We start from the raw sequence: 72089 nt of genomic DNA, 5'->3' as shown, positions 1-72089 counted from the left end.
AGGATAAGAGATTGGCATATAAAATAATCATTAAAAGATATATATATATATATGTATCCATGCTTAATAGAGGAAGCACTCAGTAGGCCAAGGCCACCATGGGTAATTTAGCAACCTCTCCACAAGAAAGAAACTGAGAAAATACATCAGTTGTGAGTGCTTGCTTATTATGTGTTAATCCTTGGGGTAAAACCTGATTACTCAAAAAAAAAAATTCTAAGAAGGAATATAGGCTAGGAGTGCTAACAATATCTTATATTATATTAGCACAAGGTCATTATAGACTTCTCCTTTCATCAAAAGGTTGTATATTATATATCCTTTATGTAACTAATATATATATATAACTTATATACTCATGCATGTATCCTGATTTCCCAATGAAATGTTGTTACAAAACTATGATTAGAATATTATGTATATGAACAGTGAACAAACTTAAGCAAACATGGAGAATAAAGGTCCAAGTGTATGTAATTAACCTTTATACACAAACATAGATCTCATGGAAGCGAACCTATAGATGCCACGTAAAACTGCAGAGTAATCCCAGCACTCGGGAGGCAGAGGCAGGCGGATCTCTGTGAGTTCAAGGCCAGCCTGGGCTACCAAGTGAGTTCCAGGAAAGGCGCAAAGCTACACAGAGAAACCCTGTCTTGAAAAACCAAAAAAATAACCAAAAACTGCAGAGTAATCTAGACTTGTCTGGGGCAGAAACAACCTGTTCACCACACCTAAGGAGGGATTTTCAGTTATGTCTATTAAAGGAGGGAAAGCAATGTTCAATCCAGTTATAGAGATTTGTGAAGTGCCATAAAACTATTTCATATTAGTACTCTATAAGGAGAGTATATTTTTCATTCCATTTATAGAGCTTCATTTTTAACCACAGTGAAGTCTTCTCTCAATTAAATGCTTCAAATGCTTCTTAGAGAAATTATGATTACAGGATGGGGTCAAACCTATACCTTCACTTGTGCTAGTGAGTACTTTACCACTGAGCTGCATAAACAGCATGCTAATTTCCATTTCATTTACTAATGGTGAAAATTTAATAAGGACCTTAATAATTATGTATACCAAAAAATCCCAAAGAATAAAATACTGAAGAATTACTGTACTATTTATAACCAAAGACCTGAAAGATTGGTACAATGAAAATTGTGTAACATTGCTAAAAGAAGTTGATGCATAAATACACAAAACATCCTTTGCTCAAAGCTTAGACATGCCTGTCTGTCATCCTAGCATCTGAGAGGACAACTCCTAGGTTCTGTGACAGTTGTACTGGTGGCATTCTGATTTGATCAACTAAATTTTCCTTAATATACTAAAACAAAGAGGGAATTTTGAGTAGCTACTGGGATTCATCAGATTTAAAAACTGAAACTCTGATGTTTTATTTGAAACACATTTTTAAAATGTATTGTTTTTCAAATTTTTACTGTGTATAATCAATGTATGTGATATTGTGTTACCTAAGAACATTTTCATGCAAGAACATGTTATACATGCATCACATTCCCCTGTGCTTTTCTATCTTACCTTCTCCAAATTCTTTCTCTTGTCAATCCTTTCTATTCAATTGACAAGTTTCATTTCTACTTTCGTGTAATATGCAGACACAGTTTTATATATGTATATAAAATCCAAGAATCACAAATGAGAGAAAAATATATGACATTTTCCTTTCTGAGAAAGTCTTAATTTGCTCAGAATGATTATGTACAGTTGTATCTATTTTCTTGCAAATGATATAATTTGCTTTTCTTTATGGCTGAAAACTTCCTTTTCTATAAATGTACCACATTTTCATTAGCCATTTCTCTGCTGTTGGACATTTAGTTTGGTCTATACCATAACTGTTATGACTGGCTCTGCAATAAACACTGGTATACAGGTATCTCTATGATATATTGGCTTGGAATCCTTCATAGGAATACCTAGGAGTCATGGATCTTATTATTGAGCTGTTTTGGGGATTTTGAGAAACTTCCATGCTCACTCTGTGTTGGCTAGACTAGCTTACATTCACATCAGCTGTGAATAAGGATTTCTTTTTGTCCACAAACTTGCTAGTATCTGAAGTTTTTTTTCTTTGTACTTTTGTAAATAAAAACTATATATTATTTTAAATATAGAAATACAGCTTAAACATTAAATAACAGTATAATAAAAAAAATTTGACATAGTTTCAAAGAAAAGAAAGGGAAATTTTTTTCAGGTTAACAACAGTCCCCCATTTTTTGATTCTTCTCTCATGCAACACATCCCAAGCACAGCCTCCCCTCCATCAACTTCCCCCTGTTTCTCCCTTTACCGTCTTCCCTAAATCCACTACTCCTCAGTTTCTCTTCAGAAAAGAGCAGACTTCCCAGACATTGCAAACAAATACAACATAACAAGATGCACCGACTATCTCTGTCTAGTTGTAGTAACACATCCTGCATATGCCTAACCTAGCAGCAAATAGTCTCAAACCAGACACAGAGCAAAAAGGAAGTCACATGCCCAGGTCATGATGCAAAAAAAATTTGAAACACTACTAAGAATATGAAAGACCAAGACAGAATGCTACACACAAGCCCACTAGTGCTACCAATGAGCATTATATAGAAGAACCCCAAAACACAGGATTTATTTATTTATTTATTATTAAGAAATTTTCTGTTCATTTTATATACCAAATACAGGTGCCTCTCTCCTCCCTCCTCCTGTCCCCAAGACTCCCCTCCCCCAACAAACACCCCATTCCCACCTCCTTCAAGGCAAGGACTCCCATGAGGAGAAGGCAGAGCCTGGTACATTCAGTTGAGGTAGGTCCAAGCCCGCCTCCTCCCCCCCCCCCCCCCAACCAAAGCTGTGTAATGTGTCCCACCATAGGAACTGGGCTTCAAAAAGCTCACTCATACAGAAGGGATAGATCCTGAATCCATGGCAAGGGGCCCCTCAGCAGGTCAAGCTAAACAATGCAGAGGGCCTAGTCCAGACCCATGGAGGCTCCACAACTATTGGTCCACAGTTCATGAGTTCCCACTAGTTGGTTTGATTGTCTCTGTACATTTCCCCATCATGATCTTGATGCCCCTTGTTCATAGAATCCCTCTTCCCTCTCTTCGACTGGACACCTGGAGCTCAGCCTGGTGCTTGACTGTGGGTCTCTGCATTTTCTTCCATCATTTACTGGATGGAGGCCCTATGACGACACTTAGGGTATTCACCAATGTAATTACTGGAGTAGGCCATTTCATGTACCTTCTCCACTATTGCTAGTAGTCTAAGATGGGGTCATCCTTGTGGATTCCTGGGAACTTCCTTAGCACCCTGTTTCTCCCTGTTCCCTTGATGTCTCCCTCTATCATGGTATCTCATTCCTTGCTCTTCCACTCTGTCCCTGTTCCAGCTTGACCATCACATTCCCTTATGTTCTCATTCCCCATCCCCTACCTACCCTCTATTGCCCATCCCCCCACCCCCCAGTTTGCTCACAGAGATCTCATCTATTTCCCCTTCCAAGGGCAATCCATGAGTCAGTCCCTCTTAGAGTTCTCCTCCTTTTCTAGCTTCTCTGGAGTTGTGGGTTGTAGTCTGGTTATCCTTTGCTTTACATCTAGTATCCACTTATGAGTGAGTACATGCCATGTTTGTCTTTCTGCAAAACACAGAATTAAAAAAAAAACTCATTTACTTTATCAAATATTTCAAGTACATTAAAAATGAACTCAAGAGGATAAGAATAAACACCTGAGTGATGTTCAAGAAAACAAATATATATTGCTGACTGAAAGAGTGTAAGAGCCAGAGGGTATAGAGGACACCAAGAAAACAAGGCCTTCTAAATCAACCTGAGCAAAGCTCATATGAACTCTCAGAGACTGAAGCAGCATGTTTAGGTACTGTATAGTTCTGCACCAGGTACTCTGAGTATATATTTTGTTTTCTTGGAGTATATTTTATTTTGTTATATTAAGATTAATTAATTAATATCTAGCCACTAGGGTAATGATTCACAACAGAACTGTTATTTATATTTATAACTGCTGAGAGAGAAAAATCAGTTTCTTCCACATGGGTATGTGAACCACTCTAGGACAGGCCTCATGTTCAGGAGGATTTGACCAACTTGTAATGGACTGATTCCACAGTTTTTTGTGTGTGTTTTTATTTGGTTACAGTTTGGTGGATTTTGTTGTTGTTATTTTGATGTTGTTTGTTTGTTTCTGTTTGAATGTTATTTTATCTGCTTCTCTTATTTGGGAGATTGTTGTATTGGGTTTTTGTTTGTTTCTTTTTAAGAACTTGAATTTGGGGGTTAGAAAAAGGAGAGGATCTGGAAGGACATTGGAAAGCGAAGAATATTATCCAAATCTATTCAATTTTAAAATTGTTTTAAATAATAAAAATATAAGTAAGAAAGAAAAAGTGTTCATTCTCAAATAGATCACTGTAACATTGGGTTAAGTTTCAAGTAGAGAAATGTGAAACTTTAAAGTTCATTACTGTCATATAAGCTTCTTATTATTATTCTGGGCCCCACATATATTTATGGGGAATTTATGCTCCAGAGGTCAATAACCAGAGAAACAGAATTTGAATTTTGATAGGGATCAGACTGAATTTGAAGCTCAGTTTAGGAAGTATTACAAGTTTTATAATGTTTAATCTTTTGGCTCATAAACATGAGATATTTCCATTTATGTGATTCTTTACTCTCTTTCAGTAATACTTGATAATTCTAAATGTGATGTCTTATAATACTTTCAAATTATTAATAAATATTTAATCACTTTTCATAATTTTTAAATGCATTGCATGATTATTGAGTTTTCATATTGATCTTACTGTCATTTAAAACTAGTTGTAATTATTTTTCAATAGATTAGTTGGAATTTCTATATACAAGATTATGACATATAGTAGAAACACGATTCTTTCTTGTTTTACAGTTAGATATATTGTAGATGGACATTTCTGTTCTGCTAACAACTCCCAAATACCCGGCAGCTTCTTCGCAAATTACCACACAGAAGATTACTAAGTTCTACAGTCTAATGACTTTGGCTCATCGTATTCTTTTTATCATCCCTCAAAATTCCATGTTTGTGTATCTATCCACATTAAGTTGTTTATGTTATGTGATAAATGTATGAAGTGTCAAATGTCATTAAAGAAAAAAAAACAGGAAATCATGTTTGAATGATTAAAAAACAAGAGAGAGTATATTGTATCAGGAGGTATCTTGTATATTATATCTAGGATTTAATTTTTGAATTTACCATTTTATTCATAGACAATAATAGTATTAAGTATGATTAAATAAAATTTGCCAAGCATAAACAGTATGCATAATATATTAATAACTAGTAAGGCCTACTAGAAAGGTGCCTATTATGTGGGATGGAGCAGTCCCTCGAATCACAATGACTCTGAGTTCATTTCTATTCCCTGTCTTTACTCCAGAAGCCTTGCCACCTAGGAAAGTCTTCTTGACTCTACCTCCTTTGCAGCATTTCAGGGACCAATGCATGTCCCACCATACCTGGTTCTAGTCAGGCCCACCACTACATCATCACACAGACTGTAGTAATGATGTTTCTTCTCAGTGTTAACGGATGATTTAAAACTGAGCCTTGTATTGGATCACATGTCTAATTCTAAGCTATGGTCATTATTAATGAGCAATGCATACCATGATTTATTCTATTATGGCCTTATCCTTTAAAATTTAAGGGATAGATTTAAGAAATTTGAAAAAATGGTCATCTTAATGTAGGTGAAAGTCTTGCATCTGACAATTTAAAATAAGCCAAAGTAAATTTAGTTTAAAACTTTATTGCAACTTTTATCTGAAAATTATGCCAATTAATTTTGCATAAAACATTCAATGTAATTTACTTTCTAAAGTAGTGTGAAAATAACTTCTATAAGACATAAATTTTCATTGTTTTTCAATGTTGTTTTTCCAGTTTTCAAAGTGTTAAAATATGACCTTCCCTCCTTAGTCTTATGAGAAATTCCTCATGAGTCCATGATAGCATTTCTTACCACTTGCAATGAGATGTATAAATACTAATAGACATGATAAGCCTTATGCTCAATTAAATAAGTCAGCCTCTAATGTAAAGTAAAAGTACAATTTTTGTTACCACTCTCATGAGATGTCTAAAATATGAAATCTTATGGTTAAAAACAGAACAGTGGGGACCTCTGTTTGGGAGGCATCCAGGCAGTGGGACCGGGTCCTGTGCTCATTGCATGAGTTGGCTGTTTGAAACCTGGGGCCTATGCAGGATTGCTTGGCTCGGCCTGGGAGGAGGGGACTGGACCTACCTGGACTGAGTCTACCAGGTTGAACTCAGTCTGTGGGGAAGGCTTTGCCCTGGAGGAGATGGGAATGGGGGGGGGGGGCTGGGGGGAAGGTGAGGGGGATGGGAGGGGAGAGAACAAGGGAATCCGTGACTGATATGTAGAACTGAATTGTATTGCAAAATAAAAAAAAAAAGAAAAAAAAAAACAGAACAGTGGTTCCAAGCCAAGGGAGTGGGGACTATGGAGTGCTTCCATGAATACAGAGTTATAACTGAGAATATAAATAAATGTAGTCTAGGTGTCTGTTATATGACATAATACCTATGGTTAAGAATACAGTGTGCTATTTATAAGGATTTTTCTTATCACAAATGAGAAAGCAGAAAAATCAAAAGAAAGTAACAAAAGCAATAGGATAACCTATGTAGAGGATGGATAGGTTCATTATGGCAATTGTTCCATTTATTTTATTTATTAATTTATTTATTTTGTTTGTTTTTTTTTTTGAGACAGAGTTTCTCTGTGTAGCCCTGGCTGTCTTAGAACTCACTCTGTAGACCAAGCTGGCCATGAACTCACAGAGATCCACCTGCCTCTGTGTCCTGAGTGCTGGCACTAAAGGCATGCACCACCACTGCCCTGCTTGCTTTTGTTATTTGAAGAAACACATTTAGATAAATGATCTGAGGTGTTTCTGTGTTGTCAATCCCCAGATTCATGAGCATTAATTGCTACCCTTGTTATTTCCTACTACTAATATATGTATTCTGTAAACATACTTGTTGCAGCTTGACCACTGGAAATACCCCTCTATCAAATTTATCTCCCTTTTACTTACTCAAACATTTTGTTTCAGCTTTTTTTGTTTTCTGTCACAAAAACATGATTCACACATGTTGGGTAGTTTTTTTGTTGTTTGTTTGTTTGTTTTTCTTATCTTTTCTTTTTTCAAGACAGAGTTTCTCTATATAAAAGCCCAGAATGTCCTGGAACTCACTCTGTAAACCAGGCTGGCCTCAAACTCACAGAGATCGGTCCACCACTCTCCCAAGTACTGGGATTAGAGGCATGTGCCAGGACTGCCTGACATGTTAAACAGTTTTGGCCAGACTTAATATTATCTATTTCTTCAGGCTGCTCTGGTTATTTTTACTGGCGAATGAAGGCAGTTTCCTCACTGTTACTTTGGTCCATTGGTTTTACTTCACTGAGCAGTTAAAGTAGAAAGTATGTGTATGTGTTCACCTTCTATAAAAACACATTTTCAATCATATGTCAATAATTTATGTACGTTTATAGTGAGCTAAACACCATCAATACAAGCATTTTCTACTCTTATTTACTACCATATAGTTTACTTCACAGAACCCCATTGCTTGTCCTCATTGCTTGTCCTTAACTGTCCAATTCAAGAAAACTAGTTACCATCGTTCACTGTGCATTATTTTCTTGGTGAATCCATAGTCTCTGAATATAGTGCATGCAGAATTTTTATCTTGCACCATTCAGAAAGCAACTCCAGTAGTAATTAATTATGTAGCCTAAAATAATTACAAAAGCTCATATGTTTTTCCCTGAATTTCCATTTAGTTCCAGATTTACTTACATCATCATGTTGTTCTCCTGACCTTTCACTGACATCCTTTAGGAAACCTTGAAATCAATATACAGACATGAAAGGAACAACATTTAATGATAATTAAAAATAATTATTTACCCAAGGCTTAAATTAGCAGAGAAATATTGACCTGGCTTCACATATTTTAGAAATAATTTTTAGTTTGAAAATCAGTGTCATATATGTGTCATACATGTCCACCAGGGCTTAGCTTCTAGCTTTAACCTAAAGATCACTACTATTTCAAAACAGAGAGAATTACACACTAGGGAGAATGTCACATGGGAAATAGAATAGGAAATTTTAATTGCTTTTAGCTCACCCCTCCTTAACTCTACACAGTTCACACTAATGATAAGAAATCTTGAGAGAATATATATATATATATATATTTGTATATATATGCTATAATGATATATATATATATATATATATATATATATATATATATATATTTATGACACCAAGAATTTATCAGAACTACCTTAACTTAATTCCAATAAGCGGTTTGTGAAGTTAGAACATGAATCATGTCACTTGATTCATAATATATGAATTACATAGAACTTGAAATCTATGTCCTGATCCACTGAATAGAAGAGAGTGGGAGGTTTTATATTGAACTATCATCACCTACTACAAAACTGTTTCAAGTCAAGGTCCGTGGCTCTAACTCTCACACAGAACTGGGACAGGAGTTTACAAGTAGAGAAAAGGTGAGCAACAGAATTCAGTTTCTTCTAGAACCGTTCCACATTGGAATGAGACAGATTTTCTAAGATCCAGTATCTACACACTATAGGAAAGTAGCTCAAAATAGTCACTCATATTTTGAGGAGACATAGCAGAATGCAGGAAAAGATATGTTTAGCTTTTAATGGTTAAATTGGTTTTGATGTTAACACAAAGTTTATCTAATTGGCTGTACTATGTCCTCTGAGGCAACATAATAAATGAAATCCCCTTTTGTGCTACTGGTCAGGTATATACTAGGTATAACCAACTTTAATATAAACAATCAATTTGCCTGGATAGATTTAACATATAATGCTCTATCCAAAATGCACCACCAAATTAGCACAAGACACCAAGGAACTCTATATCTCTTATTCTTATCTCTTCCTTCATACACACACCTTGTTTGCATCAATCAAACATTTAAATGCTTCGTATGTTTTGATGACTTTTATAGGACTACATATTTTGAACATGAAAACCATAATTTTAACACTTGACTTTGAATATCAGGCAACCAGGCAGTCTCCCTCCCTCTCTCCTTGCAGACTGTAGTAGTCTGAGGAACAGGGACTCTGTGTTATCCTTCTCTCTATACCCCACACCAGAAACATAATTTCTGTTTATTACTTTTGAATGATTTTTACTGTAAGTTTACATTCTTGTCCAAACTATCCTTTTGAAGCAGTATCATCCTGCATGTATTTACTATTTTCTATAAATTTTAAAATACTTTTGTATATGATTATCAGCTAACTTCTTGATATAATGCTTTTTTTTAAATAAGCTTCTAACTCTAGGACATATTTTAAATGCTCGCTGGGTCAACATAACTATGAGATATTTTTCTCCATATTTATTCCAAAAACATAAGTGTGTAATGCACATAGGATGATTATAAAATTGAGCAAAGATTTTGTTAAGGAAATGCAGAACTGTTTAAATACTTTCTAAAAATCTGTTAAAAATAAAATTTTAAAGTCTAATTATAGTTTAGTGACTTCATGGGTGTTACTATGTGGCATTACTAACTTCTTTTAAAATAACACAATATTTTTTATTTTCCAACGGAAATTTTACAATTGAAATCAACATAGACAAACTTGGAATACATTTTACAAACCGAACTAAGCCAAAAACAAAAAGAAAAGCACTGAATTATTCTACTTAAATATTGTAAGTATTACAGTAAAATTCTTAGAAAAACATATCTTCACATGTAAAGGAAGGCAGAAAGATAGGAAGAATTGATCAATATAAAAACTTACGTTGGAAAGGTAAATTATCAATACATTCTGTGCAAGGCTCTGCCTGTCATTAATAACTATGCAATGTACAATCACAACTTAAGAGGTTAGGTCTCAAATTAAGCATTGTAAATGGACATAAACTGTAACAGTACACAATGAGCCATTGGGAGATGTCACGTATATTCTTTACCTTGATTATTGTGGTGTCATGACAGTTTGAATATGCACGATCTGAACAAATTGTCCATAATAAATGTTTAAAATTTGTTGTATGTCATTTCTGCTTCAGGAGCACTAACGGACAAGCAAAACTGGAGACTCACTCATCTCTAAGACTTACCAGGCAAAGCAATAGTTCTCAACCTGTGGGTCACAGCTCCTTTGCCAAACCTCGAACTCCAAAAATATTTACATCATGATTTATAACAGTAGCAAAATTACAGTTATGAAGTATCAATGAAAATAATTTTATGATTATGGGTCACCATAACATGAGGAACTCTATTAAAGGGTTGTAATATTAGGAAGTTTGAGAAACACTGAGATAAAGGGAGGCTAACACTGCTGCTTTATGGGAGGGTGTTTGGAATTTTCCACCAAGGTCAAAGGCATGCAACCATGAAGGTGCTGTTAGAGGAGCAGGAAGCAGAAGAATTTATAAGAACATGTCAGACTTGAAGGCAGTTAGTCAATTTGGATCAGCCAGACACCCATGACTAGTGTCAAGTCTACAATGACATAGTAAGACACGATGGAACTTGTATGCTAAGAACTTTTGTTTCCAGGAACAGCCTTGCCCTAGGCATGGAATGGAGAAAACGAGTCAGAAGGCCAGTGAAAATGGTCAGAACTTTAGAAGTGTGTGTTTTAGTATGTGTCTTAATATGCTTTATACTGGAAAGGCCAAATGCTGCATTGTACAATGGTTAGTACACAGTGAGCAGAAGTTTACTTGGCTCAGGTTCATAGAGGTTTGCAAGTTTAAGGTCCAGAACCTTCCTCTGGCCTGGTGCTTAATTGCTGACTACTGTGCTTTCTGAATTTTCTCGCAGGGAAGACACAGAAGAAAGGCTCTAGATGAGGCGTCACCCTTCCATCCTCAGCTCTTCGATAGAAAGAACTGTTTTTCTTTATTTTGTATTTCTTTATTTAGAGGAATAAACATACCCTGTGATTGTAGTAGCCAATGAGTGAAGACAACTGTTGATGTTGACTGTGTGATGAGGAGTGCTCCAATACTGAGAAAACCTGAATATTTGGTATAAATAAAGCAGTACTCACCAGGTAGACAATAGATGGGAAGGGCTTCCGGGCATGTGGTAATCCAGCCATCTGTGTTGGAATCTTTCTATTTCAGTCATCTAATTCGGCTTAAACTTTTATAACACATAAATTATGGTATAGCATATTATGAAATATATTATAAAATATGAATTATTCAATGTAATCCAGTGTTTTTAATATATACATTGAATTACACAACCTTCATCATATTCTATTGTAGAACATTTTAATTTCCATCCTAAATTTAACTCTGTTACTATGAGCAGTCATGCTAGTACCTCCTTTCCCATCTTATAATATCTCGAAGACATTAAACTGCTTATGTCAGTATGAATGACCTGTTCTTGATACATCATATCAAGGGCTCCTGGCAATCTGTTGCCTTCCATTCTTGGTTCCTTTCACTTACAGTATTTCAGGCTCTTTAAAGACATGATCTATGATCTACTCAGGGACTTTAAGTCTCTTTATTGAATAACAGTGTTCCATTTTATGGAAAAGGTTTACCTTGTCTCTCCATTCACCAGTGATGAACAGTTGGTGTTTTTTTTTTTCAACCTTGTGATGTCACAAGCACTTTCATTTAACCACTCTGTGCAGATTTTTGTGTGAATGAATGTTTTCAGTTCTTGTGGTGTATCACTAGATTAAAATGTCCGGGCTACAAGATAACTCCATAGTTTTTATTTTGAAGTGTTTTAAATTGTTTTCCAGGCTGTACTATTTGAAAACCCTATCCAAACATATGAGGATTCCAATTTCTTTACATCCTTATAATACTTACAGCATTCATTGCAATCATCCTGAACACTGTGAAATGTTATTTCACTGTAACTGTGATTTGAAATTCCTTAATAGTGAATTATAAAGCATATTGTTTCCAATGCTTACTGGCTTCATGTGCATCTCCAATAGAAGAATGGCTGTTCCCTTCTTCTGGCTATTATTAATTGCATCATTTGATCTTTATTTGTTAAACTGCATTAGTTTTTATGTACACGATCTAAAATTTCTTCCATGGATATCATATTTTAGACTTTTTCCATCCTGTATGCCTTGTTATCAGTCTTTATATAGTTCTCCCTTTACAAATTCTGTATGACAGCCTTTGATTTTAGCAACTTATTTAAGAAATATCAGCAATTCCAAATTTGCAAAACTTTGTTTCTGCTTTCCCTCAATATCAACAGTTTCATCTGTTATATTTACTTCCAATGGCCCATTTTGAATTAATATGATTGAATTGTATGAGAGTTACATATTAATAACAAGTACATATCTAAATACCCCTTGCCATATAATAGAAAATTTCCCCATTGAATTATCTTGAAGCCCTTATTCGTAAAACTTATAAATGTAAGCTTCTTTCTGGGATGTCAAATTCATCCCATTGATTGGCACATCTACACTTATAGCAGTACTACACTATGCCAAACCTTTCAATATTGTAGTGAGATTCAAGAGGGGAGAGCACTAGGTCTTCATCTTCCCACTTCAAATTGGTTCTGATTTTCTTGGGTGCCATAATTTTCATGGGAGTATAATGATTCCTGTGCAAACAAATTAAAAAACAAACAAACAGGAAATTGAGAAATAGTAAGGGATAGCATTGAGTTTAATGATTGAACTGGAAAATATATCCACTGTCCCAAATATTTTCATTGACTCATGAGCATGGAAGCCTGTCTGTAACTGTATGTCCCTAATTCCTTTCCACAGAACTTTGCAATTCTAAGAACAATGTCTTATATTACTTTCATATCATGTCCATACATGCAAATTATTTTTATTGAATAACAAATGAATTTAATCATTGTTAAGTTTGTTGTTGATCTCCTAACATTTGCTGACCATTTAAATGCTTCTTCAAATTTCTTTATGTATTAGTTAGAATTTTCTATACAGAATATTGTATTATTAAGAAGTAGAGACATTCTCATTTTATCCTTTACAATTAGAGGAGCTTTATATTCAGTGTCCTGTTTAATTGTTCTAACGAGAATCTACACTACAATGCTGAATAAATATGTTAACATTGCTTCATTCATTAGCTTACTGTGACAATTTTCTAAAAGAATTGTTTGAGAATTCCTAGATGATGTTGATATTTTAAATAAAACTATATTTATGAGGTAGGCATGAGGAATTGCTAGAAAATTCAATGAAATTTGTTATATATGTTCTTTGGGGAGGTTCATGGAACACAGATACACATAGATACATTAAATACATATTTGTATGTCTCATGTTAAAGTCTTTAAATGGTAGAGCTTTAAAAGTCTTCAAATGAAGAGCTGTTAAAAATGGGAAACACCAGAATGAAAAACTTAAGTTCAATGCCACACATCAAGCAGATGTTTGATACATAACCTTTTTCTCACTTCCTACATAGAAAATCCAAGGAGAAATGGAAGAAAGAAATATCTCCATGGTGACTGAATTCATTCTCTCTGGGTTAACAGACCAACCAGAGCTACAGCTGCCACTGTTCCTCGTCTTCCTTGGAATCTACCTGTTTACAGTGCTGGGGAACCTGGGCATGATCATCCTTATCCTGCTCAGCTCCCACCTGCACACCCCCATGTACTTCTTCCTCAGCAGTCTCTCCTTCATTGACCTCTGTTATTCCACTGTTATCAACCCCAAAATGCTGGTAAGTCTTGTGGGAAAGAAGAATGTCATCTCCTATGAGGAATGTATGACTCAGCTCTATTTCTTCCTTGCTTTTGTTATATCTGAGTGTCACATGTTGGCTGCCATGGCATATGACCGTTATGTTGCCATTTGTAATCCCTTGCTCTACAATGTTACTATGTCTTACCAAGTCTGTTCCTGGATGGTAGGTGGGGTGTATGGCATGGGCATCATTGGTGCAGCAGTTCATACTCTCTGCATGCTAAGAGTGGTTTTCTGTAAGGCTAATATAATAAACCAGTACTTCTGTGATCTTTTCCCATTGATGGAGCTTGCCTGCTCCAGCACCTTTGTCAATGAGGTAGTACTTCTATGCCTCAGTGCTTTTAATATCTTTATTCCAACCCTGACCATCTTGGGTTCTTACATCTTCATCATTGCTAGCATCCTCCGTATCAAATCCACTGAGGGCAGATTCAAAGCCTTCAGCACCTGTAGCTCCCATTTCTCTGCTGTTGCTGTCTTCTTTGGTTCCCTGGCGTTCGTGTACCTACAACCTTTGTCAGTCAGCTCCAAAGACAAAGGGAAAGTGTCCTCTGTGTTTTATACTTCTGTTGTGCCCATGCTGAATCCCATGATCTACAGCCTGAGGAACAAGGATGTAAAACTTGCTCTAAGTAAGTTATTTCAAAAGAAGAAGTTCCATATGTAAAGAAATATTTACCAGAGTAAGAATATATCACTTACAACCAATAAATTTTATTTTCTAACCCTTGTCCAGTTAATTTCCAAACAAGAAACTTTAGTTCTGAGTCAAATAGCATCATCCACATCAGAAAGTCTCAGTATCTTCTGGTGGCATCCACCTTTCCATCTTCTCCTGAAGACTTCAGCAGCAGCATGGCTTTTCTGGTCTATACCTAGAATAAGACACTTCCTCATTGCTTTAGAAACTTCTTGACTTTGGGAATCCTGTGGGCTCCAAAGACTTTAAACATGTTGCATTATGGAGACAGGTGTGGAGATTTCCAAACAGCACATGGTACCCTGCTCCCTGTACTAATCTGTGTCCAGAAGCACAACACTGGAGTCTTTATTCCTCTTCCCAGCATTAACTTTTAAACCTGTTACTTTGCATCTGTTATTTAAGCATAATCCTGTAGTAGGCACTGAACATTGGTGGCTTTGTCTTCAGCTTGCCTTCAAATATATGGCAAGACACCTCTTAGACATGTCTTTTCTACCTCATCTTGGAACACCCAAACTAGAAACAAGAGAGCATTCATCTTGTGAAAAAAGAAAAAAAGGCCCTTAATTTTCTATTACCCTTGACTTCTCTTCATCTTAACTTTTTCTATTATCCCACACAAGTCTATGTATGTACATCCATTGCAATTGTTTGTTTATCTTAGATGACATGTGGGTCACTTACCATATACTAGTACAAAATAACACATATCATCAACAGTTTTAATAACTGAAGAAAGCATAAGTGGAACAGAAATTCCAAGTTGAAAACTGTGAGTGCCAGAATTCCATTTCTCCTAGCACCATTCCACCTAAGAGTGTGTCAGACCATACTGAACTCTAGTCTCTAGAAATTATAAGAACGTAATCACAGTAGCTGAAAATGGTCACCAATATCCTGCAGTATAGCTCAGAAGACAGGGAATTATCTTTCTCCTATTTCAAGCCATATTTTTTTGAGGTTTGATTAAAAGTGAATCTCATAAACTGTGTCTGTCTCCTCTCTTGTAGCATAAGGGAAGTGCATACTTGATCTGTGTTACTAGATATGGAGAGCTGGGCGATGGTTGTGCATGCCTTTAATCCCAGCACTTGGGAGGCAGAGCCAGGAAGATCTCTATGAGTTTGAGGCCAGCCTGGGCTACAGAGTGAGTTTTGGGCAAGGTGCAAAGCTACACAGAGAAACCCTGTCTCAGAAAAAAAAGATATATAGATATTATGTGTAAATGACCTGCATGTAAAGCAAATGCTCAATTTTTTGTGGATACTTTTTGTTTATAAAACTCTGTCATATAATACAGCCTCAAAGTAACACAGTTCACCAGGTTTTTTAACCTTGTTGCTCTCATTTTAGATATCTTGTTTGTTTTAATAAATCATTGATGCTTATCTTTATGTTTCACTGATTTTTGTTGATTCACATATTTTTAACATGAAAAGCTATTGCTCTATTGCTTCTAAATTTTGAAGATTGTGCAGAATTGTCTGTACTTATCCTAACAGACTCTAAGAAATCCTTCCTTGACTGTCTTCAGCTAGCACCTTAGAAGCTCTACTCCTGTGGACCTGCCAATAATGGTATTTATCATATGGTCTCCCTGCCATCTCCTAGTTTTTATTATTCTGACAATCAAGAACTATACACCATGTATCTCTCTACCCTGGATTCCCACAAGGCATTTCTACTTGGCATTAAAAAATAATTTTGGTGCCAATTCACACCCACATTAGCTAACTTCTGAAAGCATTTTCACCATGGAAGTATTTGTATTTATTCTCTATGAATTTGCATAATAATTATCAGTATATATGGCAATATATTGATAAAATGATTTTATTAGACAAGGTGAGATGGAATGTCCTACAACAATATTTATAATTATAGAACTAATTTTAAAAGTTCCCTGGGTTCCTATATCTATGAGATATTCTCTGTGTTTTAGGCACAAAGAAACTATGCTATGTGCATAAGATGACTGTAGAGATTTAGCAAAGTTCCTACAAGCTAATACATAACTATCACAATATTTCATTATAATAACCCAACAAAAGTATAATAAAACAAAAATATACATAAACTTCAGCAATCATATTATTGTTAAGAGTCATTACTAAATTGTTTTGGAAGAGTACAAATTTGGTTTCTTCTTTGAAGGAAATCTTTTTTGAAACAACCTGAATAAATATAGAGTTCACTGTGCAAGGTAAAATGTCAGTCAATGAAAGAAGAAATATTGAATGACCTTACTTGCATAGGGTAATTATGTCAGTGTTTGCCTGGTTCAAATAGAGAATAGAATAATATTTACCATCTGACTAGAGGTATAGAGACAAGAAGTAGCTTTTCAATTGGTATAGTTATTTGATATTGTTGAATGAATAACTTGTAAAAATTCCATATGATACCATTTAAGTAGTTAGCAATGTGATAAAGTTTATTGAAAACTTAATAAGATAGTTTTCATATTAAACATTCAGAATACAGAAATTAAAGCAAGTAAACATAAAGCATGAAGTGACATGGAAAAGCTTTGGGATATGATGGATATATTGATTATTTTGATTGCTATAATGATGTCATGATGATTTGATATACATGAACTGATCGTATTGTAGACAATATGTATTTGACAAACATTGCATAGCATTTCTACTTTAACAACAGTGTTAAGAGATCAACAAATAAAACTTCATCCCATGAAATAATTTTGGCAATTTGCTGATGAGCTTCTATCCCTAAGAGGTGTCAGAGGTTAAGATACAGGAGATGATTTTAGAAATTACCTACCATGCCAAAGACACACAAATAAACAGGCAGTTAGCAGAAAACAGGAAGCATCTGCCTTTAGGAAATGGGCCAGAATCAGACTTCAGGATTAGTCAGAACACTACAGCTGCTGTCAAAGCCACAAAACTGTGCACAACACACCACAAATAACTGTGCAAAAGAGAATCAAGCTTCTGTGGTAGGATCAGCATTTTCTTCATCTTGAAGGAGGCAATAAGGATAGAAAAGCCAGTCAGCTGATCATTGGAAATACTCAAAACTACGGAAGGATGTATGTCTTTGTCTCTCTTATGTAACTGGAACAGAGTATCATAATTCTAGGTAAAGGACAACGATTAGGAACCTGTTTGGATCAGTGGAGGTGGAGGGATGTCCAGAGTCAATGGACCACATCTAGGATGGACTTTCTTCCTGCATCAGGCTGTGGAGGAAGCTTAGTGAACACTGAAGGGTGCAGAGATGTTTGGTCTCATACCTATTTTAGGAATTCACACATTTGGCAATTAATTTACTTGTATAAGGACATTAAATTGGTGGCTTTGTAACCTATTCTCCCTAGAGTACTCCCAATCTTTACACCTACTGTACACAATCTGTAATACTCACTATGTTAGAGTGAGTTTCTAACATAGACTTTGGGAGAGACATCACATCCACTGGAACATATAAATTCTACTTCTTTTTAAAAATTATTTATCTGTTTATTTTACATCCCTGCCACAGTTTCCACTCCCTCTTTTCCTCCCATTCCGTCCCCAACCCTGCCACCCTTCTGTTCCCACTCCTGATCCACTCCTTCTCTGTCTCTATTCAGAAAAGGGCAGGTCTTCTGTGAAAATCAACAAAACATGGCATATCAAGTTGCAGTAAGACTAAGCACCTCCCCATGTATTAAGGCTGGGCAAAGCGACCCAGTATGAGAAGTAGGGTCCTAAAAGCCAACAAATGAGTCAGGGACATCCCTTTTTCCCACTGTTAGGAGTCCCACAAGAGGACCAAGCTACACAACTGTAATGTATATGCAGAGTGCCTAGGTCAGTCCCATGAGGTTTTCTGGTTGTCACACCAGTCTCTGTGAGCACCTATGAACCCAAGTTAGTTGATTTTGTGAGTTTTGTTATGATGTCCTTCAACCCTCTGGCTCTTACAATCCTTTCTCATCCCCTTCTACAGGATTCTCCAAACTCTGCCTAATGTTTGCCTGTTGGTCTGCATCTGTTCCCATCAGTTGCTGGATGAGCCCTCTTTGGTGGCATTTGGGCTAGGCACCAATCTTGTCACAGGAGATGGGTAGTTCAGGCTACATATCTGCTATTGCTAGGAGTCTTAGCTGGGGTAATCCTTACAGATTCCTGGGAGATTCCCTTGCTCCTTGCTCCAGGTTTTCACCTGACCTGGAATGCCCATCCCCTTTCCCAGTAGTCTCTTTCAGTACTCTCCTCATCTGTCACACACACCCCAAACTGACTGCTCACATTCCCATCCCCACTGGCCCTCAGTCCCTTCATGAAATCTCTTCTCTTTCTCCTTCCCAAGGAGTTCCAGGTGTCCCACCATGAACTATCCTTGTTACCTAGTCTCTCTGTTTCTATGGGTTGTAGTATAGTTATCCTTCCATAGAGATAAAACTAGAAAATACATTAAATTATTAGTCGAGGTTTGTAAAACATAACTAGGGTCATAAAATGACACTACATTATGAAATAATAATTTCAACATCTAGATTTTACTTATACTTTTCTAGTAAAATACAGAATTGGCCCAGAAATTGAGATGGTTGTCCAAGGCAGAACATGGTAAGCTTAATTAGAACAGAACAGAGGTGTCAGTAAGTTTGACTGGTTTTGTTGTTGTTGTTTTGGACAATTTCTTCACCTATCTTTCAGTTTCAATCATTTCAATTATTTACATATTTGTGCTTTTTTACATTCTGCTATCATAATAAACACAAAAGATCAGCCAGGCGGTGGTGGCGCACGCCTTTAATCCCAGCACTTGGGAGGCAGAGCCAGGCGGATCTCTGTGAGTTCGAGGCCAGCCTGGGCTACCAAGTGAGTTCCAGGAAAGGCGCAAAGCTACACAGAGAAACCCTGTCTCGAAAAACCAAAAAAATAAATAAATAAATAAACACAAAAGATGTATTTTAAGTAAAATATCTCTATTGAGTCTGGTACTCAACAGTTATAGTTGAAAAGCCTGTGGTTTCATTTTTATATATTCCATTTTTAAAAAAAAACTATGGTTACAGATGTAGTATACAAACAGGTGAGAAACATTTGTGAAGCTGAAGGTGCTGGAATAATTTCCTGGGTATCTCATTTTATATTTCATTACCATTCCCTTTAAATGTATTTGAACAAAATAAAGAATAAAAGTTAAAAAAAAAACTATGGTAATATTTACCTATGTGTTAGTATAGTAGTTTCTGTTGTTCATGGCACAGAGAAATGCCATAGTGTTGAGAAAACTGATAGGTGTATTTGGCATGAATGGAGAGAGGTACTTGCTGGATGTACCCTAGTGGGAAAGGCATCCAGGAAGGTCAAAAGTAGCAGGCTGTGGTACACTGTTTTGTGTGGTTCACATGATGCCAGTATTATTTTGTTGCATTTGTAAATTACAAAATTTTCATGTATTACTATTATGGGTTTGTGTATGCATATGTTTATGTGTGTGTGCATATGTACACACATGTAATATGTAAGTGTGCATGTGGAGGTCAAGAATCAACTTCTTGGAATTGACTCTCTCCATCATCTTTGAAGTAGGCCACATAGATTGAACTCAGGTCACCATACCTGTGGTGTGGGTGCCTTTACCAAAAGAACCATCTCACTGGTGCATGTTTGTTATGTGTATAACACATTTACTAAAGGGTAGCTGATATATTTTAAAATTCACAGTTTTCAATGTACAGTTAGGAGTTTTGTATATTCATGAGTTGTGCAAATGTCACCATGTTCTACTAATAGATCATTGCCTACATATCAACTAAAGCCACATGTGGTCAAGTGAGCACCTTCCTTCCTGACACACCAGAAAAATATCAAGATGATTTCCATCTGGATGAACCTGTTCCTTACATTTCCTACACAGGGCACCACATAATGTATGACCCTCTCTGATTCCTTTGTCCTGGAATGCTTCAGGTCATTTGAAGATGTGATAATCTCAGAACTGCAGGGCTCTTTACTGCAAAACAATGCTCTATCCCATGGATGAGGTGGACTTGTCTGGTCTATGCATCACTGCATGGACACTTGGATGGCTTTCAGCTCTTGAATAGAAGCATTTCTGCAGTAACCATGCACAGGTTTGCTTGATGTACACATATTCAGTTTGGGGTTGTTTTGTGCACTGGAATTGCCAGGCCATATGGTAAGTTGAACCTTTTTATTTTTAAACACTGCCAAACTGAATTGCCCTCATATACTAATGAGCTTTGTGGCAGAAAAGGATGTCAGCTCCTTCCTTGAACCCAAAACTCTGCTCTCTTCCTTCCTATTCTTTGTTATGATGATACACATTGGCTACAATGACATATGACCACTGTGTTGCCATCTGCATTCCCTTGATGATTTCCGCAGTCTTCCTAAGTCTGTTTCTGGATGATAGATGGAGTGCATGCTGTGAGTTTCACCAAGGCTACAATTCATACTCTCTGCATTCTGAGAGTGCTTTTATCCAAGGCTAAAGTAATGCATTACTACTTTGGTGATTTCTTCCATTGCTGCAGCTTGCCCACTGCAGTACTTTTGTCAATAAAGTAGTACTTCTGTGCTGCAGTGATTCTACTTTCTATCTTCCAACCCAGACCATCCTGGCCCTTACATCTTCATTGTTATCAGCCTCCACTGAGGGCAGGTTCAAAGTCATGAATCAGGAGCTTCAATCTGTACCCTCTCTGCTCTTGCTTTCTTCTCTGTTCCCTTGGGTGGAATGGAATCAGGTGGATAGAGGCAACAATGATGTGCCTCCTAGTCTAAGCCAAGAGGGTGGGGGTAGATCTGGGTGGATGGAAAGCTTGGCTGTGGAATGTGAGGAATCTATGGAGAGGAAGATAGGTAGTGAGGATCCTGGTGGAATCCTCGAGGTTGATTGTGACTCAATTAGGGGTGTGCCATACTAGGCTGGTGAACTGAATGGGGCACTTGGACTACATATGGTGGGTTAGGGAGCAGACTTGGATGGAGAGCTTGAGACTCACCTGGCCAGACCTTGGAGAAGGAAATGGGAGGTCAGGGTTAGTAGAGAGGATGAATGTAGTTCAGAAGGGACCTTTTGATAGTTGCATGTGGGGAAGGCCCTGACAGAACCCTAGAGGTTAGTTATAGTGCAGGCAGGGGTACACATAAAAACCTGAGACTTTGGATGTGGGACCTGGTCTAGATGTGGGGGTTTGGAGAGATGGCATGAATAGGAAGTTCTTATTCTTTTGAAAGTACTGATTCTTTCCACACAGGTTAATTAATGAGTAGTTCTCAAGGTTATTTTCTGTTATTTTCAGCTACTTTTACAGACTAATTGACTTGGTGCATATTGATCATTAGTCAGGTCATCATGACAAACATCTGGTTGCAGACTACACCTTCTGCTCTCCTGCAGAAGATAGTGAATCTTAGCTTAATCATAATGCAATAAGGTTCACTTTAAAGGATTTGATTCAGCAGTCTTGCATTAGCACAACAAGGTTTATATGTCCAAGTTCTTCTCAGGTGCTTCTACTGGGAGAATTAAGGAGGTTTAAGAAACCCTTGCTTTGACACCATTAAAACACAACAGAAACAATGGGAATAAGGCACCATTTGGGGGTATTGATTCCAGGTCTACAATCTATGTTATTGGATACCACTATTGACTAGACAGCATGTTTTCCCATCTTAGTTACTGATCACAGCAATAATCACAAACACATTATCACAGTTTTTTCTTATTAAAATAAAAGTTCTACTGGGATGAGTGCAAAATAGTCATCAACAAATTTTGAAACTTGAAGAAAAATTGAAGTTTAAGATTTGTTTTCAACTTCTCTGAGGGATTGTGTTGGAATTTTAATGAGGATTGCTTTGAGTCTGCAGATTGCTTTTAGTTGGATGTCTATTTTCACAATATTAATCCTACTATCCATGAGCATGGGAGGTCTCTACATCATCTTCTAATGACTTCTTAATTTTCATTCTTCAATATCGCAATGTTTTTATTATAAAAGTCTGTCACTTGCTTAGTTTGAGTCATCCCGATATATTTTGAAAATCTATTCTTTTTCTTCCCTTATATATTAAATTACAACTGCAGTTTCCACTCTCTCCCCTCTTCCGAATCTCTCCCTCCCCACTTCCTCTCTCCTAGATCCACCATCCCTCTGTATCCCCTCAGAAAAGAACAGGCCTCCCAGGGACATCAACAAAATAGGGCATAATATGCTAATATAAGGCCAGGCACAAACTATCAAATCAAGGCTGGATAAGGCAACTCAGTAGTGGGAAAAGGGTCCCATAGGTAGGCAAAAGAGTCAGCAACTATTTCTAATTTTTCCAAGTTCTATCCATTTCCCTGCAAATTTCATGATGTCATTGTTTTTATAGCTGAGTAATGCACCACTGTGTAAATGTATCACATATTCTTTATCAGTTCTTCAGTTGAGTGACATTTTTGTCATTTCTAGGATCTGGTTGTTATGAAGAAAGCTACTATGAACATAGTTGAGCAACTGCCCTTGCTGTATGATTAAGCACACTTTGGGTATATGCCCAAGAATGGTAGAGCTGGGTCTTGCTGCAGATATATTCCCAGTTTTCTGAGAAACCACCACATTGATTGCTAAAGTAACTGTACAAGTTTGCACTCTCACCAGCCATGAAGGAGTGTTCCCTTGCTGCACATCTTCTCAAGCATGAGCTGACACTTGTATTTTTTATTTTAACCATTCAAAAAGGTGTTAGATGGATTCTTAGATTCATTCTGATTTGCATTTCCCTGATGGCTAAGGATGTTGAATATTTCTTTAAATGTTTCTTGATCATTTAAGTTTCCTCTGTTGATAGTTCTCTGTTTAGATATGTACTCCATTTTTAAAAAATTGGATTATTTAGTTTGTTGATGTCTAGTTTCTTGAGTTCCTTGTATATTTTGGATATTAGCCCTTTGTCAGACGTAGAGTTGGTGAAAATAGTTTCCCATTCTGGAAGCCATCATTTTGTCCTATTGATGGTGTCCTTTGCTTTATAGAAGCTTTTTACTTTTATGAGGTCCCATTTATTAATTGTTGATCTTATTGCCTGCACTATGGGTGTTCTGTTCAGGAAGTTGTCTCCTGTGACAATACATTCAAGTCTATCCCCCAGTTTATCTTCTGTCAGGTTCAGTGTATCTGGTTTTATGTTGAGGTCTTTGGTCCACTTGGACTTGAATTTCTTTCTCAGTCCACTTGTCATATGTTTATATGAAACTTATTGGCTTTGTGTGTCCATTTTGTATTCAGAAATTGTTTATCAGGTGCAAAAGTTTCTTTGTGGAGTCTTCAGGGTTTTCTTCCTTTCCTTTTTTTATACATTAATCTCCTTCAATTGTCCCATTGCTCTGATTTTAAGTACCATATTGAATTGGTATGTAGAGAGTGGTATGTAGAGAGAATAGATATGTAGATATCATTGTCCTGTTCCTAATTTGACTGGGTATGTTTGACTTTTTCTCCACTTAGAATAACATTGACTCTGAGCTTTCTGTATATTTCTTTTGTCATGCTGAGGTATGTGAATTATATCCCTAGTCTCTACAAGACATTTATAATGAAGGGACATTGGATTTTGTCAAAGGCCTTTTCTACATTTTATGAGATGATCATGTCTGTTTGTTTGTTTTTGTTTTGTTTTGCTTTGCTTTGCTCTTAGTCATTTTGGTTTGTGTGGTGCATTATGATTATTGTTTAATATATATTAAACCTCCTTGAATCTCTGGTATGAAGCCAACTTGATCATAGTGGGTAATTTTTTGATATGTTCTTGAATTTTGTTTGAATGTATTTTATTGAGAATATTTTTATAATTTTTTATTTAAAATAAAAGATTTTCTTTTCTTTTGCATACCAACCCATTCCCCCTCCTTCCTCTTCTACCACTCCTCCCACCTACCCCTATCCCACCCCCATCACTTCCTCATTGAGAGTAAGGCTTCCCCTGGGTAGTCAACAGAGGCTGCTATACCAACATACCCTGCTATACCATGTTGGGGCTAGACCTAGCCCCTCCCTCCTGCATCAAGGCTGAGTAAGGCATTGCACCATAGGTAATTGGGTCTACAAAGCCAGTTTGTGCACCCAGGGTTAGTTTTGGTCCCATTGCCAGGGGACCTACAAACACATCAAGCCATGTAACTTTCACCTACACTCAGAGGGCCTAGTTCAGTCCCATGCAGGTTCCCCAGCTGTCAGTCCAGAGTCCATGGGTCAGCTATTTCTGTGTTTTTTCCCATCATGATTCTGACTCCTCCCACCACCGGTTTTATAATCCTTCCTCCCTCTCTTCAACTGAACTCCAGGATCTTGGCCAAGTGCTTGGCTGTGGGTCTCTGCATCTGCTTCCATCAGTCACTGGGTGTAGGTTCTATGATGACAATTAGGATAGATACCAATCTCAGTGCAGGGGAAGGCTAGTTCAAGAACCCTCTCCACCATTACAATGAGTCTTAGCTGGGGACAATCTTGTGAGTTCCTGGGATTTTCCCTAGCTGCAGATTTCTCCCCATCCCTTTATCTGTTTCATTGCTCTCCCTCCCCGTCTCTTCTCCATGTTCCCATATCCTGTCCTCTCCCATCCTCTGCCCTCTATTCCCCCCTCTCAGTTTGCCCAGGAGATCTTAATTCTTTCCTTTTCCTGGGGTGAGCCATGTGTGTCCCTCTTAGTGTCCTCCTCTTTACTTAGCTTCTCTGGGGTTGTGGATTGTAGCCCATTTATCCTTTGCTTTGCTTCTAATATTCACTTATGAGTGCATGAGTGAGTACATACCATGTTTGTCTTTCTGGGTCTGGGTTACCTCACTCAGGATGATTTTTTTCTAGTTCCATCCATTTACCTGCAAATTTCATGATAACACTGTTTTATTTTCATCCCCCCTCCCGCTGCATAATACTCCATTGTATAAATGTACCACATTTTCTTTATCCATTCTTCTGTTGAAGGGCATCTAGGTTGTTTCCAGGTTCTGGCTATTACAAATAATGCTTCTGTGAACATGGCTGAGTAAATGTCCTTATGGTATGTTTGAGCAACTTTTGGGTATGTGCCCAAGAGAGGTATTGCTGGGTCTCGAGGTAGGTGGATTCCCAATTTTCTGAGATACTGTCATACTGATTTCCAGAGTGTCTGTACAAGATTGCATTCCTACCAGCAGTGGAGGAGTGTTCCCCTTTCTCCACACCTATGTTCATAAAGAATATTGGTATATAATATTTCATTTTCTTGAGTCTTATTGTGATCTTGGCATCAGGGTAATAAAGTGGCTTCATAAAAAGAATTTGGAAATGTTCCTTTAATTTTTTGTGTGGAATAATTTGAGGAGATTAGTATTAGATTTTCTTTGACTGTCTGGTGGAATTCTACACTGAACTTGCCTTGTTCTAGTCTTTTTCAGTTAGGAGATTTTTAACCACCACTTCTATCTCAACATGAGTTATGGGTCATTTAGGTTGTTTATTTGTTGACAAGATATGGGAATCAAAAACAGTCTAGCCACTTTTTGAAGCAGGCAACGTTACTACAACTTTGTGAAACAATCTGGTAGTTCTGTAAATGTGTAGAAATTCAATTAGCACATGATATATCAATTATACATAAATATATACTAAGGAGTTGAACATATATGAACACAAAATGAATCTTGTTTGTAAAATAATCACTCCCAATGCATTAAGAGTAAATTTCACCCAGATATGCATCATTTAATAAGTGAATAAAAACATCATGGTAATGCCATATATAAGAATTTTATTCTGGCTTTAAAACAATAAGTTCAGTAGGAATGAACTTTAAAAATATATTACTACATATAATGAGAAAATCCAGCATGTATTATTTAACTTTGTGGATTTTACACAATAAGAAAATACATTGAAATAAAATAAAACAATAGTAAGATTTATCTTTTCTACAGGTTGGTATAGGATAACAGTAGAAAGTTAAGACATGAATTCAAATTAATCTCAAATGCATCTGATTGGTCATTATAAACTCTGAAATTATAGAATGATAAAAAAAATGTGACACATTTGTAAGTCTTCTAAGTATACCAATAATCAGTTTCAATTTGACCAACAGGGAGGGGAAATGAGGTACTTCCATTCCCCACATCATGGCTAACCTTTCTCTTTGTCTCTCTCTCTTCTCTCTCTCTCTCTCTCTCTCTCTCTCTCTCTCTCTCTCTCTCTCTCTCTCCCTCCCTGCCTCCCTTTTGCTCCCTCCCTCCATCCCTCTGTCTCTCACTCCCCCCCTCTTTCTTTGTCTTCATTTTTCTTTTTGTCAGTTGTTGCCCAATCCCTTCAAGCTATAAGAGTCTGGTCTCTAAGAGCAGCCGTTGTCTTAAAAGCCCATCTCTAACATTCACAGCTGTTTGCTTCCTACTTGATCAGCCTTCTTGCTGTACTAAACCTGGTGGTTCCAACACCAACTCTGAGTAAAGAATCACTTTAAAAAGTTCAATTACTCAATTTCAGAATTTCGTTAGGAAACTGTCTTTGCATCTTTAGGACTCATATTCTTATTGAAGTAGAAGCCAAAATTTCCTGAATAAAGTAGAATCATTCATCTCTATTAATGTAATTGTCTTCACATCTTTTTGCCCCAATAAGCCAGATCCAAACATCTGTTCTCCAAATGTCAATTAAAAGAGCCAAATTATTATCTATGTACTTAAAAACATATGCATTTAATAAGAATTTATGAATAAACATTCCATGAATTTGAAGGAGAACATAGAGGGGTTTAAGCTGGGTTTGGAGGGGGGAAAGAGATGGAAGACATATTGTATACAACAGTATCTCAAAAATAAACAAATAAATAATTAATTAATTGATTAATTAATAGTGAAAAGCAGAATATAGAGATCACCCAATAAAGCAAATGTGGGAAGAGTTTCACTGACATTTGCTCCCCAAGGCCATTTTCAGGGAAACCTGACTTGATGGTAAGGTTTAAATAAAAGGCAAAACCATAAACACTTATGTAGTCTGGCTAAGATGTGGTCCTATCCATCATTGTCAATTCTGTGTCTCTCCTGAAAGATCAGTCTTTCTTACAAAGTGATCTGAAAGTTGTTAGTCTTTCTAGATGAGACAAGATCCTCTTCTGGCACACAAATTGTCCCTAGTGCTTCGATCTATCTCCCAGCAATCTACATCTCTAGATTCCTAGAGAAATAAACATTTATTGTAGTCTATTCTTTCACTATTCTGATAGCCAAAGAGATAGGCACAGGTGTCTGTTTAGAATGCATTCAGAGGGTAGCCTAGAACTCCTAATTCTTCTGTCTCCACCTATTTGACATTCCTGATTAGGCAGGCTGGGTATATTTCCTTATAATCTTGTCAAAGGTGAAATATAATTCTGATGTAACACTCAGTGGGGGCAACTTCAGTATAATTATATTTTCTTCAGATCTTCTATATTGCCATTCACACAATGAAACACGACAAAAAGATTATGAAGTTCCTGACTGAGAAGTGTCTGAGACTTGGCTATCTTTTTTTGAAAAGACTCTAAAAATATGAGATCAAATTGCTAACTAATTCAACTCAATTGCTTCTTCTTCTTTTTTTTTTTTTGGTTTTTTGAGACAGGGTTTATCTGTGTAGCATTGCACCTTTCCTGGAACTCGCTCTGTAGTCCAGGCTAGCCTCAAACTCACAGAGATCCACCTGCCTCTTCCTCCTGAGTGCTGGGATTAAAGGTGTGCGCCACCACCGCCTGGCTTCAATTGATTCTTTTAACACTTTTCAGACATTGAAGAATGAATGTGTGATCCTTTCTTTACACTTGCAAAAGTCAAGGCACTAATAGCTTTATGTGTCAATCCCCAACATTTGAAAGGAATATATCCATGCCCAGGAGAGGAAGAAAAAAACCACAGTCATAATGCAAGATTCATATTTCATTTCAGGTGGCAGACAGAACTGTTATTCCACAAAGGCATTATATTAACCTTAAGAGTGAAGAGCCTGTAAGCAATATAAATTCAAACATAAGAACCCATGGCAGAAAGAAATGTGACAAGAAAGCTGCACTCACAAAGCACTAATCACTGATATTTTCTCTGGGGTTTAACTACAGACAAAGGTTAAATCGAATTCTAATCAATACATTTTCCTACTCAGGGTTTTTCTCAGGGCAACTTTAACATCTTTGTTCCTCAAGCTGTAGATTAAGGGGTTCATCATGGGAACCAGGATAGTATAAAAGATGGAAGAAATTTTCCCCTCATTCATAGACCCAGCTGAGGAGGGCTGAAGATACATAAATATGCTTGATCCAAAAAACAGAGAAACTGCAAATAAATGTGAACTGCAGGTACTGAAGGCTTTGTATTTGCTCTCAGTGGACCTCACCTGGAGAATGGTGCAAAGAATGAAGCCATAGGAAGTAAAAATGATGGAAGTAGGAACAACAATGTCCTTTCCTACTACAATGAACAGCTCTATCTCATTGACATAGGTGCTGGTGCAGGAGAGTTGCAGTAAAGGGAGGAGGTCACAGAAATAGTGGTTGATGGTGTTCCCATCACAGAAGGTCAGTCTCAGCATGAAACCAGTGTGGATCATGGCACCAGAAAACCCCATCAAATACGATCCAAGCATAAGATAGAAGCACACCTTAGGGGACATAGCAATGTTATACAAGAGTGGATTGCAGATAGCCACATAACGATCATAGGCCATTGATGTTAGCACATAACATTCAGAAATGCCAAAAGAGCAAAAGAAGTAGAGCTGAGTCATGCACCCCGTGTAAGAGATAACATTCTTCTTTACTAAGAAGTTCATCAGCATTTTGGGTGTAATCACTGAAGAATAGCAGAGGTCTATGAGGGACAAGTTAAAGAGGAAAAAGTACATGGGGGTGTGGAGGTGAGAGTTCAGCACAATTAGAATGATCAAGGTCAAATTTCCTAATGTGGTTAGCATATATATTATTAGAAAGAGTAAGAAGAGGGGTACTTGGAGGTCAGGCTCTTCTGTTATCCCCAAGAGAATGAATTCTGTCACTAATGAGCCATTTGCTGCAGCCATTGCTTGCCAAGAAAATCTGGGGAGAAAAAAAATGGCAAAATTGTAGGAAAAATCACAACTGACAACTATCTCTGATAATCTTGAGAAATGTCCTGGGAATGCAATGACCCACTTGAAAGCAGTGTACCCACTTATGATGTTACATGATACAAAGTGGCATTCTTCCCTACTAAATGAATATAATGCCCATCTATAATCCTAGCTCTTGGGAAACAAAGGCAGATAGACCTCTGTGAATGTAAGGTAGTCTGTTCTACAGTGACACCTCCCCCTCTATGAACACAAACACACACACATTGAAATACACACACACACAATATCACAAGTAGACTACACTACTGGGTTAATTATTCTCATTCTACAATGACTGCTAGAAAAATCTAGAGAAAAATACAGTGGAACGGAACAGGACAGAAATGCTCATCTCTCTTCTCATCCTCTATATCCTTATCCCTTTAGGATGTAGAAGGAAGGTATAGCAACCTCGTACTGATGCCAGTTTGAGCTCTGTGGAGTGCAAATCATGAGCATTGTTTCCACACAAAACAGAAGATCCAGAATCTAGGAATAGTTAAGGTACTCAGGAACATGCATGGTCTCAAGGAATTTTAAATTTTTCATGGAGAGGTAGGTTACTAAATAAAAGCACTGCAACTTAAATGTTTACTGTATCTCTGGATGGTGTCAATTCACCCTTCTCAGGCATCTTTCTTTGAATTTCACTTGAATCATAAGCCTCCCCTAAACAAAGAGAAAGAGGCACAACATGGATCCTTGGACTAGTCTCAAGCTGAAGTTACTGTTCAAACAGAAAAGGCAATGCAATTCAGGAGAAAACCTGCATAATCTTCCCTGCATGTGAAATTTGTAATGCTCACATTCTCAGGAGGAGAAAGAAAGGTGTTGGTTGTTGGAACCCATAGGAGAGTAAAACAGGTGAGCCTTGGCTAAGTTCAAGAATATTCAATTATGGAAAAAAGGTTCTTGATTTCAAATGTTCAGCAATGATAAACAAGTTAATGGTACTATATTTTATATCTCTGTTTGTTTTAAAATGACATTATATTATCATATTATATATACACAACTATCTGCACAAAACACACAAATGTACAAAGGGTATAGACATATTAACTTCATCATTGGGTCATTTCAACAATGCACTTTCTTGGTCAAAACATCAAGAATTATATGACATATATACTATTTACACATTAGTAGTAATTCAACAAACAGGTTAAATAAAAATTAACATATTAATGTCAATAGATTTTAAAAGTTACCCCATTTAGAAGAGAAAAAAAAACATGGACTCATTGTCGTTATTACTTACTGTTTTTGCCTTAGAAAGCCAATACCAGGTCCTGAGTCTTTGATTGCTTTGATTCTATGAGAATGCTTAACAAGTTATTTTCAGGCATTTTCCAGACACCTTTCTGAATTATGGCCCACAGGTTGTATCACTACTTCTTAATTCAGTAAAACAACAAGAGGAAAAGGAACCAATTTTCTTATATCACGTCTGCTGCTTGAAACTCCATTTTCTTATGGGTTTCATTTCATAATGCACTCAGAATACTCCAGATGTATTCTTGGGCTCTTGCAGGGGACTGAAGAGAGATATTAAAAAGGACTGAAGTGATGGCTTGTACATGTTAGACCAGTGTGTATCCTTAGTGCCTTGGAGATTCAATCAATGCCTATCCTGGTCTTTTGGGATTCTGCATCCTCAGTACTTGAGCCAAAATTAAATTCTCTTCTCCTAATCACCTTCTTTGAAGAAATCCATTGTTTGTTTCTTTCTCTCATCCCACATTGTCACAGAAAAGTTGCACAGAACTGACCCGATGACTTTCATAGTATTCCACAAAAGTTGCTCAAGGAGTATTGTGATACTTCTGTTATTATCTCCCCAGGAATTTCTCCCAAATCATATTTATTTGTGTTATTTTTGTTTTCTGATCTGAGCATCGATCCTAAGTCCTCATGGATATTATACCAGAGTTTAAACATTCAATTACCTTCCCAGCTCTCTAAAATTAATTTTTACGTGTTGCATATGTTCTGCTTTTAATGTTTCTTGAAACTACCACTTAAATATCAAACTCTCATAGTCATTAAACACAATATTCAACAATATAGGTCAGCATTTTTTTATACTTTTCATAGAAAGTTGTGGAAGCAAAAGAGTTGCAGTCTCTGAAATTGAATCCTTAAGTATTAGTTAACATTTCTCTACCCAGTATCTATTTATTAAATAGGGATGATAAATGAAGTATATCCTTCATCTGTTATGTGTGGTGATTAATTTAGGAAAGGAAAAGAAAAATGGAAAAGGTAAAAGTAAAAACCAGTAAACTAAAAATAAAAAATCTCACTTGTAAGTAACAGTGTTCATGGATTTATGGAAGGATTATATCCATATACTTCATATATTGAAAATAAAATAAATTAAAAGGGTATTTAAATTCCATGTATACACTAGAGTATGACCGTTACTGATATTACTGGACCCAGAATAACATGTTGGAAATGTGCAAACTTCAGTTTTTCATTTTGTCTAAACATAGATATCTGAAATAGAGAATACCCTTGTTTTATATTTTTGGTAAAATTAATTTGGACATTTATCTGGTAGTATAGTTTCAGTTTCAGAAGCTAAAGTAACGGTTATATTGTCACTCTACCTTGTGACTTTGATTTATTTTTGTTTCTAAACTGGAATGCTCCTGGTTGCTTTGTGGCTATATGTAGGCATCCATGTTCTTTCAATATCATAGAATTAATCTATTTAAATCTATTAAAAGTTAAACCAGGCCAGGGGTCATGACAGGCTTCTGTAGTGCTGACTGATGGAATTTTAATTCCAGACACGTAAGAAACTTCCAGCAAATCCTGGGCTAGATACTGAAAAAATGTACCCCAAAACTCAACTGGGAAGAAATATATTAAAAGTAAAAATAGAATCCAGTGGTTGTCTTTACACTGTAATACAAATTACTAAAATGTGTCTACAAAAATCTAGGGAATGTGTAATTTTCAATTTGTGAATGATAGAAGTTGATTGCTGGTTGTGAAGATGTTTTGGTCCAAATATAAGTGTAGATAAACTCCAATATACTGTATTTATATCGACTAAGAGTATGTCTGTTTCTAGAACACATGCAGCCTGAGCATTAAAGTCTAACACTGAAAAATGCAAACAGAGTGAAAACACAAATGAAGGAAAAGAAAGCTAGTTAGACATTGGGCATTCCATGTCTTGTAGGCACTTAAGTAATGATTATTACACTCAAACCCAAACAGGAAATCTCCTTTTCAAAGGTTCACCATATGGATTAAACCCTTTTAAAACCTATTATATTTCAGCTTCTGTATAACACATCAAGCCACAGTGGCTTTATGATCATTTGTAAACTTTCAACTTGATAACTAAATTATTTAATGAACTGCTTCAGAGTACTTATTTCGGCTTATATTAAGTGCTACAAAAGTAGTAAAACTGAATGAAGTCAAAGTTAAGCTTTTCATTATTAAAACAAATTTTTGGATATATTATTGAATCTCATATAGTGGTGGAAGTATTAAGGCAACTTCATGTAGTTAAAAGGGAGGTTTATTTTGTGGGGTAGCTTACAAGTAAAAGGATAGGTTACAGGGTCTGGGAGAGGTGAGGTGCAGTCTGGTGAACTCTGCTTGGTCTACCTCCAGTGTTCAGGATCCAGGAACCAAAAGAGATGGCACATCCAGATCTCAGGTCTTAAGGGCTCCTATCTTGGCCCACCTCGTAGGCGTGACAGTTACTGGAAGCCTCAATGGGGGTAGTACCTCCAGGTCAAAGCTGGAACAGCTACCCACTACACTCATGGTAAGCACAAATAAAATAAATAGTAGATGGTTAAACGTAAAAAAGAGTTTCAAACTGCATTATAGCACGAAATCAACATAGAAATGGATTAGACTATAAGAAACAAAATTATGCAACCCAAACCAAACACAGTCAAATATCACACATAGATAAATACTATACCTTCCAGTAAAATACCAAATGAAAGCCATTGATGCCTCAAATAAGAAAGATGAAATGGTCCAAATGCCATGACCAAGAGGTGTTATTTCTCCATAAAAGAGACTCACCTCAATTTTAAGGACACATATAGAATGAAAGTCAAGACAAATGGGACCATCAACAACTACAGGTATAGTTGACAAAGTAGACTTTAAATCAAAGACTGTGAAATAAGAGAATGAGAAATCACATTGTGATAACATTATCATTTCATCAAGAAGTTATACAAGATATAAATATATAACCAAGCAATGGTAGAAAATGTAAATATTAGGCAAATATTAAAAGTATGAACTTATAGGGACAGATAAAGAAAGAAAACAATAGAATTATCAATAAAGCACTACCAAGAATGCACAGATCACACAATAGAATAAAATTAAAAGACATTGCATTAGAATATAGGATATTGCACCAAACAGCACATTCTCAAGAACACAATTGGGTGCTAGCCAGAATAAATTTCATGTTAGGAAGGATGAAATGTCTTAACAAATTTGACTAGAATTATCTAACAAATGCTTTTATCAAGCACCATGATTACAACAAAAACTTTAGAAAATAATGCATAAAACTTTTGTCATGAACAAAAATAAAAAATAACAAAAACAAATAAAAATGATAGAATCAATCTCTTTTAAATGTAGATGCAAGAATCCTCAATACTTGTTGACCAAGGAGTTCCTGTGGAGATCTTTATACAACTCAGGCTGATTCAAGAACAAAAGGCCTTTCTCTGAAAACTGACAGTGGGACCCCATTGACAAAGACAACCTCCATATAGCTCATTGAACAGAGAGAGTTTGAGCTAGTACAGGCTTAGGGCCTTCACCTCTTACTTTCTAGTCTCTTTGGCATGAGAAGGTACTCTGCAGGCTATAGAAAGACATAAATGGACACCAACCCAGTTACAAAGCCTTTTACCTACAATCTGTCCTGAATGCAAGCTGTCTTGGGGCAATGTCACACAAACTTGTGGGAGTGGCCAATTTAAGTTTGGTTTAACTTGAGGCCCATGCCTTAAGAGGGAGGTTATGCCCTATACTGCCTGGATAGTAAGGAACTAGAGACTGGATAGCCCAGAGACTTAGGGTAGATCCAAACATGACTGAGTAAAAAAAATCAATGAAATGATTCCTAATGATATTCTGCTATACACATACTTTGGCTTCCTGTCCAGTCGTCACCAGAGAGACTTACTCAGGAAGAAGATGAGAACAGGTGCAGAACAGACCCATAGCCAGACTTTATGGTAGTTAGTGAATCTAAATTGGAGATCTCCATTGGACTCCTGCCCTTGGAGATCCAGGCACCCCATGGAAGATGGGGAGGAAAGACTAGACTATAGGAGTCAGAGAGAATGGAAGATACCAAGAGAATATGGATCATTGGATCAACTAAGTAGAGCTCACTTGGGCTCGCAAAGACTGATGTGGCAAGCACTGGGCCTGTAGGGATCTGCACCAGGTCCTATGGACATATGTTAGGACTGTTATCTTGCTGTTTTTACGGGACTCTTAACAGTGGGAATAGGGTTTCTTTCATACTTTTCTCTGCTTTTAATGCTCTTTTCCTGTTATTGGGATATCTTGTTCAGCCTTGATACTATGACTTTTGCCTTGTCTTATTGGATCTTGTTTTGTTTGTCTCTAGTATCTTGGACTCCTGCTCTTTTCTGAAAGAGGAAAAGAAGAGGGGTGGATCTGGGGGAGAGCATAGGGTTTTGGGGGATAGGAAGAGTGGAGGGAGGTGGTGGATTGAAAGTGAGAAGCCATGAAAAAGCAAAGAACGGAAGGACCATGACCTAACATAATAACATCTGTATATGACCAATCTATAGCCAACATCATGTTAAATGGAGAAAACCTGAAAGCATTACCACTTAGATCATCAACGAGATAGGGTGTCTACTTATTCTCTTGATTTCTGTTTAATATAATATAGTAGTCTAAGCTGGGGTCACCCTTGTGGATTCCTGGAACTTCCATAGCACCCAATTTCTCCCTATGCCAATGATATCTCCCTCTATCATGGAATCTCTTTCATTGCTCTCCAAGTCCATCTCTGTTCCAGTTCAACCATCACATTCCCTTATATTATCATCCCCCATCCTCTCCCATCTCTTACCCCCCTCATCCCCAGTTTACTCATGGAGATCTCATCTATTTCCCCTTCCCAGGGTGATCCATTCATCTGTTTTTGGCTCCTCCTTGTTAGCTAGCTTCTCTAGAACTGAAAGTTGTCCTTTGCTTTACATCTAGTATCCACTTATGAGTAAGTGCATACCATGTTTGTCCTTCTCAGTCTGGGTTACCTCACTCAGGATGGTATTTTTTAGTTCTATCCATTTGCCTGCAAACCTCATGATGTCATAGGTTTTCTCTGCTGAGTAGTAGTCCATTGTGTATATGTACCACATTTTCTTTATCCATTCTTTGGTTGAGGGGTATCTAGATGATTTCCAGTTTCTGGCTATTACAAATAATGCTGCTGTGAACATAGTTAAGCATGAGTCTTTGTGGTATGATTGAGCATTCCTTGGGTATATGCCCAAGGGTGGTATAGCTGGGTCTTGAGGAAGATTGATTCCCAGTTTTCTGAGAAACTGTCATACTGATTTCCAAGGTGGCTGTATAAGTTTGCATTCCTATCAACAGTGGAGGAGTGTTCCCTTTGCTCCACATCCTCTTCAACATAAGCTGTCTTTAGTGTTCTTGATCTTAGCCATTCTGACAAGTATAAGATGATAACTCAGAGTTGTTTTGATTTGCATTTCTCTGATGACTAAGGATGTTGAGCAATTCCTTAAATGTCATTCATTCATTTGAGCTTCTTCTGTTGAGAAATATCTGTTTAGCTCTACAGCCAATTTTTGATTGCATTGTTTGTCATTTTGATGTCTAGTTTTTTGAATTCCTTATATATTTTGGAGATCAGCCCTCCATCAGATGTGGGGTTGGTGAAGACCTTTTCCTGTTCTGAAGGCTGTCGTTTTGTTCTATTTGCTGTGTCATTTGCCTTACGGAAGCTTCTGTTTCAGAAGGTCCAATTTATTAATTTTTGCTCTCAGTGTCTGTGCTACTGGTGTTATATTTAGGAAGTAGTGTCCTGTGCCAATGCATTTAAGACTACTTCCTACTTTCTCTTCTATCAAGTTCAGTGTAACTGGTTTTATTTTGAGGTCTTTGATCCACTTGGATTTGAGTTTTGTGCATGGCAATAGATCTGGGTCCATATGCAATCCTCTACATGTTGGCATCCAGTTATGACAGCACCATTTGTTGAAGATTCTTTTTTCCCCCATTGTACACTTTTGGCTTCTTTGTTTAAAACCAGGTGTTCATAGGTGTATGGGTTAATGTCAGGGTCTTCAATCCTGCCACATTACTGAAAGAGTTTATCAGCTGTAGGAGTTCCCTCATAGAATTTTTGGGTCACTTATGTATATTATCATATTGTCTGCAAATAGTGAAAGTTTGACTTCTTCCTTTCCAATTTGTATCCCCTTGATCTCCCTTTGTTATCTTATTGCTCTAGCTAGGACTTCAAGTACTATACTGAATAAATATGGGGCGAGTTGTCAGCCTTGTCTTGTTCCTGAATTTAGTGGAATGGTTTTGTGTTTCTGTCCATTTAATTTGATATTGGCTGTTAGCTTGCTGTAAATTGCCTTTATTATGTTTAGATATGTTCCTTGTATTCCTGTTCTCTCCAAGACCTTTATCAGGAAGGGGTGTTAGATTTTGCCAAAGGATTTTTCAACATCTAATGAGATTATTACGTGTTTAATTTTTTCTTTCAGTGTGTTTAAATGGTGTATTACATTGACAGACTTTCGTATGTTGAACCATCCTTTCATCGATGGAATGAAGCCTACTTGATCATGGTGGATAATTTTTTTTATGTGTTCTTGCATTTGGTTTGCCAGTATTTTATTGAATATTTTTTGCATCAATGTTCATGAGGAAGATTCGTCTGTAATTCTCTTTTGTTTTTGTTGCATCTTTTTGTGGTTTGGGTATCAGAGTAACTGTAGCCTCATAAAAGGCGTTTGATAATGTTTATTCTGTTTCTATTTTGTCAAACAGTTTGAAGAGTATTGGTATTAGCTCTTTGAAAATCTGGTAGAATTCTGTGCTGAAACCATCTGGTCCTGGGATTTTTTTGTTGGCAGGTTTTAATGACTGTTTCTATTTCATTAGGGGTTATAAATATATTTAAATTGTTCATTTGGTCTTGATTTTACTTCGGTAAATGCTACCTATCCAGAAAATTCTCCATTTCTTTTAGATTTTCCAATTTTGTGGAGTACAGGTTTTTGAAGCATGACTTAATGATTCTCTGGATTTCTTCATTGTCTATTGTTATGTCTCCCTTTTCATTTCTGATTTTGTTAATTTGGATGCTTTCTCTCTACCCTTTGGTTAGTTTGGATAAGGGCTTGTCTATATTGTTGATTTTCTCAAAGAACCAACCATTTGTTGGGCAAGTGGGGATAGAAACATGAGAAATCATGTTGGGGGGGCAGAGGAGGAGAATACTGAAAGAAACTATGGGAAAGGGGAAGCATGTATGGGTCAAATAAAAACCTGGCACAAGGGGATCTCCCATAGTTTTACAAGAATGACACCAGCTAAGACTCCTAGCAATAGTGAATATTTAGTATGAACTGGCAATCTCATTTGACCAAATTGGTGCCTAGCCCAATTGACTTCAAAGAGACGTCGTTTAGCAACTGATGAAAGTAAATGAAGACCCACAGCCAAACACTAGCTAGAGTTTTGGGAATCCTGCAAGAGAGGGGGAGAAAGAATTGTAGGAGCCAGAGGGGTCAAGGACACCACAAGAAAACCCACAGTATCAGCTAACCTGGGCTCACAGAGACTGAACCGACAATCAGTAAGTCTATGTGAATCTGACCCAAGCACTATTCATTTTTCTTTATATTTATTATATTTTTAAATTCTCAATATTTTCAAGTTACAGAATCAGTATTATTATTAGTATTAAAATATAAAACATGGTATTTTGAGATACAAATACATGTCATAATGAAAACTAACCTTATGTCTTCTCTATCACAATAGAGGAAATATGTGTCTTGTAAAACCTCTGTATGATCCTTCTGGAGTTTGTCTTTTTTTTTTCTTGACAATTTATACAATATTCTATGCCTGTAATCTATAATATTTAAAAACAATTCTAAAGAAAAACTTTATTATTTTCCTACTATAATTATATGGCCAGGTAAAGCAACACTAGTGTGGTATTTGCTGTTGTCTGTGATTTCTCATTTTGTCTGCAGTGTGTCTTTACAGCATTGTTCAGAATTGATGCTCCTCCTTTCTGCATACTGTCTATTAAAGTCAACATATCCCCTTCAGTTTCATTGTCACGGATATGAAAAATTCTTTTTTAAAATTATTTATTGTATTTTTAGATCATATGATTTCGTCATTTCCCGTTCCTTTCTCTAAATTCTCCCATATACTGCTGCTTGCTCTCTTTCAAATTCATGGCCTTTTTTATCATTAATTGTTGTTACATACATATATGCCTATGAATGTACAGACTAATTCCTAAATATAAGCATACGACATGCTTCATCTGTATAATATTACTTTTATAAGTTTACTTGTATGTATGCTTTTACTTGTATGTATGTTTTCAGGGTTGATCATGTGGTACTGGATGACCAATTGTTGTGTCATTCACTGGGAAAGACTATTTCCCCCATTCTCAGCAATCCTTAGTTGCCTATAGCTCTTTGTGTAGGGCTGAGGCCATCCATGTTAAGATGTCTATTATTGTCCTCTTTCAGCTCATGTTTAGGCCGGTGGTTATGTTGGAGAGAGTTTATGGTGTAGCTTCTAATATTCCAAGGAGACAATCTCATAGCAAACTTCTTGGTTCTCTGGCTCTTACAATATTTCCTTCCCTTTTCCTCCCAAAGATTTCCTGTACCTTAAGTCTGTTGTATTGTAGATGTATCTGTAGGGACTGGGCTCCACAACTCTGCATAGTGATTGGTTGTGGATTTTGGTAATTATATGCACCCGTTGCAAAGAGATGTTTCCTTAATGAAGCATGAGGACTGTACTTAACTGTGGGTATAAGGAAAATATTAATAATATACTGAGGGATTATGATGGTTTAGGGAAGTAGTAGTTGCAACTGTTCCTCCTTGGTCTATGGTTTCACTATCCTGGGTAGTTGGCTAAGTTTCCAGTACCAAGCATGATTCCTGTCTTGTTGAGTGGATCTTAAATTCAATTAAAGAACTGCTGGTTACCACCAAGGTACACGTGCCCCTACTGTACTCTTAAGATTATAAAGCCATACTTTTTATTTTATTTCATTTTTGAGGTTATGATTATATCATTTCCCTTATTCCTTTCCTCCCTCCAAACCAATTGAAGCCATCCTCATTTTCCTTCATAATTGCATATGCCTGTGTGTCTACGAGCATGTCAGGGAGATTGCTGGTAGAGTACAGAATATTACATAGTATCCCCTGAATCTGGAGTTATAAACAATCATGAGGTACTTGACTTGGGTCCTAGAAATCAAACCCTGGTTCTCTACAAGAGCCATAGTGCTCTTAGCCACTGAGCTGCCTCTTTACCCTTTCATTTTTGTTGTTTTTATTCAACACAGTGTGAGTAGTTCTAGATGAAGTCACTGGGCAAGGAAAATAAACACAATATACTAAATTAGAAAATAGGAAGTGTAATGATATTTCTTCACAGAGAATTTGGTATTATAATGAAAATTGTAATGACTCAACAAAAAAATACATATAATTAGAAAGGGAATTTCACAAAATATGAGTCAGCACTAAAAAAAATGAATTTCCTTGTATTAACAACAAAAAGTCTGAAAGGAAATTAAAAAAATAAATCTATTTACCAGAATGTTAAAAAGAATAAAATAGTGGGGCCAGAAAAATAACTTTGAATAAAGTGTTTGCTTCCCAAGAATGAGGACCTGAGAAGGTACACTCTAAAGATTGCCAGTTTTTGGGCTGACCAACCCTGCACTTCCCAGGCCCAGAAATGCTGTGGGATGGTCTGTATGTCAAATGTGTTGCTGATTGGTCAATAAATAAATCACTGATTGGCCCGTGGCCAGGCAGGAAGTATAGGCAGGACAAGGAGGAGAATAGAGCTGGGAAGTGGAAGGCTGAGTCAGAGAGACACTGCCAGCCGCCATGATGAGAAACAGCTTGTGAGGATGCCGGTAAGCCACGAGCCATGTGGCAAGGTATAGATTAATGGAAATGGATTAATTTAAGTTGTAAGAACAGTTAGCAAGAAGCCTGCCACGGCCATAGAGTTTGTAACCAATATAGGTCTCTGTGTTTACTTGGTTGGGTCTGAGTGGCTGTGGGACTGGCAGGTGAGAGAGATTTGTCCTGACTGTGGGCCAGTCAGGAAAACCCCAAGCTACAAATGGCGTCCAACGTGGTGGCAAGAGTTTCCACCTAAAAACTGAGAAAAAAGATTCTAAAACGGAGCTAAAAACAGCTTCCTAATTGTCTCTCTCAAATGAGCGGCAGCTGCCGGTTTGAGCTACTGGTGGGTTCCTGGTGTGCAGGTTCCTGGTGTGCGTGCTCAACCTGCTGTATGGCGGGAATGAGGCCTCTGCAAGTGGCACATTAAACTGCGTGGTAGATTTAGCCTTTGCTAGTACAAAACAACAACAAAAAAAAGGTTTCTGGGCTACATGCTGCTTGGATAAAAGCATAGACCCATGATAGCTCCCAGAGCAGACAGTAAAGTACCATGGCCATTTTGGGAAGCTGAGGTGGGCGGAGCCAGCAGCCACAGCTGCTGCAGTTTAAAGCAATAGATTCACAATAAAACAGATTCAGATGTAATAGTTTAAAATGTGTTTAAAATATACATAGGCTTAAAAGAGACAAAAGAGGTGATATATAGTTATATAAACAAATACATAGTTTTAAAAAATAAAGTCTTTAAAGAGACAGTAAAATTAATATAAAAAATAAGTCACATGAAGATGAATATTACACAGAGAATCTGGATTGTGTTGTCTTTGGGATTTTTAACTACAGAAAAACATTTGATTGCAAAAGCTGTTGAGTTATGCCAAAATGTATATTTTAAAGGTAACTTGACTTCAAAATTTGAATATAAGGATATGTTGCTTTGGAAAAGAGTCTCTGCTTTTGTTTCCACAGAAAGCCAGAGGCTATGGATTTGTTCCAGATTAAGATACATCACGTTTGACCAGCCAAGACCACCTGAAAGGTCTCTGATGACACCATGGCCCAGATGATCCAACATCCAGAATCCTTTCAAGGCAACTGGCTCAGACGATACAGCCTCACGGACTACTCCATGATCCTTAAATTCTCTTTGTGTTCCCCATAAGATACAGCGCCCCCCTCCAGCAGGAAGTAGTAAGAAAAGCTACGTCCAAATTCCCAAATTATATGTAATTTTACTTTGTTAAGGTTAAAACCTTCCTTTTTGAAAAAAAAAGGGGGGGGAAGTGCTGTGGGATGGTCTGTATGTCAAATGTGTTGCTGATTGGTCAATAAATAAATCGCTGATTGGCCCGTGGCCAGGCAGGAAGTATAGGCAGGACAAGGAGGAGAATAGAGCTGGGAAGTGGAAGGCTGAGTCAGAGAGACACTGCCAGCCGCCATGATGAGAAACAGCTTGTGAAGATGCCGGTAAGCCACGAGCCATGTGGCAAGGTATAGATTAATGGAAATGGATTAATTTAAGTTGTAAGAACAGTTAGCAAGAAGCCTGCCACGGCCATATAGTTTGTAAGCAATGTAAGTCTCTGTGTTTACTTGGTCGGGTTTGATCGGGTGAGGGACTGGCAGGTGAGAGAGATTTGTCCTGACTGTGGGCCAGGCAGGAAAACTCTAGCTACACAGAAACAGGGTTATGTGTTCGCCCACCTCAGCATCCACCCCATTTGTGATCTGCTGGAGCTGGGAGGTGGGGTGGTGGTGGTGCATGGGCTTGGTCCTTCAGACCAGAGCTGCAGTATCTCCATAACAAAAGACATCAATAGAATGTCCAGGAAGAGTCCCCGTGAGGGCCCACTTTTGATGGTGTAGCAGAGACAAGGGCCTCAACCCAGACCAATGATCCTTTGTGATGATTGCCTGCTCATAAGAAAATGTATGGATAAAGGGGTTTGCTGCATGGCTCACTATTACACTGCTGCTTCCATGACCAGTCTCTTTATCTCCTTGCCTTTTTTCCATGTTTTTCTCTTAAATTTTATTTTGTTTTATTCTGGTGGGGGAGGGAGATAGGTGGGATTGGGAGGCATGATGTGAAGCACACAAATAAATAAAAAGAAAGTTTTAAAAACAAGGTTGAGCCGGGCGGAGGTGGCGCATGCCTTTAATCCCAGCACTCAGGAGGCAGAGCCAGGCGGATCTCTGTGAGTTCGAGGCCAGCCTGGACTACCAAGTGAGTTCCAGGAAAGGCGCAAAGCTACACAGAGAAACCCTGTCTCGAAAAACCAAAAAAAAAAAAACAAAACAAAACAAAAAAAAAAAAAAAAAAAAAAAAAAAAACAAGGTTGTTCTTGAAGTGAGTAAAGAACCCCAGCTGATAAGTGGAATTTGTATTTCTCCTGGTCATGGATTCAATGTTACCAGCTACCTCATGTTCCTACTGACATAGCTTCCCTACCAGGATGGACTATACCTTCAAACTCTGAACCCAAATAAATCATTGCTCAACTTGCTTTTGTCAGGCATTTTATTACAGTAACCAGAAAACAACCAGGACAGCATCTAAAAGCAAAAGAAGAGTTGTGAGAAAGAGTATGGTGAACATTTTTCTACTTTATTATCTTACAGAAAACCTTCAATTCCTGGTGCAAAAAAAGAAAAAGAACGGAAGGATGCAAAGAAGGAAAGAAGGGACGGGGAGAGAGAGAGAGCAAGCAAGCAAGAGGAGGGAGAGGGCAAGAGTCAAAAACATTTGTTTCTAAAGACACCAGAGTTAAAACTTCTTTATCCTTGTATAAGTCAACTCCATTATTTTGTCTTCTTCCAGGGTTACTGTTTGTCAGTCAGAGCATTTTCAGATTTGTGGTACCTTGTTCACAGAATTATGGAAGAAACACAAAATATACAAAAAATTTTTAAAGGAATTTTTATTAGAGTAAACCAAGAATACAAATTCTGGATACACTACCAAGAGAGTCAATGACCCACCTTAGTAGGAATATACTCAAAGGCTGTGGGTGTTCAAGTTGTCCTTAGAAAAACCTTGACAAGGTGGAAGGTTGACTGGGTCTTGATTCCTGTACATTTGGTGCAAGAATAATCTCTATTTAGTTAACACACTTGATTGGCAGCACTGTAGTCTACCTTTCCTTCTTAGAAAATGCTATAATTTTAATTTAACTTTTTTCAACTTATGAAACTGTCAGAAAATATTACCAGACAGAAAGTATAAGATTCAGCATGATGTACTGAAATGTGTATGTATGAAATGGTGATAGAGCATAATTTCTGTCTTTTTTCACCACATTACAAGACAGAAATTACTGAATAGAAACCACAGAAGGGAACTGTCTCCTGGTCTTAAGCAATCAAAGGGTGCTTCTCCACTGTTGTGATAAAAGATTGGCCAATAACAACTTGGACCAGGTAATGGTTTCTTTAGCTTACAGCTTACAGTTCATCAGTGAGCAAAGCAAAGTCAAAGAACATGGAAGTGGAACTGAACAGAAAATTTAGGGATGCTTCTTGCCATTTTGTTTGGCAAGGCTTGCTCTGCTTACACCTGCCCAGGAGTATTACTCCCTACACTGGGATGGACCCTCTCATATAAGCCATGTACTAAGAAATTGCACCCAAAGTCAAGTTCACAAGCCAATCTGATGGAAGCAATCCCTCAGTTGAGGTTCCCTCTTCCCAGGTGACTTAGTTGGGTCAAGAGGACAAAATTAACCAGCATATATGAATTACACAATTATAGATTCTTCTCATGTAACCATGTACTAAATCAGGGATTCTTTAACTTTTTCCTTTTCAATCCCATTTCGACTGAGACAATTTTTACACAATCAGACATACAGGTGTATAAAACACATAAAAAAGAATTGCAATGGAATTACTGATAATAATTTAAAGAAATTTATTTTAATACAATTAGTTTCTCATTTTTGTGTGTTTGAGGTGTGTGTGGAATGAGAGAGATACAAAAGACGAAGTGTGGAGGGGGGTGCGCACACGTGCACATCACAAAGTACCTATGGAAATCTTTGGATATGGGTGTCAGTATTCCATTTCCAATCTTTTGTATAGATAGGGTTCCTTGTTGATCACTGATAGGTCTCCCATGCTAATGGCCTATTCAGTTCCAATAAATCCTGTCCTGTCCTGTCCTCTCCTCTCTTCTCCTCTCCTCCACTCTTACCTTAGGAAAGTTGAGATAACATTTTTAGCTGGCATATCCAGCTTTATATGGATTCTGGTGATGTGACCTCAGGTCCTCACACTTTTGCAGTAAGTCATTTATTTACTCACTGATCCATTCTCTCAGCTCTGAAGCAGTTTTCTGAAATGTAGATTATTCTTTTCAGCTTTTAAAGGGGGAATTTACACACTTATGACAAAGGTATGCTTATCTATTTTCACATAACCAATTATATCTTAAGTGAATATTTACTATTCTAAGACAAGGCAATCTTCAAAACTTCAGAGTTTATAGATATTTTTATTTCATAATAATCACCTCTCTGTGCAAATTACACAAAATTGCCAAAGTTTGTTTAAGGCCAATTCAGAAATCAATATAAATTCTACCCAAAATCCAAACCAATATTAATTTAAGTCATTTTATATATGTATATATATGGGAAGGATGCTCATGTGTTATCAATTTCTATGAAGAATTGCAATGTGATTTTGATGACAATTTTAATGAATCTGTAGATTTTTTTTGTTATGATGACTGCTTTCACAATATTAAAGCTACCAATCCATGAGCATGGGAGGTCTTCATATTACCTAGTATCTTCATTTCTTTTTGGTGTCTTAAGTTTCTCATCACACTGTTGTCTTGCACATACAGTAAGCAGATAGTAACAGGGCTATATATGCTAGTATCGATGCATCTAGGTATGAAAAACACGTTCAACACAAACATAACACATTACATGCATGTGCAAAATGAGACATTTTTCAAAGTTTTGACGAAGGCCAATGTATCTGTCACATTGGCCATTAAAGGAGACACTTTAATCTTCAGTAGAGGATGTACAGAAGAGAGCAGATGTTCTAAATTACATTTTCACAGACATGTTAGCAGTGCAAAATAAGAAACCTCGTGAACAATGGAAAAATTTAACTCTATTATAGATTTACTTGATCATTTGAATAATTATTCCCCAGTATTTGACAAAAAAATACATTCATGTTCTTAATGAAAATGAGGGAAATCAGCCAGCCAAGGTATTTACTAACATGATTCTTAAATACTACTCATAACACATAAAATGAGAAATTGTGGAAATGATAAACTTCTATTGTAATTCTTCCAGCTGCACTACAGATTCTGACCTTTCTTACACAGAGTAGGAAATTAACCAATATTGGCAAGTCCCAGAGTGTAGATACTGGGAAGAATGTAGTTACTGGAAAGAATGTGAACATTGATATTACAGAGAATGTCAATGTTGGCTTTGATAGTTACAAGATGTCAATAAACTGATATAATTATATCTTCTTATCTATTTATCTGTCTTTTTCAGTATCTGGCTATCAATCCATCTTTCTGTTTATTTATTGAATAAAATGACTGGGGCTATCAGTTAGCCCAAACAATCCATAGGCTTCTGTGATTTCAAGTTTAAATTAGTAGTATATTGATTTGATCAACTTAATTTTCTTTTACACATTAAAACAGTAAGGGATCTTCTTTAGCTACTGAGCTTCATACATTTTCAAAAGAAGCTCGTATATTTCAAATGGAACAAATCAATTTAAGTTGAAATTATTATTTTTTACACATGGATTAGCTACAAATCTAGCAACCCTAGAAGAATCTCATTCAGGATTTCAAGTGAGTGCAAAAAGACATAACTTAGGGAGTTAGTGGTGCACCATCTAGGAATAGCAGCATTCACTGGGGTGCAGTTATGGTTGGACCAGAAGGGACACCTTTTGAAGACAGTGTGTGTAAAGTAGTAATACAATTATCTGAGACTATCTCAATAAACCACAAACAGTTACATGTTTATTAAAAATGTTTCATCGAAATGTATATGTCAATGGGAGCATGTTTAGATACTCTTTAAAATGAATGAAGTCCAACATATGTTGTATCCCCTCTCTTAATTTCAATTCAGTCGCAATTAAATGAACTAAAGCCAAACTTTCCAGTCAATAACCACAGAGCAAGCTATAGCCAAAAAAGTAAATGAGAACATGGCAGTTTCTTGAAGAAGTTTGGAATGATTTATAATAGACAAGCCATCTGTCAATGTCTTTCATCATTGTTGTATATAATTTACCTCCCAGTAGAAATTCCAATTTAAGTGTCATGTTTTTATTAATTCTGTAGAGACAAAAGAAAATGCCCTTCAGCTCAGAATATACAAAAGCTGTGTATCCTGATTAGTGTACTTTTTATTGCATGATTTGAGCTACATAAATTTGTAATACATCCCGTTTACATTTCTTTCCAAGTGTGTAATGTTTGCTTTCAGTCTTCCTAATAGAATACACACATTTTGCAAAACTGCGCTTTTTCAAATTGTTTTACACTGGATAAAAATTCTTGAAGTTTGTTATATGAATATTGAATATAATGCTGTTTAATATATAACTTGAGATCAAGATTATTAACATTTAAAATTGGCATTATATATTTATTGTAAATAGTAATACGTGACATAAATATTTTTGTATAAAACCACTGACTCACTGATCATATTTCTACCATACCTGTTCACATCCAATTTTTCATACTGCACTCCAGTGTTTATTAACCCTCTTTGTTACCCTACACTCATATTATATGTACATATAAAATCTCATACATATATATAAAATCTTATAATAACAAGAAGGAAAATGGTGTTTGTCTTACTGAGAATGGATTAATTTACACATTTTTGCATATATATGTAGCAATAAAAAAGAGGTCATTAAGCTGGATGGCAGTGGTGCACACCTTTAATCCCATCACTCAGGAGGGAGAACCAGGTGGATCTCTGTGAGTTCGAGGCCAGTCTGGTTTACAGAGCAAGATCAAGAACAGGCATCAAAACTACACAGAGAAACCCTGTCTTGAAAAAAAACAAAAATAAAAAAAAAAGAGGTCGTTAATTTAGTTAATTTGGAGGGAGGGAATTGGTGAACAGAGGGATGCTTGGCATAGGGAAATACTGGCAAAATGGTTCATTTATATTTTACTTTATTCTTTTTATTAAAACATTTTAGAGTTTTTATTTATTTAATATTTTTATCTTTTAAACTTAAAGTATAATTACATATTTTTTCTACTTTCCTTTCTGGCCTCTAACACTTCCCATGCACACCCCTTTGCTCTCTCTAAAATTCAGGTCCTCTATTTCCTTAACTGTTGTTACATATTAATCATATATACTCCTAAATATGTAAGTACAACCTCTCAGTCCATATAATGTTACTTACTTCTTTGTATGATTTCACAGCTGACCACTTGATACTACGTAACCATTTGGGATATTTTTCTTCCCTAAAAAAAGACTATTTGTAGCACTCCCAATATTCTTTAATTGTCATCAGTTCTTCACCAGGGGTTAAGATCCTTTGAGAATTCTCCCTTCCATGTTAGCATGTCTCCTGGTACCATCTTTGTACAGGAGTATATTTTTTTAAATAGTATATGTGATGTTTCTGGTAGTTCAGCACTGGAGATGACTCAATATAACACTCTACAACTTTCAGACACAGAAATTAGTGAGGAGGATGACATGTGGACAGTTTTAACTAAACTGCAGGAAGAACCCCAAACTCAGATTTCCCTTCAGATCATAAGATAATTTGGGAGGCAAGAGTGTATCTATCTATCTGCACTGGGAGATGCAAGTTCTCAAGAGTTAATGAAAAGGATGAGTATAATTGTTGGTCCCTCGGGAAATTAGGATTATGATCCAAGGTGTAATACAATTTCTTCAGCTCCTACTTTGATTTAAATGCTCTCCTCTGAGGAAGAGCTTAGACATTCTTCTGCCCTACTTATAAGCCCACACTTCCTGCAGGTAAAGGGCCCTTTCACTGATTCCAGAAAAGACTCAAATCACAAATAATGTTTGCAATTCAGAAACTGGTCCATGAAAATTAAATCTCAGTTATATCTTCTTTGAATTAGAGATCTGAAACCTTTGAATCTGAAATATTTATATACACATGAACAGGGATAAATGGGAAACTAAGAGAGCTCCAAGGTTTCGAATAAAAATTGTGAGTTTCTGAATTTCAGGTATACTAACAGTCTGTCTTCTCTTTTTTATTATTTTACTAAATATTTATCTTTAATTTTTTGTTGAAAATAGAATATTTTTATATAATATATTCTGATTACAGTTTCCTCTCCTCAACTCCTCAGAGATCCTCCCTGCCTCCCGTTCCTTCTGAATCCATATCCTTTAAGTCTCTCTTAATATATGATAGGCTTAAGCAAGTGTCTCTCTTTTCCTGTGCAAAATGAGACTCAAGCAAAACCTGCAGAAGAAAGCATTCAGGGAGATTGGAGAGTGGTAAAAGTTGTTGGTGGTCCCTGGAGTTGCAATATCTGCACTAGAGCCCTCCTGCACGATCAGAATTCAAGTCTTCCAGGGTCATGACTCTCTGACAAGGGGAAAGGATGCATTCTCTCCATGCCTTTCTCTCTCTTTTTCTTTTAATTTTAGATTAGGCACATGCTTTTCATTCTTTCTACAACAAAGGTGAATCTGCAGCAGCAACCAGCAATATAGCATCCAGAAATCTGCTTATAATTTTATTGTTGAATGGAGGACTCTAGTGAAGAAAGACAGGCGATGGGAAAGGGTTGAATCTGACTTAACATATTTTTTGTGACTGCACCAGTAGATTCTGTATTAGTCTGAACTAGAAGAAATATTCCCAACATACACCCACAGGTGGAAAGGACTCATGACTGGTGTGGATCATGCTCTAATACAGCTCTATTTTCTGTGTCCACAGATTCCCTTAGAGAAAAATGGACTCAGTGAATATCTCTTTAGTGACTGAATTCATTCTGGTAGGATTAACAGACCAGCCTGAACTGCAAGTAACTTTGTTCTTTCTGTTAATAACAATGTGTTTGGAACCTGACTTTCTGTCATATTAGCAAATAAAGGAAATACTTTGCTCTCCAGTAGAGGATGTACAGAAGAGAGCACATGATCTAAATTACACTTTCAAAGACATGTTACCAGTACAAAAATAAGAAACTTCATTAACAATGGAAAAATGCAACACTAGTGTGGATTTACTTGATCATTTGAATAACTATTTCCATTATTTTACAAAAAATACATTTATGTTCTTAATGAAAATGAGGGAAAACAGCCAAGGAATTTATTACCATTCTCAAATAGTATACATGTTACATAGGATGAGAAATTATGAAAATGGTAAAGTTCTGTTGTAATTTACCCACCTGTATCCAAATTCTGTCTATGCATATTTGTCAATGTTAATAAAGTGCCAATGAAAGATGATTCTTTTGAAACTCTTAGTGTGAATGGAACTTTGTAATTTATACAGAGAACATCTGAGTATATTTATTAAAAGCAAACAAAAAAAGTTAAAGAAAACAATGTTCCAGTGCCACATACTCTCTCAAGTTACTGTAGAAGACAATGAAAACAAAAGAAAATCTTGTAACATTTTTCTTTTTGAGTAGAAAGATGTATCTCTCCACTGAAAACAGTGGAAGGTGTTGACTGAGCATTCTGAAGGTCTACCAACAGTGATCTTTCTCACAGAGTGTAGGAAATCCACCAATACTGGCAAGATCCAAAAGGCACAGATACTGGCTTAGCTAGGCTGTGAGGCTGTGTGTGTATATTGATATCATGGGGGAAAGTCAATGTTGACTTTTATGGTTACCAGGCATTAATATTCTGACATAATTGTATCTTCATATCTATTTATCTGTTTCTTTGTTTTGTATCTGGCTATCAATCCATCTTTCTGTCTTTCTGTCTATTTTGAACAAATGTCTGAGACTGTCAGTTAGACCAAATAATGCACAGGCTTCTGTGTTTTCATGTTAGGTTTCTTAAATCAATTTAAGTTGAAATTATTCATTTTTCTATGTGGAATAGCTATAAATCTTGCAACCCTAGAAGAGTCTCATGCAGTATTTCGAGTAAAAGAGGATATACCTTTGAGGGTTAGTGGTGCACCGTCTAAAAACGGCAGCATTCACTGTGGTGCAGTTTTAGTTGGACCAGAAGGGACATCTTTTGAAAACAGTATTTTTAAAGTAGTAACACAGTTTTCTGAGAATATCTAAATAAACCACAAATGGTTAAGTTTTTACTAAAAGTACTTCATTGAAATGTGTATGCCAATGGGAGCACATTTAGATACTCTTTAGAATGAATGAAATTCAACACATGTTGCATCCTCTTTCTTAATTTCAATGCAGTCTCATTTAGATGAACTACAGTCAAACTGTCCAGTCAACAGTCATGGAGAAAGCTATATCCAAAAAATAAATAAGAACATGAGTGTTTCTTGAAGAAGACTGGAATGATTCATAATAGACAAGCCATCTGTCAATCCGTTTTATCATTGTTGTGTATAATTTATCTCCCAGTAGAAAAAACAGTTTTAAGTGTCATGGTTTTATTTATTCTGCAGGAATAAAAGAAAATGCCCTTCAGCTTGGAACGTACAAAAGCTTGTTTGTGTATCCTGATTAATGTACTTTTCTTCCATGATGTGAGCTACATAAATTTGAAATGCATCCTGTTTATATTTGTTTCCACATGTATAATGTTTGCCTGCAGTCTTCCTAGTGGAATATATACATTTTGTAAATCTGTATGTTTTCAAATAATAAAAGACTTGTTTTTGAATGTACTGTATATTTTACATTTAATAAAAGCATTTGAAAATTTATATATGAATATTACATGTAATGCTGTTAAATATATAGCTTGAGGTCAAGATTATTAATCTTCAAAATTGGCAATTATATTCATTTTAAATAGTAATATGTAACAAAAGATTTTCATATAAAACCCGTGACTCATTGAGCATATTTCCTCCATACCTGCTCATATCTCATTTTCACCTTTGTATCCCAGTGTTTCTTATGCCTCGTTGTTCCTCTAAATTTCTGTCATATGTACAGATCTAATTGCATGTATGCATATAAAATCTAATAAGAACAAGGAGAAAAAACGCTGTTTGTCTTACTGAGACTGGGTTAATTTACATATATATGATACATATGTTTGTGTGTATATATATATAAAGAAAATTGTCCATTAATTTTCAGGGATTTAGTTGGTAAAGCATGGGAGTGCTTAGAGTAAGAAAAGGCAACTGGAAAAGTGATGCAGTGATAATTTATTTTATTAAAATTTTTGAAGTTTTTTAAAATTTATTTTAATTTCCTTATCTTTCAACTTAAATATAATTACATAATTTTTCCACTTTCCTTTTCCAGCCTCTAGCCCTTCTCATGCACACCCCTTTACTCTTCTAAAATTCAGGGCTTCTATTTGCTTGATTACTTATATATATATGCACATGTACATGTATATATATACATAGTATTTATATATTTGCTGAATATATAAATACAAGCTCTCAGTTCATATAATATTACTTCTTTGTATGAATTCATGGTTGACCACTTGATATTGCCTGACCAATTGGAATAGGTTTATTCACGGAAAGAAACACTATTTGTACACTCCCAGCACTCCTCATTTCCTCATCAGGGGTTGAGGCCACTTGAGATTTCCCCCTTCCATGTTAGTGTGTCTCCTGGTATCATTCTTGTTCAGAAATATGTTTTTGTACACAGTATCTGTGAGGTTTCTGGTAGCACAGTACTGGAAGTGACTTCCTACAACACTGCAACTTTCAGACACAGACTTTAGTCAACAGAAATATCTGTGGGCAATTCTCACCTAACTGCAGGAAGCAAGAGAGGAAAATGCCCTAACTCAGATTTCCCTTCAGATCTCAAGATAATTGGAGAGGCAAGAGTCTATCTCTATATTTACACTGGGGGCTGTACATTCTCTAGAGAAAATGGAAAGGATGAGTATAATTGTGGGTCCCTCAGGAAATAAGGATCATGTACTAGGGTGTAATACAGTTTCTTCAGTTCCTTCTTTGATTTAAATGCTCTCCTCTGAGGAAGAACCTAGACATTCTTTTGCCCTGCTTGTAAGCACACACATTCTGAGATTAAAGGACCCCTTTCTCTGCTTCCAGAAAGACTCAAATCCTTAATCACAAGTAATGTTCTGCAATACAGAAATAGTCCAGGAAAATTAAGTCTTGAGCACATCTTCTTTGAATTGAAAGACCTGAAACCTTTGAATCTGAAATATTTATCCAGGTAAACAGGGATAAATGGGAAAATAAGCCTGCAATAAGATTTAGACTGAAAATTGTGAGCTTTTGAGTTCTAGGTATACTAATTGTCCTTTTTTCCTCTGTCTTTTTAAAAAACGAATATTCACTTATTTTTATTTTATTGAAGAGATTTTTTTCATATGGTATATTCTGATTAAAGTTTCCTATCCCTCAACTCCTCTGAGATCTTCCCATTCCCCCTCCATCTAAATCCAAAACCTTTACATCTCTCTAAATATATGATGGGCTTCGGCAAGTTTCTTCCTTTTCCTGGGCAAATGAGAGGCAAGGGAAACAGGCAGATGAAAGAATTCAGGGTGATCAGAGAGTATTAGGAGGTGTTAGTGGGCAGCATCTCCATGGAGTTCTCCTTCATGGTTAGAACTCAGACATTCCAGATTCATGGCACTGTGACAAGTGGACAGGAAACATTCTCGCTGCGCTTCAGTTTTTAGATTTAATTCAGGCATCTGTTTTTCATTAGTAGCACAGCAAAAGTGAATCTGCACCAGCAACCATCACTAACTGTCCAGGCATCTCCCTCCAATTTTATTGTAGGAAGGGCTCTGGTGAGGAAAGACCAGAGATGGATGAATGTTGAATACTTCTTAGTATATTCTTTATCTTGTGATATTTTTCAGAAATCATAATGAAAGTCAATATCAGTTGCTTTGTGACTTAAGATTGTTTGTGGCTGCACAAGCTGATTCTATATGATTAGTCTAGGCTTGAAGAAACATTCCCAACATATCTGTCACAGTTACAAAGGACCAATGAATGGTCTGCATCATCCTCTAATGCAGTTCAATGTTCTGTGTCCACAGGTTCCCTTAGAGAAGAATGGACTCAGTAAATCTCTCTTTGGTGACTGAATTCATTCTGGTAGGATTAACAGACCAGCCTGAACTCCAAATGCCCTTGTTCTTTCTGTTTCTAGCAATGTATCTGGTCACTGTATTGGGGAATTTGTGTTTAATAATTCTGACTGTGCTGAATTCTCACCTCCATACTCCTATGTACTTTTTTCTCTTTAACTTGTCCTTTATAGACCTCTGCTATTGTTCTGTGTTCACTCCCCAAATGCTGGTGAACTTTATATTAAGGAAGAATACAATTTCCTACGTGAAATGTATGACTCAAGTCTATTTCTTTTGCTTCTTTGCTATTTCTGAGTGTTATGTCTTGACTTCAATGGCCTATGATCGATACATGGCCATTTGCAATCCACTGTTGTATAATGTTGTCATGTCTCCTAAATTATGTTTGAGCCTTATGCTTGGTTCCTACTTTATAGCATTTTCTGATGCTGTAGCTCACACTGCATGCATGCTGAGACTGACCTTCTGTGATGTCAACACCATCAACCACTACTTCTGTGATATTCCTCCTTTGCTCCAGCTCTCCTGCACAAGCATATATATCAACAAACTTGTCATTTTTATTGTTGTGAGCATCAACATCATTGTTCCTACTTCAACTGTCTTTTTCTCCTATGGTTTCATCCTCTCCAGCATATTCCGCATCAGTTCCTCTGAGGGCAGGTCCAAAGCCTTTAGTACCTGCAGCTCCCACATTCTTGCTGTTTCTCTGTTCTTTGGTTCAGGTGCATTTGTGTATTTCAAACCCTCCTCAGCTGGGTCTATGAATGAAGGTAAAATCTCTTCTGTTTTTTATACCAATGTGGTGCCTATGTTGAATCCCTTAATCTACAGCTTGAGGAACAGAGATATTAAATTTGCCCTGATGAAAAGCCTGAACAAGAAGAACTTTTGATTATACAGGGTGGTCTTTATGCCTCATGTTTTGGGCACAGAGACAGTTTCTATTTGTGGGCAAATTTCAGCAGAAAACTTTACTGTTTTTTTCCTAGAAAATATTATGCTTTTTATGTTTATTTAATTTTTTTTTTAGTTTTGCACTGACAGAAACCCTTGTTATAATCATGAAAACTAATCTCTTTCCTTTTTAATCATAAAAAGAAATTTGAGTTTTCTAGATGTTATTTTAATATTTTTAGAGTTTGCTTTCTTCATTTTTTGTCATTTCCACCTTTTTCTATTCTATTTCTTATCTAAATATACTGCCATGAAAAGAACTTACCTATTATCCCCCATTCATTACATACTTATGTTTTTCCTCTTATACATTAAAGGAGATCTTCAAATTATCAAATGCAGTAACTTAAGAGTGCCTTTCTCCACTGTATGTGTATTTCTCATTTTGAATGTGAATTAAACATGTAATTCAAACATTTGATTCTGTTCATTTCTGTACATCTTCCATTGGAAAGCAACATATCTCTTTCAACTGCCAGTGTGACAGGTAGGATTTATGGGTAATTAATAGCTTAGTGAAAAGTGTAGAATTACCTAATGGTTCCATGTTTCAAACACACTATTAACATAACTTTTTGCATATTTATATTATTATTTAGGAAATATGATCATAAGAGTATATTTCAGCTTTGAAATTTTATTGTGATTTGTCTGTGGGGTATACATGTGTCTATCATCATTGTAGTGGTTACTTTATTTTGGATTATTCTTTTTGTTATTGTTTTTGTTTGCGTAGTAGGGAGTCAAGTTCATCTACAGAATTTAAAATGGAATAATTTGAGTGTTTTAAATGCCTAGAAATTAAAGAAAAGAATATATGGGACAGAAACTATACCAACAAGTTATCAAATGGGATCGAAGAAGACAGACGAGTAAATAAGAGTCTTTCTCTGCAAAGAATCACTGATGCAGTTCTGAAAATCATGTTACTATCTGAATCTTAACTTTCTTCTGTAGAGCACTGCAAATATTTCCCTGGCTTTATTAATCTCACACAATCCTTCACACCCACAATGACTGAAGTAATAATGATTTGTGAATGAAGATTGTTTTATTGACAAATGGAGACAGGCTATATTTGTTGAGTCCATGTAGATTGAAGACAGAAGAGTAAAGGAATAAAGAACAAGCCGTCATTGAGACACTAGTTAGGTAGAAGGCTTTAGACAGTGCAGGGCAGACAATGGAAGCCTCTTTGTATGGCTTCTTTTATCTTTTCTGGAACCTCCTTGAAATATTGTGAGGACTGAAACATCTCTCTGGATAGGCTAAAAAGTTTAAGTTAATTGACAATAAAGAAAATAACCCAAAGGAAGATCTAGAGACAAGTAAATCATTCCATTGTAGTTGACTTTCATATGAGATTCCCATTCGGAGATTCTGGGCAAAATGAACAAAATATCACCAAAATGGACTGTGTTGGCACAATAAAAGTATCAAGGACTGGGGCTGGAGAGATGGCTCAGCGGTTAAGAGCACTGGCTGTTCTTCCAGAGGTCCTGAGTTCAATTCCCAGCAACCACATGGTGGCTCACAACCATCTGTAATGAGATCTGGCGCCCTCTTCTGGCCTGCAGGCATACACGCAGGCAGAACATTGTATACATAATTAATAAATAAATCTTTAAAAAAAAAAAGTATCAAGGACAGACCTTATTTCCACATAACTCTTGAAGGGTTGGCTTTTTTCTTCGTAATCGACATGAAAAGATGAAGTGTTTACAGACAGGAGTCATTTTAAATTATTCACATGAAACATGAAAAATTGCAATAACTGTGGCAAGACTTTCCATTCTCAACAGAGGCTGTCCTGCACACTGGTTGTGAGGTCAGTGGAATCCTGGGCACTTTTTAAAACAAGTCTCTCTGTCTAAGGGGAATGATTGTATTTTATATATTAATGTAGCATCATGAACAGTAGTAAGACATATTCATGGTATAAATGCCTATATCAACAGGCAGAGATAACTGTGTACACTACTGTAGAATAGCCGCTTGCCAGTTTTTTTGTTGCAGCAAGGTGTCCCAGAATAGGTTAAGACAAAATAAATACCTTTCTAACACTTGCTTTTTAGCCTTACTTTTGCAATTTGGGAATAATGAGGCCTCATATAGATCATGCAGCTGTAAAGAAAGTCAGAAAGTGTGGTGATATATTGTGTACCCTCAAAGCTTGCCTGAGGATCAGAGGACAGAGCCAGCCACTAGATTAGACATAGAGGCCAGAAAATGCCCTTAATCCTATCACTTGAGAGACAGAGATCCCTCTGGATCTCTGTGAGTTCAAGGCCACACTGGAAACAGTGCCAGACAGTGGGAACACACATCTTTATCCCAGTACTGAGAAGCACACACACCTTTAATCCCAGGAAGTGAAGGCAGGGCAGAGAAAGTTATGTAAGGTGTGAGGAAACAGGAACTAAAGCAGTTCACCTGAGACACTTTCTGAAGACTCGGAGGTTTCAGTCTGAGGATTTGTAGAGTTGGTTAGGTAATAGGTGGTGCCTGTGGCTTGCTCTGCTTCTCTGATTTTTCAGCCTTCACCCTGATATCTGGTTTTGTTTTTTTTATTATTATTATTTTAAGACCTTTTAAGATTCGTGTTACAAGGAAGTTATTTCAACATAGTCAGGATAAGAGATTGGCATATAAAATAATCATTAAAAGATATATGTATCCATGCTTAATAGAGGAAGCACTCAGTAGACCAAGGCCACCATGGGTTATTTAGCAACCTCTCCACAAGAAAGAAACTGAGGAAATACATCAGTTGTGAGTGCTTGCTTATTATGTGTTAATCCTTGGGGTAAAACCTGATTACTCAAAAAAAAAATTCTAAGAAGGAATATAGGCTAGGAGTGCTAAACATATTTTACATTATATTAGCACAAGGTCATTATAGACTTCTCATTTCATCAAAAGGTTATATATTGTATCCTTTATGTAACTAAAAAAAATATATGTATATATATATATATATATATATATATATATATATATATAATTTATATACTCATGAATGTATCCTGATTTCCCAGAGAAATGTTGTTACAAAACTATGATTAGAATATTATGTATATGAACAGTGAACAAACTTAAGCAAACATGGAGAATAAAGGTCCAAGTGTATGTAATTAACCTTTATACACAAACATAAATCTCATGGAAGCGAACATATAGATGCCATGTAAAACTGCAGAGTAATCTAGACTTGTCTGGGGCAGAAACAACCTGTTTATCACACCTAAAGAGGGATTTTAAGTTATGTCTATTAAAGGAGGGAAGGCAATGTTCAATCCAGTTATAGAGATTTGTGAAGTGCCATAAAACTATTTCATATTAGTACTCTATAAGGAGAGTATATTTTTCATTCCGTTTGTAGAGCTTCATTTTTAACCACAGTGAAGTCTTCTCTCAATTAAATGCTTCAAATGCTTCTTAGAGAAATTATGATTACAGGATGGGGTCAAACCCATACCTTCACTTGTGCTAGTGAGTACTTTACCACTGAGCTGCATAAACAACATGCTAATTTCCATTTCATTTACTAATGGTGAAAATGTAATAAGGACCTTAATAATTATGTATACCAAAAAATCCCAAAGAATAAAATTCTGAAGAATTACTGTACTATTTATAACCAAAGACCTGAAAGATTGGTACAATGAAAATTGTGTAACATTGCTAAAAGAAGTTGATGCACAAATACACAAAACATCCTTTGCTCAAAGCTTAGACATGCCTGTCTGTCATCCTAGCATCTGAGAGGACAACGCCTAGGTTCTGTGACAGTTGTACTGGTGGCATTCTGATTTGATCAACTAAATTTTCCTTAATATACTAAAACAAAGAGGGAATTTTGAGTAGCTACTGGGATTCATCAGATTTAATAACTGAAACTCTGATGTTTTATTTGAAACACATTTTTAAAATGTATTGTTTTTCAAATTTTTACTTTGTATAATCAATGTATGTGATATTGTGTTACCTAAGAACATTTTCATGCAAGAACATGTTGTTATACATGCATCACATTCCCCTGTGCTTTTCTATCTTACCTTCTCCAAATTCTTTCTCTTGTCAATCCTTTCTATTCCCTTGATAAGTTTCATTTCTACTTTCATGTTATATGCAGACATAGTTTTATATATGTATATAAAATCCAAGAATCACAAATGAGAGAAAAATATATGACATTTTCCTTTCTGAGAAAGTCTTAATTTGCTCAGAATGATTATGTACAGTTGTATCTATTTTGTTGCAAATGATATAATTTGCTTTTCTTTATGGCTGAAAACTTTCTTTTCTATAAATGTACCACATTTTCATTAGCCATTTCTCTACTGTTGGACATTTAATTTGGTCTATATTATAACTGTTATGACTGGCTCTGCAATAAACACTGGTATACAGGTATCTCTATGATATATTGGCTTGGAATCCTTCATACGAATGCCTAGGAGTCATGGATCTTATTATTGAGCTGTTTTGGGGATTTTGAGAAACTTCCATGCTCACTCTGTGTTGGCTAGACTAGCTTACATTCACATCAGCTGTGAATAAGGATTTCTTTTTGTCCACAAACTTGCTAGTATCTGAAGTTTTTTTTCTTTGTACTTTTGTAAATAAAAACTATATATTATTTTAAATATAGAAATACAGCTTAAACATTAAATAACAGTATAATAGAAAAATTTGACATAGTTTCAAAGAAAAGAAAGGGAAATTTTTTTCAGGTTAACAACAGTCCCCCATTTTTTGATTCTTCTCTCATGCAACACATCCCAAGCACAGCCTCCCCTCCCTCCATCCACTTCCCTCTGTTTCTCCCTCTACCATCTCCCCTAAATCCACTACTCCTCAGTTTCTCTTCAGAAAAGAGCAGACTTCCCAGACATTGCAACCAAACACAACATAACAAGATGCACCGACTATCTCTGTCTAGTTGTAGTAACACATCCTGCATATGCCTAACCTAGCAGCAAATAGTCTCAAACCAGACACAGAGCAAAATGGAAGTCACATGCCCAGGTCATGATGCAAAAAAATATTTGAAACACTACTAAGAATATGAAAGACCAAGACAGAATGCTACTCACAAGCCCACTAGTGCTACCAATGAGCATTATATAGAAGAACCCCAAAACACAGGATTTATTTATTTATTTATTATTAAGAAATTTTCTGTTCATTTTATATACCAAATACAGGTGCCTCTCTCCTCCCTCCTCCTGTCCCCAAGACTCCCCTCCCCCAACAAACGCCCCATTCCCACCTCCTTCAAGGCAAGGACTCCCATGAGGAGAAGGCAGAGCCTGGTACATTCAGTTGAGGTAGGTCCAAGCCCGCCCCCTCCCCAACCAAAGCTGTGTAATGTGTCCCACCATAGGAACTGGGCTTCAAAAAGCTCACTCATACAGAAGGGATAGATCCTGAATCCATGGCCAGGGGCCCCTCAGCAGGTCAAGCTAAACAATGCAGAGGGCCTAGTCCAGACCCATGGAGGCTCCACAACTATTGGTCCACAGTTCATGAGTTCCCACTAGTTTGGTTTGATTGTCTCTGTACATTTCCCCATCATGATCTTGATGCCCCTTGTCCATAGAATCCCTCTTCCCTCTCTTCGACTGGACACCTGGAGCTCAGCCTGGTGCTTGACTGTGGGTCTCTGCATTTTCTTCCATCATTTACTGGATGGAGGCCCTATGACGACACTTAGGGTATTCACCAATGTAATTACTGGAGTAGGCCATTTCATGTACCTTCTCCACTATTGCTAGTAGTCTAAGATGGGGTCATCCTTGTGGATTCCTGGGAACTTCCCTAGCACCCTGTTTCTCCCTGTTCCCTTGATGTCTCCCTCTATCATGGTATCTCATTCCTTGCTCTTCCACTCCGTCCCTGTTCCAGCTTGACCATCACATTCCCTTATGTTCTCATTCCCCATCCCCTACCTACCCTCTATTGCCCATCCCCCCACCCCCCAGTTTGCTCACAGAGATCTCATCTATTTCCCCTTCCAAGGGCAATCCATGAGTCAGTCCCTCTTAGAGTTCTCCTCCTTTTCTAGCTTCTCTGGAGCTGTGGGTTGTAGTCTGGTTATCCTTTGCTTTACATCTAGTATCCACTTATGAGTGAGTACATGCCATGTTTGTCCTTCTGAAAAACAGAATTAAAAAAAAACTCATTTACTTTATCAAATATTTCAAGTACATTAAAAATGAACTCAAGAGGATAAGAATAAACACCTGAGTGATGTTCAAGAAAACAAATATATATTGCTGACTGAAAGAGTGTAAGAGCCAGAGGGTATAGAGGACACCAAGAAAACAAGGCCTTCTAAATCAACCTGAGCAAAGCTCATATGAACTCTCAGAGACTGAAGCAGCATGTTTAGGTACTGTATAGTTCTGCACCAGGTACTCTGAGTATATATTTTGTTTTCTTGGAGTATATTTTATTTTGTTATATTAAGATTAATTAATTAATATCTAGCCACTAGGGTAATGATTCACAACAGAACTGTTATTTATATTCATAACTGCTGAGAGAGAAAAATCAGTTTCTTCCACATGGTTATGTGAACCACTCTAGGACAGGCCTCATGTTCAGGAGGTGTTGACCAACTTGTAATGGACTGATTCCACAGTTTTTTGTGTGTGTTTTTATTTGGTTACAGTTTGGTGGATTTTGTTGTTGTTATTTTGATGTTGTTTGTTTGTTTCTGTTTCAGTGTTATTTTATCTGCTTCTCTTATTTGGGAGATTGTTGTATTGGGTTTTTGTTTGTTTCTTTTTAAGAACTTGAATTTGGGGGTTAGAAAAAGGAGAGGATCTGGAAGGACATTGGGAAGCGAAGAATATTATCCAAATCTATTCAATTTTAAAATTGTTTTAAGTAATAAAAAATATAATAAGTAAGAAAGAAAAAGTGTTCATTCTCCTTAGTAATAAGGAAAATGCAAGTCAAGAGAACTTTGATTTTTTTTTTGAGTTGTAGGTATAGGTTGTCCTACAGACTCTTTTAGCTGTTGATTGCCATTCCATCCCCAAGTTGGAAAGTAAGTCCTTTATTGCTTAAGGAACCATGCACTTCCACACAGAAACCAGAGACTCAAAACTAGATTTGATTCAATAGTTTTAGGACCCTAAGGAATAGCTTTAATGGTACCAGAAGGTGCCATGCAAGCTTCCAAAAAAGGGAAGCAACCAACAGTTCTATCCAACTATGATGTCAGTAAACCACAACAATGACTAGCAGGACATGATAACTTGATTGGTGTAATAGTGGCATGAATATGTCGGCAGTATCCTACAAGTCTATAATAGGATTCAAGACCCACTCAATAAAAGGAAAATCATATCCAGTAGTAGAAGCCTTGCCAACTACTCAGAGCTAATGAGGTTGTAGAGGAGAATCTACAAATGCCACTTTACTAAACTAGCATAAACCCTAACTTATTGGTGAAATTATTAAGGCCATTCCACGTAGTTAAAAGAGAGGTTTATTTTGTGGGGTAACTTACAAGTGAAGGGATAGTTTACAGGGTCTGGAAAAGGTGTGGGGCAGTCCGGCGGTGTTCTCTGGAGAACTCGGCTTGGTCTACCTCCAGGGTCCAGGAACCAAGAGAGCTGGCACATCCGGATCTCGGGTCTTCAGGGTCCTCCCTTGGCCCTGCCTTGTAGGCGTGACAGTTACCGAAGCCTCAATGGGGGTTGGAACTTTCAGATCAAAGCTGAAATAGCTACCCACTACATCAACTAGATTCTAAATATTTCTTCTTATGCCCATAGTTAAGTGAATTTATTAACCTTCATTAAAGAAACTTCTCTGTGCAACACATGGAAACCACTATAAAAAAAAAAACTACAAACAATCAAAATGCAGAGCTAGATCAAGTCCCAAATGATACATCTATGACACACTACTGCAGGCTCAATGATCATTGCAGTAGGGCTGGTGGAAAGATTGTAAGAGCCAGAGGAACAGGGAATTAGTTGTGAGATTATGTATCCCAGAAATGTCAGAAGCTACACCCATGAAGTCTCAGCAACATGGTGCCTAACCATGATCTGAACAAAGATGATATCAATAGATGTGCTTATGTAGATTAAGGAAAGATCAGTGCTTCTCCAACCCTAGAGAAAGCACTAGAGTCAACTATGGAGTGCTGCGAGCAGTGAGGGAGAAATGGCCTTCCCATCTAAGAGCACAGTAATTGGTTTTCCAGTGGGAGAAGATCATCCTGGAAAATGTGCATGTAACTAATATTTACACAGACAGGACAGGTTACATTTTTATACTTAGCATTTATATTTCCATACATAAGCACACACACACACACACACACACACACACACACACACACACACACACACACACGTGTGTGTGTGTGTGTGTGTGTGTGTATGCATAAACAATTAAAGAAACAGAGATAATGAATTTGAAAAAAGATGCAAGAGAGAATATATTGGAGGAGGTAGTGGAGGGAGGAAATGGAGAGGGAAGTGATGTGGCTATAATTTCAAAACAAAGTACTTAAATAAAAAGCAACTTTGTGTAGAAAGGTTTTACACTTCTAGATAACAATCTGTTACTGAGAGAAATAAGGGAAGGATCCTGGAGGCAGGAGCTGAAGCAGAGGCCAGGGAGGATCAATACTTACTAGCTTGCACTTCATGGCTAGCTCAGCTGCGTTCTTATAGAACCCAGGAACACTTGCCAAGAGGTGGCACTGCCCAAGGTGAACAAAGCCTTTCTACATTAACCATTAGACCAAAAAGAAAAATTCAAACAGGCTTGTTAACAGGCCAATCTGGTGAAGGCAATTTCTCAGTTGAGATTTCTTCTTTCCAAATGACTCTAGCTTGTATCAAGTTGATATAAAGCTAGCCAGCACACCATGTACAGAACAATGACTGACATTTACTCAACAGACCCATATTTGATGTAGAATTGTTAAAAAAGTATAGTTCATACCCTGATAAACATCTAGATTTCCCAGAATATTTTCTCAGTGAGTCATTACCTAGATGAGACAGTTATACTTGGACAACAATCCAAAATATCGAAGTGTTATTTTGTGTCCTTGATTAGGGATTAATACATTATTTACTTGATAGAGACCCTGACCAAAGTAAGTACTTTATTAGAGTGTTAAAATCACTCTTAATACAAACATAAATATAAATAACGTAACTTCTGTCTGCATAGGGCAATTACCTTAAAGGCACCATGTATCTCTGTAAATTGAGTACCACCAGCACCTCCAAGCCTTCTCTGTTCTCTGTGAATGTTGCTTTACCCACTTCTTCTGACTCCTGCCTGATTATGTTGTAAGCAATCTCTGCATTTACTTTATAGATTCATTATCTAAATGGGTCCTTGCCATTTTCCTTTCAAACCACAAGTACAAAAAGAAAGTAGGAAGAACACAACTGGCCATAGAATGGTGTCTTCTAATGTCTGAAACTATCAAAGGCAATGTCTTGAGAACAAATAGGGAGCATATGTTCCAGAGGAGAGGGAAACAGCTGGCAGCTGTTCCTGAGTGGTCTGATCCTATTGTTGCAATAGCAATGACCTGGGATTAAACCAAATACGGTATGCAAGAATCTACTGCTCAACTGAAGACTATAGTACAGGTATCAAAATCAAGAAGCATGACATAGGTCACTCTTTACTGTTTCTATATATTTTGTAGACCAGCTGAAGTTATGAATGCATTCATTCACTTTCAGATGATTTGTCTGCTACTCACATCACCAGGGAGGCTACCTGGAAAACAGGACCCCAAGAAAGACACAGGGATCACCCAATGACAGAGAAATGGAATGAGATCTACATGAACAGCCTGGTCATGAGTGGGGGTAGTGAAAGGCGAGGGTCGAGGGAAAGAGAGCTTGGGGGAGCGGGAGATCCCAGCTGGATCAACAACAGAGAGGGAGAACAAGGAATAGGAGACCATGGTAAATGAAGACCACATGAGAATAGGAAGAAGCAAAGTGCTAGAGAGGCCCACAGAAATCCACAAAGATACCCACACAACAGACTGCTGGCAATGGTCGAGAGACAGCCCGAACTGACCTACTCTGGTGATGGGATGGCCAAACACCCTAATTGTTGTGCTAGAAACCTCATCCAACTACTGAGGGATCTGGATGCAGAGATCCATGACTAGGCCCTGGGTGGATCTCTGGGAGTCCAGTTAGCGAGAATGAGGATGGTTTATATGAGCGAGAATTGTTGAGACCAAGGTTGGATAAAGCACAGGGACAAATAGCCAAATGAATGGAAACACATGAACTATGAACCAATGGCTGAGGGGTCCCCACTGGATCAGGCCCTCCGAATGGGTGAGACAGTTGATTGGCTTGATCTGTTTGGGAGGCATCCAGGCAGTGGGACTGGGTCCTGTGCTCATTGCATGAGTTGGCTGTTTGAAACCTGGGGCCTATGCAGGATTGTTTGGCTCGGCCTGGGAGGAGGGGACTAGACCTACCTGGACTGAGTCTACCAGGTTGACCTCAGTCTGTGGGGAAGGCTTTGCCCTGGAGGAGATGGGAATGGGGGGAAGGTGAGGGGGACGGGAGGGGGGAGAACAAGGGAATCCGTGGCTGATATGTAGAACTGAATTGTATTGCAAAATAAATTAAAAAAAATAATAAATCTAAAAATACAAAATTTGGAGAATAGTTACTAGACTGTTTCTTATTTTAGGATTTTGTTCTTACAGGCTGTTTTCAGTACATTTGTTCTCACAAATTACTCTCTATCTTGTGATAGTTTGTTCATAGTAAGTAACCTTTGTACAATCTATTCTTTACCAAGACACTGCTCACTCAACTAAAAGCTCGTTAAAGCATTTTGTACATTTTGTATGAGAACTCAGATTCTTACTTAAGCCAATCATCCACAGACACAGTGGTTATCTTCCTTTCCCACAAAAGGAAGCATTAAACTTTTGTCATGAGAAAATAATGATATAACAAAAGCACAATAGATGTAAATATCCTAAAGCAAAACACAACAGACAAACTCCAAGAAAGACATGTTATCTCATATTTCATTGCAGTGTAATAAAACTAAAAATATATGAGGGAAAAGAGGTAAGCATGAAATCAAGGGTCTGAAGATTCATACCCTGATTAAGGATCCTTGTATGATTTTGTAAATTGTTAACTTACCTGAGCTTCAGTACCCCATTCACATAATGAAAATATTTTTTAAAATGTAAATGTGTGAGTTTATATGTCTAAGTTAATGCCATACAGCTGACAGGTGACTGTTTACACATAGTATTTACATGTGAAATGCATGGAAAGTCAGCATGGAAAGATATACATGTATTTGGCATAGACTTCTAAAAGGGGTATTTTCTCACCCAGTGGACAAAGACAAGAAAATAGACAAAAAGAGATATCAAGTGACTGTTTCAAGGAGCAAATATGATTGATCTTGCAAGGAAGTATAAATGTCACAAATATATGATGGCAATGAAGTATAAATACCCAATCTTTTTGTTGAATATCATAATTATAATTAATAAAAATATATGATTGATGATGTAATGATGAGAAGAAATTGTACATATTGAAAATACATACAGCCTACTGTAAAAACTTACAAAAAAGTCAATATCCAATTTCCATCTCCATATGAAGAAATCACAATGAAATAAAGTTGCCACTAAAAATGTACATAGAGAACCTGTCCATGTTGTATCTATATGGAGATTAGATTGTGACAAAACATTCTGTTCAGGGTTTTTTTCAAAGCAACTTTGACATCTTTGTTCCTCAAGCTGTAGATTAAAGGGTTCATCATGGGAACCACAATGCTGTAAAATATGGAAGAGAACTTTGCCTCATCCATAGATACAGCTGAAAAGGGTTTGAGATACATAAATGCGCTTGACCCAAAGAACATAGAAACCGCTATTATGTGAGAACTGCAAGTGCTGAAGGCTTTGGACTTGCCAGCAGTGGATTGTATTTTGAGGATGCTGGAGAGGATGAAGCCATAAGAGGTAAAGATGACGACTGTGGGCACAATAATGTCTTTTCCTGTTTCAATGAACAGTTCTATCTCATTGACATAGATGCTGGTGCAGGAGAGCTGCAGTAAAGGGAGGAGGTCACAGAAATAATGATTGATGATGTTCCCATCACAGAAGGTCAGTCTCAGGACACAACCAGTGTGGATCATGGCACCAGAAAGTCCCATGAAATATGAACCAAGCATAAGATAGGAACATTTCTTTGGAGACATGACAACACTATACAAGAGTGGATTGCAGATGGCCACATAGCGATCATAGGCCATTGCTGTCAACACATAACATTCAGAAATTGCAAAAAAGCCAAAGAAGTAGAACTGAGTCATGCACCCCATGTAAGAGATAATGTTCTTCTCTAGTATGAAGTTCATCAGCATTTTGGGTGTAATCAAAGAAGAATAACAGAGGTCTATGAAGGACAAGTTAAAGAGGAAAAAGTACATGGGTGTTTGAAGATGAGAATTTAACAAAATTAAAATGCTCAAGGCCAAATTTCCAATTGCAGTTATCATATATGTTATTAGAAAAATGAAGAAGAGGGGCATTTGGAGTTCAGGCTGGTCTGTTAAGCCCATGAGAATAAATTCAGTTACTGAAGAACCATTCGCCAGAGACATTCTTCTTTCAGGAATCTGTAAAGACTCAGGAACCTCACAGATCTTCCAATAATATCTACTCTCACCAAGTTGAGATACAAGTAGGGGTGTCTGTAAAGAATGAGCTGATATCAGTGAAACCATCTCACACTATCATGAAGTGAAATGGCAATCCCTTCCCTGTGTTAGAATTTCAGTTATATATAGCTGAAAATCTCCATAACTGTGTCCATTGCTGAGCCTGGGGATCTTTTGTGTTAATATGATTAACTAGAGAGAAGGGTGAAATAGAATTGTTGAGGATAGAATTCGTTATACTCTCTTCTCTTTATTCCTTCAGGTTGTTCTTTATATTGTTAGAAATTATAAAAACTTGGTGCTGACCACAGTTTGAACTGTGTGAAGTTAATATCAAGAACTCTGTTTCAATAAAAAAAGTGAAGAAACCAAAGTCTAGGAACGCTTAAGCTACTTCCAGGGTCTCAAAAAACCTCATGAACATAAAGGGATATGAGATCTGTCCATGGAGAAGCAGATCACCCAGTAAGATACCACAAATGGAGTGTCTACTTATTTTCTGGACATATCGATTATCTTTCCAGGAACTGCACTTGTATCTTAGGATTGAACAAAAGGGTGAGAAAAGGGTACATCAAGATCCTCAGATTTTTCTCAACCTGAAGTCATATGTAAACATAAAATTCAACACACTTGATATAAAATCCTCCATAAACTTTCATATATGTACAATCTAGAAGAGTTGTGTAAACTGAAACCAAGGACTATGGCTGTAGGTCTCTGTGTAGTGAAAGTCAGATACCTGGGCTAAATGGAAAGGAAATTCAATTGCATATTATAAACAGGTTCTGGGGGATCTGAATTCAGCATTATTACAACAGTTGAGGATATTATAGTCTATACCTGTGTTTGCTACAGGATACAACTTAAGTGTAAAATAATAACTACTTATTTATCATATGTCATCTTTACACATTAATGATAATCATTATCTTAAATGAAAAGGAAAATACTATGAGGAATAGATTTTAAAACTTACCCAGTTTAAGACAAAAAGATCCCTTGTTGATACCTAATTATTGTTATTCTTCAGTTTTCCTAGAAGGGTAATATTGATCTCTGAACCTTTAGTACTTTGGTTTTTTAAAAGGATGATGTTAAAAAATCTCATTATAGGATGCCTTCTGGTCTGTTGCTCATAATTCATAATGCTACTATCTTAGCTACAAAAATGTCAGAAGGAAAATAAACACTATTCCTTTTATCACACATGCCACTTGGTGAGACTCCAGAAAAGTCATACAGGTATCTTTTCCTTTTCCACTGAAATGATTAAGGTAAAAAGTTTCTCAATCTCTTCAACAAGTACATCACATACACTAAAGCAGGGAATGAGGCGATTACATTTATATGCTAGAATATGATGTACCTTTATTTCCTTAGAGATTGAATATTTTAACCAGACATGAACTTCTCTTTGGGGATTTTTACATTCTCCATGTTTGAGCCAATATTAAACTCCCATCTTCCAGTACTTTCTTATCTAAAGAAATTTATCGTTGTTTCTTTATCTCTGTTTATGTTGTGATGCTAATATTCCAAAAGCCTATTCTCAAGGCTTTATTATTTTATCAAAATATTTGAATGAATGTAATAACACATTTCATGCATTATCTCCCTTAATCATTTTGCTAAAATATTAATTATCTTTGCTTTGCTAGTCTGTGGATGAACCACAGGACCTTGTACATATTATACAAATATTTTTCCACTTCGGCTATTCTCCAGCCTCCAAAATCACTATTTATATGTTGTACATTTCCACATGTTTTACATGAGCATTAATTACTGTTTGATTACCCCTTTAGATGTAAAAACCAATAGTTTACCCATGGTAGCATGTTCTGTGTTTGAATCCCCAGTGTATACCTTCTCACGAATATAATAAGTTGGAAAAGTTACTTTATATTTCTTTGCCTATGGTTCTTCTTGTTAACCTATGGAGGATAAACACACTATGACATTTCCTGGATTATTATGTCAAAGTAATGGATGAAATATTGCCATGTATAAGAGAAATAATGAAATTTCGTACACAAATGAGCTCTTGGATTTATGGGAGGATATGGCCAGATTACTTCATCATGAGTTTAAAATGCTCTGAATTCAAAGTATATTTACATCCTGTGCTTAAATTATACTGTTGGTGTTACTAAGAATACTTAACACAGAAATTCTGGAAATTCTTGAAATGTGCAAACTACAACTTCTCCTACCTGTCAGGTACCAGACATGGTGTTGTTCTGGTAATAGATTAAAGATTAGATTACTATGGGTACATGCTTGTCACATCTTTTCAGTTGCAGAACATACAATGACCAGTAAAATGTCATTCTACCTTGCTACCTTGATTTATATTTGTTCATAGTATAAGAGTCAACACATATTTTGTGGTCTTTGGGACTCTATTTTATAGCCCAGTAAATGACTCTCACATTATATAAATATTGTCCATTGGTTTCAAAAAGCCATCCATATTGTGTATATATGTCAATATATTTGGTAAAATATATTATGAATCATTTAAATCTTGGTGAAGAGGCATGCTCTTATAGGCTGAATCTTTTGAGACCACCTCCAATTGATTATGAATTCCATGCCAGCTTGTCATGTCCAAAAACTTTCATAGTAAACTGAGCTATATAATGAGACACAATATCAAAAATGCAATACTCCCTAAAAACTGGAGAAACAAAATTAATTAAAAATTGAATCAAAGTATAATTCACACACTATAGTAAGAATTGTCAGACTTTTTCTGCAAAGTAGGATTATATATAGTTTATGGTCTGTAGAACATTACTGTATTCAAATTCTGTTGTTGTCAAACAGAAAATGAGTGTTGGCAAACTTCCACCAAATTTTACTTTAGATACTGAGGTTATACCATAATTGTGTAGGTATTTTCTATCACAAATGGAGTCCGGGAGTCAATGAGCAACACAAAATGGCAGGGGGATAAGGAAAGAAAGAATGAATCAGGCAATAATGTAATTACATGGATCTCAATCATTTTACTATTTTTTTTAAATTTTGTATGTATGGGTATAAGTGGGTACATCATGTTATACACATGTTTGGGGTGTGGGGCTGTATGTATGCATGAAAGCCACAGGAATACTTCTCATGTCCTGCTCTATCATCCTTCATCTTATCTTTTAAGACAGGGTCACTAATGAATCACAGAGGTAGGGTGGTGGCCAGCCCCCAAAATTTTGGAGACATAATATGTGCATGGACACACCTGGTTTTTCATATGAGTTCTAGAAACTTGAATTCATTCATGCCTCATGGTTCCTTAGCAAGTACTTTTACTTGACTAGTGATGGAAATCATCAACTCTTCTAATAATAAGAGTGGATCAATGTAATAAAAACAAGATATGAATATCAGGAAATATATCAAAAGCTTGGCCCACACTGCCACTCACCTTCTAAGGGGGGCACTAACACTTAAGATCCCACCTTGGGTACTTTCTTAGGTCAAAGTGAAGGCTGAATCTTTTGCTAGTGAGTCTCTGAGGTCAGGGAGCATGAAAAGATTTCATCCCCTATCCCAAGTCATCCTTTGAGTCCTTGAACACCCTGAGACTTTGGATGCCACCTCAGGTTTCACTCTGAGGTTATGAGGTATGCCAAAGCTTTGGAAACCATCACAGATTTTCTTGTTTGGTCAAAAAGCATGTGATGTCTTCATTCCTCGATTTTGGTGGCTCTCCGAAGTCAAGGAACACACTGAGACCCTGGACACAATGGCAGTCTCCACACACTTTAGATTTTTCACTCTATCTATACCTTATGCACTATCCAAGTCACTATACCATTTTGTCCTTGTGTCCTTTATGTTGCTTTGATAGAATATACTAACAAAAGAAACTTTAAGGTACATAGGGTTATCATTGGGGGTAAATCTAACAGGAACTAGAGGCAGCTAGTCATTATCACAGTCAAGGGCAGAAAAATAACAAATGCATGTCTCTCTATATTCAACTTGTTTTGTCCATTCTTCCACAGTCCTGGACCCAAATCTAAGGAATTGTGCTACCCACAGTGGCATACACATCAGTTAGCATAATCAAGCTGATCCTTGCAGGTATTCTCACAGGCCAACTTGATCTGGACTATCTTTTATGGAAACTCTTCTCAGTTGATTTTACCACTTTTAAATTTTGACTTCAAACTAGTTGTAAACATCTCTAAGCA

General features: G+C 36.7%; 4 protein-coding genes across 5 annotated transcripts; 2 read left to right on the top strand and 2 right to left on the bottom strand.

Moving 5' to 3' along the window:
* Positions 1-9474: 9474 nt before the first annotated feature.
* Positions 9475-14542, top strand: LOC128103622 (olfactory receptor 150-like). 2 transcript variants are annotated; one of them, XM_052728165.1, is made up of 2 exons: positions 9475-9485; positions 13615-14542. In XM_052728165.1, exons 1-2 carry the CDS (start codon positions 9475-9477, stop codon positions 14540-14542), a joined length of 939 nt encoding a protein of 312 aa, XP_052584125.1. The 2 variants fall into 2 exon arrangements, with proteins under 2 accessions (XP_052584125.1, XP_052584134.1); XM_052728174.1 differs by lacking the exon at positions 9475-9485 and having other exon boundaries at positions 13598-14542.
* Positions 14543-28706: 14164 nt separating this feature from the next.
* LOC128103614 (olfactory receptor 145-like) lies at positions 28707-29657 on the bottom strand. The gene has a single exon (XM_052728152.1). The coding sequence runs from the start codon at positions 29637-29639 to the stop codon at positions 28707-28709; it is 933 nt and encodes a 310-aa protein (XP_052584112.1). The 5' UTR covers positions 29640-29657.
* Positions 29658-54160: 24503 nt separating this feature from the next.
* LOC128103611 (olfactory receptor 8B8-like) lies at positions 54161-55093 on the top strand. Its single transcript, XM_052728137.1, has one exon. It carries the CDS (start codon positions 54161-54163, stop codon positions 55091-55093), a length of 933 nt encoding a protein of 310 aa, XP_052584097.1.
* Positions 55094-66879: 11786 nt separating this feature from the next.
* LOC128103602 (olfactory receptor 8B8-like) lies at positions 66880-67845 on the bottom strand. The gene has a single exon (XM_052728126.1). It carries the CDS (start codon positions 67828-67830, stop codon positions 66880-66882), a length of 951 nt encoding a protein of 316 aa, XP_052584086.1. The 5' UTR covers positions 67831-67845.
* Between the last annotated feature and the right edge of the window lie 4244 nt (positions 67846-72089).

Source organism: Peromyscus californicus, unplaced genomic scaffold, assembly GCF_007827085.1.
Source record: "Peromyscus californicus insignis strain IS unplaced genomic scaffold, ASM782708v3 Scaffold_11__1_contigs__length_118956290, whole genome shotgun sequence".
Taxonomy (NCBI): domain Eukaryota; kingdom Metazoa; phylum Chordata; class Mammalia; order Rodentia; family Cricetidae; genus Peromyscus; species Peromyscus californicus.
The sequence above is the reverse complement of the archived record's forward strand: the minus strand, read 5'-3'. Positions and strand labels throughout refer to the sequence as shown.

What these genes read in the sequence shown, in the direction of transcription:
- LOC128103614 (XM_052728152.1), bottom strand. Translation starts at nt 29,639, where the DNA reads ATGGCTGCAGCAAATGGCTCATTAGTGACAGAATTCATTCTCTTGGGG.
- LOC128103611 (XM_052728137.1), top strand. Translation starts at nt 54,161, where the DNA reads ATGGACTCAGTAAATCTCTCTTTGGTGACTGAATTCATTCTGGTAGGA.
- LOC128103602 (XM_052728126.1), bottom strand. Translation starts at nt 67,830, where the DNA reads ATGTCTCTGGCGAATGGTTCTTCAGTAACTGAATTTATTCTCATGGGC.